This window comes from Garra rufa, chromosome 8, assembly GCF_049309525.1.
Source record: "Garra rufa chromosome 8, GarRuf1.0, whole genome shotgun sequence".
In the NCBI taxonomy this organism is placed as follows: domain Eukaryota; kingdom Metazoa; phylum Chordata; class Actinopteri; order Cypriniformes; family Cyprinidae; genus Garra; species Garra rufa.
In genome coordinates, this window is record NC_133368.1 from 48,215,687 (window position 1) to 48,277,854 (window position 62,168).

Sequence of the window (62,168 nt, forward strand, 5' to 3'; positions counted from 1 at the left end):
CTCCTGTTGTCTCTCACATCAAAATCCAACCAATTATTTTGGCTTGCAAACAGTGCTTGGTCTGTGCAGATTTATTAAGATTGCAGATTTTTAAAGATTCCCTCTATACTTCATCTAAAAGTACTTTAACAGCATTTTCAGTTTGTCTTTTTATTATTTATGTGCGTGGAGTTTTCACGGCCTCATTAATTGAGAGACTACAGGGAATGTGTGCTTTATAAAAATTAATTTGTCACACTGCAGGGCTGTAGAAATGAAAGTGAAAAGATGATTAAAAGTGGCACTTTTCCACATTCTCACAAGCTGTCTGCCAGGATCCTCTGGAGTGAATGGGTGCCGTCAGAATGAGAGTCCAAACAGCTGATAAAAACATCACAATAATCCACACCACTCCAGTCCATCAGTTAACTTCTTGAGAAGACAAACGCTGCATGTTTGTAAGAAACAAATCCATCATTAAGATGTTTTTAACTAAAATATAAGTTTGTAATTCATAATAACACTTCCTTCAGTGTAAAAGTCCATTTCCTATTGTCTCTGACATCAAAATGGCTTGCAAACGGTGTTTGATCTGTGCCGATTTTTAAAGATTCCCTCTTAACTTCATCTAACAGTAGGCTACTTTAACAGCATTTTCAGATTTTCCTATTATTATTTATGTGCGTCGAGTTTTTGTCACACCACAGAGCTGTAGCAATGAAAGTGAAAAGTTGATTAAAAGTCCACATTCTCTCAATCTGTCTGTCTGCTGTCCATCTCTTATCTCTCAAAGCGTAACTGTAATGTATTCATCTTTAATCTAAATCCAAATCTTGCCCATCGGGTGAAAGTCTCCAGGCGCGAGAGCCCGGATTTCAGTCCGGTTGTTAAACTCGGAAAATTGCAGTCAGATGTGCGAAGTGCTTCTAAATATTTCATGAATTTATCGGACGCACCTATCGAGTCGGGGGTAAAATGTATTCCAAACATTCCAGATTATATTTTGCAGAAAGCACTACATTTCTTTAAAAGTTCAAGGCAATCTTTTGTGGTTTCAAATGAATCCGAGCGGCTGAAAAGAGGTTTTTGTAAAGGGGGGAAAAACGCTGTGCAACTGTTTGAGAGCAGATAGGGATTCCAAATTTATAGTCCGCTCACAGACATAATTCCATTTTTAATAGGATTCTAAATGCATTTGGTTTCAGGGGATATCTTTTTGCATTTTCAAGTTTGCTAATCACATCCGTCTATGACATGCTTCGAGAAATGGCACGTAAAACTGGGAACGGGCTTCATAAAGGTTTGAAATGGGGATGGAATTATACGCCAGCGATGCCCGCAGTTGGCTGATTAGTGTTCTCGCGGGAGATGATTTTAAGATTCCTTCTGGACACGACAGCGCCTCTCTCTTGGGGAAACCGAGCCCAGAAACATTTGGGAAAAATGCCACGAGAATCGTGTGTGCCAGTCTTCGGCGGCAGCTCTGATGATTATATTGAGAGGACGAGAGAGAGATAGAAGGAGAATATGCCAGTGACCTTTGCCTTATCAACCGCTCCATGTAAACATTTAGTTTAATGGCATTTCATGTACTTGAATGCATGCATTTTCACACAATGCACTAAATTACTTCCCAATTTCATGGTGAATTCAATGCATTATATGCTTTTTCTTTTGCAGTGAATGGGTGCCGTCAGAACGAGAGTCCAAACAGCTGATAAAAGCATCACAATAGACCAAACCACTCCAATACATTAATTAACAAGTATAAAGCTGCATGTTTGTAAGAAGTGCTTCTAAATATTTCATGAATTTATTGGACGCACCTATCAAGTCAGGGCTAAAATGTATTACAAACATTCCAGCTTATATTTTGCAAAAAGCACTACATTTCTTTAAATGTTCAAGGCAATCTTTTGTGATTTCATTGCCTTATCAACCGCTCCATGTAAACATTTGTGGCATTTCATGTATTTGAATGCATGCATTTTCATATAATGCACTCAATTACTTTCAAATTTCATGGTGAATTCAATGCATTGTATGCTTTTTCTTTTGTAGTGAATGGGTGCCGTCAGAACGAGAGTCCAAACAGCTGATAAAAGCATCACAATAGACCAAACCACTCCAATACATTAATTAGCAAGTATAAAGCTGCATGTTTGTAAGAAGTGCTTCTAAATATTTCATGAATTTATTGGACGCACCTATCAAGTCAGGGCTAAAATGTATTACAAACATTCCAGCTTATATTTTGCAAAAAGCACTACATTTCTTCAAAAGTTCAAGGCAATCTTTTGTGATTTCATTGCCTTATCAACCGCTCCATGTAAACATTTAGTTTAATGGCATTTCATGTATTTGAATGCATGCATTTTCACATAATGCACTGAATTACTTCCCAATTTCATGGTGAATTCAATGCATTACATGCTTTTTCTTTTGTAGTGAATGGGTGCCGTCAGAACGAGAGTCCAAACAGCTGATAAAAACATCACAATAATCCACACCACTTCAGTACATTAATAAACAAGTATAAAGCTGCATATTTGTAAGAAGTGCTTCTAAATATTTCAAGAATTTATCAGACGCACCTATCAAGCAAAAAGCACTACATTTCTATCAAAGTTCAAGCCAGTCTTTTGTGGTTCCACTGCCCTATCAACCGTTTCATGTAAACATTTAGTTTAATGGCATTTCATGTACTTGAATGCATGCAGTTTCACATAATGCACTGAATTACTTCCCAATTTCATGGTGAATTCAATGCAATATATGCTTTTTTTCTTTTGCAGTGAATGGGTGCCGTAAGAACAAGAGTCCAAACAGCTGATAAAAACATCAGAATATTCCTCACTATTCCAATACATTAATTAACAAGTTTAAAACTGCATGTCTGTAAGAAACAAATCCATCAAGATGTCTATAATCCATAATAACACTTCCTCCAGTAAAAAAAGTCCATCTTTTGTTGTCTCTCACATTAAAATCCAGCCCAGTTTTGGCTTGTAAACAGTGCTTGAACTGTGCAGATTTCTCTCCTGATTCAGACCAGATCACTTTTTCATAACCTTTATTACAAGTTATTACTATGTTGAATTTATTTTTGTATTTTGAGTTTTCATTTTCAAAATTATTTTTAGTGGGGTTTTTTTTGTATTCTTTTTCCTCCCAATTTAATATTTTACTTTTTGTATTTGGTATTTCTATTTATCTTACATTTATTTTTATTTTTCAGTTTATTTATATTAATTTTAGTGCTTAAACTTATTTCAGTTAGTTCTAATAAAAAAAAATTCTTTTATTCATATTTACATTTTTCATCATATGTAATTAGTTTTAGTTTTAGTTATTTAATAAATCAAAATAAAAATCCTTATTTCAGTCAACATTTATAATTTTCATGTAAGTTTTTTTAAATTATTCATATACTATTAATATTTTATTTTTAGTTTCCAGGTTTTTTTTTTATTATTATTATTTTTATTTTATTTTTTTCCTCCCAATTTTAAAATTTTACTTAGTTTAGTTTTTTACTTTTACTTTTATTCATATTTTTATTTTTCATCATATTTAATTGGTTTTAGTTATTTAATCAATCAAAATAAAAATCCTTATTTCAGTTAGCATTATTATTAGCATTAGCATATTATTCATATAATATTAATATTTCACTTAAAAAAACTTTTTTTAAATCAGCTTTTTAATTTAATTTAATTTAATTTAATTCATAATTATATTTTTCATCATATTTCATTTGTTTTAGTTTTAATTATTTAATAAATAAAAATAAAAATACTTATTTCAGTCAACATTTATCATTTTCATTTACGTTTTTAAAATTATTCATATAATATTAATATTTTGTTTTATTTCAGCTTTATTTTAACTAACAAAATAGTTTTAAGCAACAATAACATGAGCAGTCATTTCCTGAAGTTAAAATCACATTCACACCTTCTATAATATAGAATTTCATTATGGATTATGGACTTGTATTTCAGGTTTAAAGATTTAAAGTTAAAAATGTCTTAATGATGGATTTGTTTCTTTCAAACATATTTTTTTTGTCTTCTCAAGATGTTAATTGATGGACTGGAGTGTTGTGAGTTAACTGGTTTATTGTGATGTTTTATCAGCTGACGGCACCCATTCACATCCATTGGTGCGCTAGTGATGGAATGCTGCATTTCTCCAAATCTGATGAAGAAACAAACTCATCTACATCTTGGCCTGAGTAAATTTTCATTTCTAGGTGAATTCTTCCTTCAAGCCATGCATCTGCAGTGGTATCATATCAAATTATAGTCTATTTGGGATTTATTAGACTCTTTTGTATCGTGCTGACATATTTTGTTGCTCGTTCATACTTCAACCAGCTACCGCCTTCCCACAATGCTTCATTTCTGATTATTTTCCTGCAGGCGCTCTTTCTCGGCTTGGCCGTCTTCCATTAGCACTAGCCTCACTGTCATCCAATACAGCCTGTGTACATCAGGGAAAAACACCTACAAAACAACAAGAAAAGATCTAAAATGAAAGAAAATCCAGCCAAAGATTTATTTCCTGACCTGAATTAAGCATGTGTTTTGACAAACTGCAGTAAATCCTTACATTCTGCGCTTCACTTAATTAATTAATGCACCTTCAAAATTATTAATCTATCAATTGTTACACCTTTATGAAGTATAATGCATTAACACACGTGAAAATAATTAATTTTAGATATAAATATAGCTGCAAGCAGCAAATACGGGGCCAAGCACTAGGCAAGAGAAGCATCAGAATAAAGGGGAACTGAAGCCATTTTAAAGTGATTTTAGTCAAAATTGGTGAAAAATCATAAAAACAACCACTAGTAATACGATTGAATCGATTATCACTTTTGACCACAAGGTGGCACTGTATCAAAACGTTTTGAATACTTTCAGGTCATGGTCTCGATGATATATACAAAGTTTCATAATGGTACATCAATGCATTCATAAAATGTAGCATTTTCTATCATAATAGTCTATTGAAGTCAATGGCAATTTCATGTTTTCTGTAATTGTAAGACCACAAAGAGGCACAATCCCACCAAATTTGGTATGTGTCTTTAGAGTGTACCTATACATATGTGTGTCAAATTTGGTGAAAATATCTCATTTTGTTTTGGAGTTATAGACATTTTTGTATATGAGAAGAGAATTACCGATGGCAGGCTTTGTTTGCATTTCTCTGCCACTTACTATCAAAATTTTGGCAATTGGGTATTAGTATATCTCCGGCACGCTATGTTTTTGAATTTTCTATGGTGGTTTCGTGTCGACCGGAGTAACGTTTTTTGAGATATTGGCAAATGTTTTTTAAGCACTAAAATGAAACGTTGCACAAACCATAAGGCAAAACCTGGCATGTTTGGTATTGCTGGACTCTGCAAGGATTCAGGAGTCTAAAAAGGTGACTCCTGTGAAAATAAGTTATAAGCATGTGAATATTTGATTTTACCAACTAGGTGGCGCTGGCTCAAAACTTCCCAGGCTCCTTCAGGGCATCGTGCTGATAATCCATACTGAGTTTTGTAACGATAGGTCAATGTGTTCATAAAATATAGCAATTTACTACAAAATTCAAAACGGCCCACGCCCAAAATGGCTGACATGGGAAAAAGTTATAAGCAAAAAACTATTTTTTTTTATATCTCCTGACCACTAGGAGGCACTGCACTGAAACACTGCAGGTAACCTCAGGTCATTCTTGTTACAAAACACACCTGGGGCCTCATTTATAAAGACTTGCGTAGAAACCATCCTTGATTTTATCTAAGAACTTTTCTGATTTGATCGTAAGAGCGATTCAGAGAAACGAACGTACCACGAAACCCATGCGTCCGCCAGTCATTCGGTTATAAATCACAAATGATCGTGGAATTGTGTGCAGCTGAATGTTCCGCCGTCGAAACGCCCCTGCTTAATTAATTAACATATAAAATGAGCTCATTCCTAAAGCAAAAACTCGGTGACAATGGCAAGTAAAAAGGAGTGCAAGAAATCAAATTATAGTGAGGCTGAACTATAATCAGCAATACCAGGCATTATCACAAGGAAACGGTCGTACGCCAAGCTGCAATCTGACGTGGAGATAAGTACTTTTCCACGTCAAAGACGGTTTTTATAAATCTGTACTTTGACGTGGATTTGATCGTACGAACACTCTAAGATCAAATCAGTGCGTAAGAAAGTTTTATAAATGAGGCCCCAAGTTTGGTCAAACCATTGCGGAGATATAGCCTTACGTCCATTTTTGCGTGCTTTTCGTAGAATTTGTTTGTGCGTTATTCAAGAGCGGTTTGACTAATCAACTTGAATTCCATACCTTTTTGCCAGCATGGTCTAAAGATGATCTGAGCCAATTTTGGTGAAAATCGGACAAAACATCTAGGAGGAGTTTGAAAAAGTAGGTTTTACAAACTATTAAAAATAGAAAAAAACCTAATTTCTGAGAATTTTGATTTTGTGCCTTACAGTTCAAAAGTTATTTGCATAAATAAAGTGAAACTTTGGACAAGTGGAGTTAGAGACTCCAAACTTGCTATAGTTAATGTTGAGACTGTCCTCTATCAGTGTGCCAAATTATACAATACTTATAAGTGTTAATGCATGAACTAACATTGAGCAATTTGTACACCTTTTAGTAACTTTTAGATGAAGTTAAGAGAGAATCTTAATGCACAGATCAGGCACTGTTTACAAGCCAAAACAGTGCAAAACAAATAATTTGGCTGGATTTTGATGTGAGAGACAACAGGAGATGGACTTTTACACTGAAGGAAGCATTATTCTGAATTATGAACTCGTATTTTAGTTACAAATGTCTTGTTGAGAATTCTTTTTTTGAAACACGCAGCTTTTGGCGTGGTGTGGATTACTTGTGGATTATTGGGATGTTTTTATCAGCTGTTTGGACCCTAATTCTGACGGCACCCATTCACTGCAGAGGATCCAGGCGGAAAGGTGCATTTTCTACCACTTTTAATCAACGTTTCACTTTTATTTCTACAGCCCTTTCAGTGCAATCTGAAAATGCTGTTAAAGTACTTTTAGATAAATTAAAAAAGGGATTCTTATGAAATCTGCAGAGATCAAGGACCGTTTACAAGCCAAAACAGTCCAAAACAAATAATTTGGCTGGATTTTGATTTGAGAGACAACAGTAGATGGACTTTTAAACTGGATGAAGGGTTATTTTAGTTAAAAATATCTCAAAGATGGATTTGTTTCAGCGTTTGTCTTCTCAAGATGTTAACTGATGGACTGGAGTGGTGTGGATTATTGTGATGTTTTTATCAGCTGTTTGGATTCTCATTCTGACGGCACCCATTCACTCCAGAGGATCCAGGCGGACAGCTTGTGAGAATGTGGAAAAGTGCCACTTTTAATCAACTTTTCACTTTCATTTCTACAGCCCTGCAGTGTGACAAATTAATTTTTATAAAGCACACATTCCCTGTAGTCTCTCAATTAATGAGGCCGTGAAAACTCCACGCACATAAATAATAAAAAGACAATCTGAAAATGCTGTTAAAGTACTTTCAGATGAAGTTGAGCGGGATTCGGCTATTTTGGGAGGTGCGAAACCACAGGACTGAATAAATGAACGTGGAGGGAGTTAAACAGACCTTAAATGAATAGCAGGAGGCACAACTTTTCCTCTTCTTAACTTGCAAGTTTGGAAAACTGTCTTGCTTGCTTCATGTTGAGCCACATTTTCAGGGATCCCTAGAGATGCACATTTAGAAAGAGATTTTATGAGTTACTCCACAGGACTCAATAATTGTGCATTAGAGTGAAATGTAGTACAAACACAGCAATACAGTATCTACATTGATGCATTTCTGCATTTCAAAGTGCATGACAATCATCATCCGATATATATTTCATCCTCTGAAGCTGAATAAATAAGCTTTCCATTGATGTATGGTTTGTTAGGATAGGACAATATTTGGCTAAGACACAACTATTTGAAAATCTGAAATGTGAGGGTGCAAAAACATCAAAGTATTGAGAAAATCCCCTTTAAAGTTGTCCAAATGAAGTTCTTAGCAATGCATATGACTAATCCGAAATTATGTTTTGATATATTTACGGTAGAAAATTTATGAAATTTTTTCATGGAACATGACATGACTTAATATCCTAATGATTTTTGGCATAAAAGAAAAATGTATAATTTTGACCCATACAATGTGTTTTGGCTATTGTTACAAATATGCCTGTGCTACTTAAAACTGGTTAAGTAGGGTTTTACACCCTCTGTAAAAAAACACCTTGTGAACATTAAGCATATTTAAGTTTTTATTTATATACATTTCTAAATATTTTACAGCATTTTAAACCACCAAATATCACCATTTTTATCACCTGTTTTGGCCAATTTGATGATAAATATAACACTAAATAAAATTAAGTAAATATAAGTAATTCTTTAATGTATATATATTTTTTCCAAGTATCAAATAAAAAATAAAAATAAATAAATAAATAAAGGTTTTTAGCCAGCCTAAGTTTAATAAAATATAGTATATAATATAACAAAATACAAGTAATAAACATTACAATTATTAAACTAAAAATTAAAAAAAAAAAAAAAACATTTTTTGAAAAAGTTTATTTAAATAAAAAAAAATTAATTGCAAATGCTGCCCTGGCAACTAAAACTAAATAAAACTAAAATGAAAAATAAAAATGAATTTAAGCTAAACAGAAATATTACAAACTACTAAGAAAAATATTAAAATTGGGACTTAATATAAGTCATTTTTAAGATTGTTTCACCATGGTATATCAGTAATAGTATTCTTTAATGTATATATTATTCCAGGTATTAAATAAAAAAAATTAAATAATAATAATAATAAAGGTTTTTAACTTGTTTCTCAAAAAAAGTATATCATAATATAATATAAAAAATAAGCATATAAAGCTAATATATGCTCAATAAATATTTAAAATTGTTGTTGACCCTGGACCACAAAACCAGTCTTAAGTCTCATGGGTATATTTGTAGCAATAGCCAAAAATACATTGCATGGGGCAAAATTTATCGGAAAATCGTTAGGATATTAAGTAAAGATCATGTTCCATTAAGATATTTTTTACATTTCCTACTGTAAATATATCAAAACTTAAGTTTTTGCTTAGTAATAGCCTATGCATTGCTAAGAACTTCATTTGGACAACTTTAAAGGCAATTTTCTCAATATTTAGATTTTTTTGCACACTCAGATTCCAGATTTTCAAATAGTTGTATCTCAGCCAGATATTGTCCTATCCTAACAAACCATACATCAATTGGAAAGTTTATTTATTCAGCTTCAGAGGATGTATAAATCTCAGTTTCAAAAAATTTTACCCTCATGGTTTGTGGTCCAGGGTCACATTTGTCCCTAATTTGGCTCATAATTGCTTAAACTTACATACCTAAGGTTGTATATTACCATATACAGTTGCAATCAAAATTATTCAACCCCCTTGACCTGCAAGACATTTTGCAGTGGAGAACAAAATTTTATGAAAACAATTCAACAAAGGTATCTATTTGAGAAAGTTTATTAATGCACATTTAAGTGGTTTTAAAAATGTAAGATTGATGAATCATGATAAACTCTAAACTTAAATGTTCAAAATTATTCAACCCCCAAAAGTAAAATTTGGTGAAAAATTCTTCTGTCACCTCTCTACCGCAATCTTGGCTCATTCCTCGCCTGAAAAAGCTTTCAGGTCACCGATAATCTTTGGTTTTCACTTTGCCACTGCTTTTTTTTTTTTTTTTTTTTAAGTCAACCAAATATATTCAATGAGAATTATATCTGGAGACTGAACAGACCACTCAAGCACATTCTATTAATGATCCCTGAACCAAGCATAAGAAGATTTGGATGTATACTTTGGGATGATTGTCCTGCAGGAAAGCCAAAATGGTTTGATTCAAAGAATCCATGATTTCCTTCATACAGTCATGATATCCAATTCCTGCTACAGTAAAACAACCCCATAACAGGACTGATCCACCTCCATGTTTGACAATAGTGTTTAAGTAGCATGGGTATATTTGTATCAGTAGCCAAAAATATATTGTATGGGTCAAAATTATAAATTTTTCACGCTAAAATTCATCAGGATATTAAGTTAAGATCATGTTCCACAAAGATATTTTGTAAATTTTCTATCATAAATATATCAAAACCTAACTGTTGAACTTTAAATGCGATTTTTTGTATCAATAGCCAAAAATATATTGTATGGGTAAAAATTATCATTTTTATATGCTAAAAATCATCAGGATATTAAGAAAAGATCATGTTCCATGAATATATTTTGTCAGTTTCCTACCATAAATATATCAAAACCTAATTTTTGAACTTTAAAGGCGATTTTTTTTTTAAAAATTGCACCCTCAGATTCCAGATTTTCAAATAGTTGTATCTTGGCCAAATATTGTCCTATCCTAACAAATCATACATTACATTAAACCTTATTTATTCTGCTTTCATGCATCTCAAATTCAAAAAAATGCACCCTTATGACTGGTTTTGTGGTCCAGTGTCACATATGTGCTTAAGCAATTACAAGTTTATCATGAAAACCAGTGTCCTTCCCTGTCCGTTCAAACAGGAGAGAGAAAATGAAATGTCTTTCTCTTTGTCCTGTCACCCTCCCCATGCGCGCGCACAAAGCCCGAGTCCTACACTCCTGAATATTCTCTTCAAATCCATTATAATGCATTGAATATCGCGTTGGTTCCCGAGTGCATCAGACCTGTGTGAAGGTGTATTGGTCATTCGTGTGCATTGTAAATGTCATTGGTGTGTGTGTCTGTCGCGGGAGGGGTCAGAGAAGAAGCAGCACGCAGAACAAGTGACTTGCGCTTCAGTTCAGAGAACCTGATGAACAGCGGGACTCGCAGAGACTCTCTCCGCGCGCAGGTGATGAAATGAAAATGGAGCGAGGACTTTTATTCGCAAGGATACTTGGAGTTACGCTCGTCTGCATTTCACAGGTCGTTCCTGAGGAACGAACAGTCAGGTATAAGATTTACGAGGAGGTTCGACCGCCGACGGTCATCGGAACTCTAGCCAGCAATGTAACCTGGACCCCGGACAAAACGCGCAGGACTTTCCCCGGGATCAGGTTTAAGCTGATGAGCCCTTCCACCGGCTCCTTCATCCGATTCAGGGAAAGCGACGGGAGGCTGACAGTGGAGGAGCGCGTCGACCGCGAACGCATCTGCAAGCGCAACCCGCGGTGCGTAATCACTTTCGACGTCGCCTTGGTTTCCGCCGAGCAGTTCGAGCTCTTTCACGTCGAGGTGGAAGTGCTGGACGTGAATGACAACTCGCCGGAGTTCCCGCGCGCCGAGTGCACCGTCGAGATCTCCGAGAGCGCCGCGCTGGGGACGCGCATCGCGCTGGACGCCGCTGAGGACGCGGACGTGGGGTCGAACTCTATCCAAACGTACCATCTGAGCGAGAACACTCACTTTAGCATCGATGTCATTACGCGAGTGGATGGGGTTAAATATGCGGAGCTGGTGCTCGTCAAGGAGCTCGACCGTGAGTCCCGCGCTTTTTTCGCGCTCAAACTCGTGGCGGCTGACGGCGGGCATCCCGCGAAAAGCGGTGCCACTAATGTCACCGTCAAAGTGAAGGACGCTAATGACAACAGCCCGATGTTTGACCACAGCCATTACTCAGTGGATGTCCCAGAGGACACCCCTGTGGACTCACTGTTGCTAGACTTGAACGCTGTTGATCCGGATGAAGGTCTTAATGGACAGGTAACATATGAATTTGGCAAACAAGTCACAACGGAAATCAGACAACTGTTTAAATTGGATTACAAAACTGGTTATTTGACTTTGCAAAGCCCTGTGGATTACGAAGACGAGGCCACCTATGAAATCGACGTGCAAGCCGTTGATTTAGGGCACAATCCGGTGCCCTCAGTGTGCAAGATCATTATCAACATCAGAGATGTGAACGACAACCCGCCTGAGATTATCATCACATCCATCACGTCAGTAACAGATGGCGTTGCGCAGGTTAGCGAAGCTACAGGTCCAGACATCCTAGTGGCTTTAATCAGCATCAAAGACAAGGACACTGGAGCGAATGGGCAAGTGAGCTGCACTCTAAACGGCGGACATGGAAACTTCCGGCTTAAAAGAGCATATGAAGGAAGCTACACGATTGTCACGATGGCACCGTTGGATAGAGAGAAGATTGCGGAGTATAATTTGACCGTGGTGGCTGAGGACTTCGGCGTACCGCCGTTACGCACGGTTACTCATTACATTATACGGCTTACGGACGTCAACGACAATGCGCCGACGTTCAGCGCTAAGATATACGAAGGCTTCATCGAGGAGAATCAACTTCCAGGAACCTACATTACCACGATTGTAGCGAGCGATCAGGATTCTGGGCTTAACGGGGAAATAACCTACGAGCTTTTTGATTCGGACACCAATAGCGTTTCTAGATTTGCTATTATGAATCAAGCTGGGAATGTTTACGCCTTGCAAAGTTTTAATTACGAAGTTACGAAGCGGTTAGATCTTCGCGTCCAGGCTAGCGACCGAGGATGGCCGCAACTTCACAACAACGCTGTATTGATAATCAACGTAGTTGATCAGAACGACAACACGCCTTTGATAACACAACCGCTGCTTGTGAACGGCTCTGCCGAAATTCAGCTTCCACGAGACGCTCCGCCCGGTTACATCGTGACGCGAATATCGGCGAAAGATTCCGACGCTGGTTTGAACGCGGAGCTCACTTACAAACTCTACGACGGAGCTGATTTGGGTTTCGCAATCGATCCGAATACGGGGGAAATATACATTAATCGCAAAATCGCTTACGACGAGTACGACTTGTGGAAAGTCCTAGTGACGGTTAACGATAACGGCCACCCGTCGTTAACCTCAACAGCCACGATTCATTTTACTCTAACCGAGTCTGCGCCTTCAAACGGCAATTTTTACGATGAAAGAGAGGACGGTGAACCAAAACAGTGGACGCTTATTTTAATTTTGGCTTTGACCAGTTCCTCGCTACTGTTTTTGTCTATTTTATCGTACATACTATGCAAAAGTCGCAAAAGCACTCAGAAGAGACAGGCTAGCCTTCCTGACGCTGTGGATACTCCGTACGCTAAAGAGCACAACGCCGTGTCGATGATCTCTAGCCAGACCGCCAATGTGTTCGACAGCCATGCGTTTCACTCTACGACTGTCATCGGCACGCCGGAGAAGCTACACAACAGCGTGCAGGCCACGGCTGAAGTTTTTAGCGAAACCCCGCAGACCTTCAAGAGCAAATACAGGAGTGTGGCAGGGGAAATAGATGTAAGTGGTGGCTGTGTTTCTTTCTGAGTGTGTTTTTTTGAGGGCTGTTCATACTGCACATGCACACAAAACAGCTGAAGAGAACGCAAGGCTTGAAATTCAATGCTAATGAAGCAAGATGTGAAAGCCAATGGCGTCTGTTGGATGCATGTGCACAGGCCAATGCAAAATAGTGCATATGGAATGCAAACGAATGGGAAAAAACATTTTTAGAATGTGAATAAAGTGTGACCCTGTACCACAAAACCAGTCTTAAATAGTACGGGTGTATTTGTAGCAATAACCAAGAATGCACTGTATGGGTCAGAATGACCGATTTTTCTTTTATGCCAAAAATCATTAGGATGTTAAGTAAAGATCATGTTCCATGAAGATGTTTTGTAAATTTCCTACTGTAAATATATCAAAACCTCATTTTTGATTAGGCATATGCATTGCTAAGAATTTTAAAGGCGATTTTCTCAATATTTTGCACCTTCAGATACCAGATTTTCAAGTAATTGCATCTCATCCAAATATTGTCCTATCCTAACAAACCATACATCAGTGAAAGCTTATTTATTCAACTTTCAAAAAATTGACTCTTATGACTGGTTTTGGGGTTCAACGTCACACATTTATACAAAAAATAAATAAAATATGCAGTAACACAATAACACAGCAGTGAGATGCAATGCAACGCTCAAACATGTCCATCTGATACATTTGCAATAAATAAAATGGTGCAAAAGAGATGATAAAATGATAACAGAACTTAAGGATTACGAAACATATTATTTTCAAATTTAGGGTTATTATAGTTATACTAAAACTAAAACCATAAAAAAAAAGCATTTCTGTTACTTAAAATAAAATAGGTGTTAAGTGCAAAAAGATAAATAGGAAAAAAAAATTCTCATTTTAATTTACCATGATGTACTAAAATAACTACAAATAAAACAGAAATATATATATATATATATATATATATATATATATATATATATATATATATATATATATATATATATATATATATATACACACACACACAAAAATACAAACACTTTTAACCAAAATTAAAACTTATTCAGATATTAATAAAACTATATTAGTATCCCAATTATACTAAAACAACACTGGATTTAACTGCTTAAATTGACATGCCATGTTAAAAATGCAATGCTCACTTTGTAAAAAAACAAAAACAAAAATGTGATGCAACAGCCAAAAACGTCTGTGTGATGCACATCAAAATAGACCAAAATAAAAACAAATAAATAAATAAAAAGAAAAAATAAGGAGACTGATGCAAAGGATTAGAACAGAAAATAGGTCACTCAGTTTTTATTTTAAAATGTTGCCTTAAAAACATGTGAAATACTGTATGAAACACTGAAAAACACAATGATGCAATGACCAATGGGGGCGTACAAACAATGTATTATTGCATCAAAAACATCTTGGAGAAGCACAATAGAATCAAACTGAATTAAACACACTGAATCTGTTTTAACTTGTGTTAAAACTATGTCCAAACTCAGAATTCCAAGGGAAAAAAGTCAAAATTCCGAGATGTAAACTCAGAATTCCGAGAAAAAGGTCAACATTTGAAGATGTAAACTCAGAATTCCAAGGGGAATAAAAATAATCAAAATTCTGAGATGTAAATTCTGCTTTAAATGTCAAAAAGTCAGAATGCTGAGGGAAAAAGTCTAAATTCCAAGATGTAAATTCGGAATTCCGAGGGGAAAAGTCCAAATTCTGAGATGTAAGCTTGGAATTCTGAGAAAAATGTCAAACTTACTCAGAATTCAAAGGAAAAAAAATCACAATTCTGCTTTAAAAGTAAAACCCACAAGATTTAAACTCAGAATTCCGGAAAAAATATCAAAATTACATGTAAACTCAGAATTCTGAGAAAAAAAAGTCAAAATTCCAAGATGTAAATTCAGTCACAAGAGTCACAAAAGGAGTTTTACAAGGTAATTTTTAGCTTGTCTTAAAAATGCAAAGTCAGGTGTTACAAAACAGCTAGAAGGAGTGCAACAGAAGAGCTAAAAAAATGTGTTTTACAATATACACCTGTTTTTATTTGTCTTAAGCTGTCTTTATAATAAATAGGTTCACGGCATGCAGAAATAAAACAAGCGTGCAATGCAACAAAAAATAGTGCAGACTGGACAAAAAAAAGTGTGCTTTGTGTGAACAGCATGAGTGAATGGCCTGAAAGACAGTAGTTCATTAACAGATCAAACATCTGTCATTATTTACTCAAGCTCAAGTTGTTCTAGAAGAGCAGAGAGGATAAGCTTTTGTTCTTGTGTCCTGACAGGGATATTCCACTTTGCCTGGTTATGGTAAAGACAATGCTCGTCCAATCACAGTATGGAAAGGAAACTCCATGATGACCATCGCAGTCAGAGACCCACAGATCAGCGGCAAAGACAGTGGAAAAGGAGACAGCGATGTTAATGACAGTGATTCTGACATCAGTGAAGGCCTCAAGAAAGACTACACTTCATATAAAGGTGAGAATGAACTCATCTGACTATATATATATATATATGCATTAAATAATGTTGTTAAATGTCAAAAGTACATGAAAATAGCATCTGATGCAATACAAAGAATAACTAGAGCATTTGGAGCACTGATCCTACACTAATGAGAGAGGAGACAGTTGTAGTTGTACACAGTTAGAATGTTAGTCTTACGTAACTGTGAGATTTAAACTCAGAATTATGGGGGGAAAATTACATGTAAACTCAGAATTCTGAGAAAAAAAAAATCAAAATTATGAGATGTAAACTCAGAATTCCAAGCAAAATGTGAAAATTCCAAGATGTAAACTCAGAATTCTGAGGGAAAAGTCCTATTTCTGAGAAGCAAACTCAGAATTCTGCATACAAATTCAAACACACAAGGTTTAAACTTAGAATTCTGGGGAAAAAAAGTCAAAATTCCGAGATGTAAACTCAGAATTCCGAGGAAAAAAAAGTTAAAGTTCCAAGATGCAAACTCAGAATTCTGCATAAAAATTTAAACCCACGAGATTTAAACTCAGAATTCCAGAAAAAAAGTCAAAATTTCGAGATGTTTTAACCTCAGAATTCCGGGAAAAAAGTCAAAATTACATGTAAATCCTGAATTTCCAAGGGAAAAAAAGGCAAAATTTCGAGATGTAAACTCAGAATTCTAAAAAAGTCAAAATTCCAAGATGTAAACTCAGAATTCTGAGGGAAAAGTCCTGTTTCTGAGATGCAAACTCAGAATTCTGCATACAAATTCAAACACACAAGGTTTAAACTTAGAATTCTGGGAAAAAAGTCAAAATTCCGAGATGTAAACTCAGATTTCTGCATAGAAAATTCAAAAACACGAGATTTAAACTCAGAATTCTGGGGGGGAAAAAGTCAAAATACCAAGATGTAAACTCAGAATTCCGAGGAAAAAAAAAGTTAAAAGTTCCGAGATGCATACTCAGATTTCTGCCTAAAAATTCAAACCCACAAGAATTAAACTCAGAATTCCGGGAGAAAAGTCAGTTACGAGATGCATACTCAGATTTCTGCCTAAAAATTCAAACCCACAAGATTTAAACTCATAATTCCAAGGAAAAAAGTCAAAGTACAAACTCAGAATTCTGCATGAAGATTCAAACCCAGGAGATTTAAACTCAGAATTCCGGGGCAAAAAGTCAAAATTCCGACATGTAAACTCAGAATACAGAGCAAAAAAAAAAAAAAAAAGTCAAAGCTCCAAGATGCAAACTCAGAATTCTGCATAAAAATTTAAACCCACGAGATTTAAACTCAGAATTCCAGAAAAAAAGTCAAAATTTCAAGATGTTTTAACCTCAGAATTCCAGGAAAAAAGTCAAAATTACATGTAAATCCTGAATTTCCAAGGGAAAAAAAGTCAAAATTTCGAGATGTAAACTCAGAATTCTAAAAAAGTCAAAATTTCGAGATGTAAACTCAGAATTCTAAAAACGTCAAAATTTCGAGATGTAAACTCAGAATTCTAAAAAAGTCAAAATTTCGAGATGTAAACTCAGAATTCTAAAAACGTCAAAATTCCGAGATGTAAACTCAGGATTCTAAAAAAGTCAAAATTTCGAGATGTAAACTCAGAATTCTAAAAACGTCAAAATTCCGAGATGTAAACTCAGAATTCTAAAAACGTCAAAATTTCGAGATGTAAACTCAGAATTCTAAAAACGTCAAAATTTCGAGATGTAAACTCAGAATTCTAAAAACGTCAAAATTCCGAGATGTAAACTCAGAATTCTAAAAAAGTCAAAATTACGAGATGTAAACTCTGGATTCTAAAAAAGTCAAAATTACGAGATGTAAACTCAGAATTCTAAAAACGTCAAAATTTCGAGATGTAAACTCAGAATTCTAAAAAAGTCAAAATTACGAGATGTAAACTCTGGATTCTAAAAAAGTCAAAATTCCAAGATGTAAACTCACTTTATATAAAGGTCAGAATCAACTTACACACACACACACACACACACATATATATATATATATATATATACAGTAAATAAATAAATATATATATATATATATATATACACACACACACACACACACACACACACACACACTGTATATATATATATATATATATATATATATATATATACAGTAAATAAATATATACACACACACACACACACACACACACACACAAAATCATCTTGTTAAATGTCAGAAGTACTTGAAAATAGGATCTGATGCAATACAAGAGCATTTGGAGCACTGATATAGGTCTTACACTAATGAGAGAGGAGACGGTTGTAGTTTTATACAGTTAGAAAGTTAGTCTTACATAACTGTGATCATTTGTGTGCTTGATAAAACTGTAGCAATGAAACAGATAAAGTCAAAGAGTCGCTGGTGGAACGACTTCTCACAGAGACAATTGTCAGGGCAATTATTTTTAGCAGGATCATGGTTGCGTTGACGAGATATCGTGTGGTTTAGTCAGGCAGAGTTAAAGTAGAGAGCTGCTCAGATTAATGAGCTGGTGATTGGATCGGTTCGCTTCAAGGTCAATGTTGATTCATTTCTAGTGCAACCTTGTTAAACGCTAATCTATGGGAAACAAAGAGCCTGAGTGATCACACGCACGCTAATGGAGCTGAGAAGCATTCGTATCGGGTGTCACACACATCTGAGCACTTCAAGGGTCGAACGAACATATTTTCTGATGAAGAAGAAACGTGAATGTATCTAATTCAGGACATGATGTATGGAAGAGAAAAAAAATACTAAAGAAATTGCATTTGTGCCATGTTAACTCTAGTTTATAAAATGCAGTTCTGAGAAGAAAAGTCAGAATTGCAGTAGGAAAAAAAAACAATTGTGAGATATAAACGTGCAATTCTGAGAAAAAAAGCCAGAATTGTGAGATGTAAAATTGCAGTTTATATTGATTGGATTGGTTTGATTTTATTGTGAGTTTATATCTTGAAACTCAAAACAGTTAGAATTACAAGATTTAAACTCAGAATTCTGAGAAAAAAATGACAAAATTATGAGAAGTAAATTCAGAATTCCAGGGAAAAAAAATTAATTGTGAGATGTAAACCTAGAATACTTAGAAAAGTCAAAATAACAAGATTTAAACAGAATTCTTAAGGAAAGAATCTAAACTCTAAAAAACTGTAAAAAGAATCTAAATTATGAGATATGAACTTCACATTCCAAGAAAAAAAAAAATCTAAATTATGAGATTTAAATTCAAATTCCAAGACAAAAATCCAAAATTCTGAATTCTGAGAAAAAAAGTCAAAGTTCCGAAATGTAATCTCCGAATTCTTAAAAAAAATCTAAATAATGATTTTATACTCAGAATTCTTTAAAAAATCAAAAATAATAATAAAAATAAAATCACAAGATGTGAACTCAGAATTCAGAGAAAAAAAAGACAAAATTCTGTGATGTAAACTCAGAATTCTGCATAAAAAGTGAAACCCATGAGATTTAAACACGGAAAAAGGGTAAAAATTCCGAGATGTAAACTCAGAATACTGAGAAAAAAGTCCAAATTGTGAGAAACTTCATAACATCAGAATTGCGAGATGTAAACTCAGAATTGCTAAATTGCTGCTGTTGATTGGATCAGACTGAAGATATAAAAAATTAAGTCAGTTATTATTTTATTTATTTATTTTTATTCGGTGGTAGTTGTGCATGAAAAATTCCAAGATGTAAACTCAGAATTCCAGAAAAAAAGTCTCGACTTTTTTGGACTCATGGGTTTGACAGAATTCCGAGGAAAAAAGTCAAAGTTCCAAGATGCAAACTCAGAATTCTGCATAAAAAGTCAAGCCCATGAGATTTAAACTCAGAATTCTGGAAAAAGGGTAAAAATTCTGAGATGTAAACTCAGAATACTGAGGGAAAAAAGGTCAAAATTCCAAGATGTAAACTCAGAATTCTGAGAAATAAAAGTCAAAGTTCCGAGATTCAAACTCAGAATTCTGCATAAAAGGTAAAACCCATGAAATTTAAGCTCAGAATTCTGGAAAAAACTCAAATTTCCGAGATGCAAACTCAGAATACTGAGAAAAAGTCCAAATTGTGAGAAACTTTAAATAACATTAGAATTAGAATTAAATAATAAAATTCACAAGATGTGAACTCAGAATTCAGAGAAAAAAAGTCAAAATTCTGTGATGTAAACTCAGAATACTGAGGGAAAAAAGGTCAAAATTCTAAGACGTAAACTCAGAATTCCGGGGGGAAAAGTCAAAGTTCCGAGATGCAAACTCAGAATTCTGCATAAAAATTAAAACCCATGAGAATTAAACTCAGAATTCCAGAAAAAAAAAGTCTTGACTTTTTTTTTGGACTCATGGGTTTGACAGAATTCCGGGGAAAAAAGTCAAAGTTCCGAGATGCAAACTCAGAATTCTGCATAAAAAAGTCAAACCCATGAGATTTAAACTCAGAATTCAGGGGAAAAAAAGTCAAAGTTCCGAGATGCAATCTCAGAATTCTGCAAAAAAGTCAAACCCATGAGATTTAAACTCAGAATTCCGGGAAAAAAGTCAAAGTTCCGAGATGCAAACTCAGAATTCTGCATAAAAAAGTCAAACCCATGAGATTTAAACTCAGAATTCCGGGGAAAAAAGTCAAAGTTCCGAGATGCAAACTTAGATTTCTGCATAAAAATTAAAACCCATGAGAATTAAACTCAGAATTCCAGAAAAAAAAGTCTTGACTTTTTTTTTGGACTCATGGGTTTGACAGAATTCCGGGGAAAAAAGTCAAAGTTCCGAGATGCAAACTCAGAATTCTGCATAAAAAAGTCAAACCCATGAGATTTAAACTCAGAATTCCGGGAAAAAAAGTCAAAGTTCCAAGATGCAAACTCAGAATTCTGCATAAAAAGTCAAGCCCATGAGATTTAAACTCAGAATTCTGGAAAAAGGGTAAAAATTCTGAGATGTAAACTCAGAATACTGAGGGAAAAAAGGTCAAAATTCCAAGATGTGAACTCAGAATTCAGAGAAAAAAAGTCAAAATTCTGTGATGTAAACTCAGAATACTGAGGGAAAAAAGGTCAAAATTCTAAGACGTAAACTCAGAATTCCGGGGGGAAAAGTCAAAGTTCCGAGATGCAAACTCAGAATTCTGCATAAAAATTAAAACCCATAAGAATTAAACTCAGAATTCCAGAAAAAAAGTCTTGACTTTTTTTTTTGACTCATGGGTTTGACAGAATTCCGAGGAAAAAAGTCAAAGTTCCGAGATGCAATCTCAGAATACTGAGGGAAAAAAGGTCAAAATTCTAAGACGTAAACTCAGAATTCCGGGGGAAAAAGTCAAAGTTCCGAGATGCAAACTCAGAATTCTGCATAAAAATTAAAACCCATAAGAATTAAACTCTGAATTCCAGAAAAAAAAGTCTTGACTTTTTTTTTTGACTCATGGGTTTGACAGAATTCCGAGGAAAAAAGTCAAAGTTCCGAGATGCAATCTCAGAATACTGAGGGAAAAAAGGTCAAAATTCTAAGACGTAAACTCAGAATTCCGGGGAAAAAAGTCAAAGTTCCGAGATGCAAACTTAGATTTCTGCATAAAAATTAAAACCCATGAGAATTAAACTCAGAATTCCAGAAAAAAAGTCTTGACTTTTTTTTTTGACTCATGGGTTTGACAGAATTCCGAGGAAAAAAAGTCAAAGTTCCGAGATGCAATCTCAGAATTCTGCAAAAAAGTCAAACCCATGAGATTTAAACTCAGAATTCCGGGAAAAAAGTCAAAGTTCCGAGATGCAAACTTAGATTTCTGCATAAAAATTAAAACCCATGAGAATTAAACTCAGAATTCCAGAAAAAAAGTCTTGACTTTTTTTTTTTGACTCATGGGTTTGACAGAATTCCGAGGAAAAAAAGTCAAAGTTCCGAGATGCAATCTCAGAATTCTGCAAAAAAGTCAAACCCATGAGATTTAAACTCAGAATTCCGGGAAAAAAGTCAAAGTTCCGAGATGCAAACTTAGATTTCTGCATAAAAATTAAAACCCATGAGAATTAAACTCAGAATTCCAGAAAAAAAAGTCTTGACTTTTTTTTTTGACTCATGGGTTTGACAGAATTCCAAGGAAAAAAAGTCAAAGTTCCGAGATGCAATCTCAGAATTCTGCAAAAAAGTCAAACCCATGAGATTTAAACTCAGAATTCCGGGAAAAAAGTCAAAGTTCCGAGATGCAAACTTAGATTTCTGCATAAAAATTAAAACCCATGAGAATTAAACTCAGAATTCCAGAAAAAAAAGTCTTGACTTTTTTTTTTGACTCATGGGTTTGACAGAATTCCGAGGAAAAAAAGTCAAAGTTCCGATATGCAATCTCAGAATACTGAGGGAAAAAAGGTCAAAATTCTAAGACGTGAACTCAGATTTCCGGGGGAAAAAGTAAAAGTTCCGAGATACAAACTCAGAATTCTGCATAAAAATTAAAACCCATGAGAAATAAACTCAGAATTCCAGAAAAAAAAGTCTTGACTTTTTTTTTTTGACTCATGGGTTTGACAGAATTCCGAGGAAAAAAGTCAAAGTTCCGAGATGCAATCTCAGAATTCTGCAAAAAAAAGTCAAACCCATGAGATTTAAACTCAGAATTCCGGGAAAAAAGTCAAAGTTCCAAATTGTGAGAAACTTCATAACGTCAGAATTGCAATATTTGCTAAATTGCTAAATTGCTGCTGTTGATTGGATCATATCAGACTGAAGATATGAAAAAATTAAAGACAGTTACTATTTTACTTCGTTATTTTTAATTCATGGTAGTTGTGCACAAATCCTTACAGGTGTGTATTTTCTCAGGTCTGTGGGCTTGCACCAGCGAGTGCAGGATCCTCGGTCACTCGGACAGATGCTGGAGCCCGTCTGTGAGCAGAACCAGCGGGACCATTAATAGCAGACATCTCTCGACCTTCTCAAGGACGAGGCCGTCCTCACAGGCCACGCTTCAGAGGAGCAGTTACGACACACAGACAAACAGAAGCGTGGCCTTGCACAGCCTTACAGAAGATCAGCAGAGTCAATACGATTACATTCACGTCTGCTCGCCACAATCGCAACGGAGACAAGACTCTGAGAATATAGACGTGCAAGTCTTCACACACTCCACCAAACCCATCGCCACAGATAGTCCTGCCAGATTTACAGAAGCCTGATACCTCAGTGTGATGTCCAATAATCTAATGATGTTGCTGTACATACTATCTTTGACTGCGGTTGATGTTTTGTAAATACAAATTATATTTTTAACAGTATTACCTGTTGTTTTTTTCACAGCATGTTTTGGACGATAATAATGTGATTGTGTTTGTCACTATTGTGTCACACTGTAACAAACTGTAACACATTAAATGTCATTTTTTTAAAAGCTACAAATGTTACCACTTTTATAATGTTTACTTACACAAGTTTCTTTTTATGACACATGCGAAATAAAATAAATTATGGTAAAATATACCATGTTTTTCATCCTTGATAAATCCAATCAGAATTTTGAACATCATGTTTGATCTTAAAAACTGTTCAATCTTTAAATTTTTTTTTGTTTTAATTTTATTTGAAAATTTTCAAACACACATTAAAATTCTTTTTTTTTTTTCAGATAAAAAAGTTAAACAAATTATAACATTTAATTAGAAAAATGTTAACTCAGCATTACGAGACGAAAAATTGAAATCATGAGATGTAAACTTAGAATTCCAAGAAAAAAAGTCAAAATTACGAGATGTAAACTCAAAATTCCACAATTTAAAAAGTCCAAATTATGAGACGTAAACTCAGAATTCTGAGACAAAAAGTTGAAATCACAAGATGTAAACTTAGAATTCCAAGAAAAAATTCAAAAGTATAAGATGTAAATTAGAATTGCAATAAAAAAAGTCAAAATTATAAGATGTAAACTCAGAATTCCACAATTTAAAAAGTCCAAATTATGAGACGTAAACTCAGAATTCCGAGACAAAAAGTTGAAATCACAAGATGTAAACTTAGAATTCCAGGAAAAAAAGTCAAAATTACAAGATGTAAATGTAGAAGTCAGAGAAGAAGTCGATATTATAAGATGTAAACTCAGAATTCTGAGACAAAAGGTTGAAATCACGAGATGTAAACTCAGAATTCCAAAGTTTAAAAAGGTCAAAATATGAAATGTAAACATAGAATTCTGAGACAAAAAGTTGAATTCATGAGATGTAAACTTAAAATTCCAAGAAAAAAGTAAAAATTCCATGATGTAAATGTAGAATTCCAAGAAAAAATTCAAAATGACAAGATTTAAACATAGAATTATCAGACGTAAACTCAAAATTCCAAGACAAAAGGTTGAAATCATGAGATGAAAACATAAAATTCAGAGAAAATAGTCAAAATTCCAAGATGTAAATGTAGAATTCTGAGAAGTCAATATTACGAAATGTAAACTCAGAATTCCAAAATTTAAAAAGTCCAAATTATGAGATGTAAACATAGAATTCCAAGAGTAAATCGAAATTGACATGTAAACTCAGATTTCAGAGACAAAAAGTAAAAAATCACGCGATGTAAACTTAGAATTCCAAGAAAAAAGTTAAAATTACGAGATGTAAACTCAAATTGTAAATTATGCAACGTGAACTCAGAATTCTGAGAAAAAAATTGAAATCACGAGATGTAAACTTAGACTTCAAAAAAAAAGAAAGGTTATGAGATTTAAACTCAGAATTCCAAGAAAAAAGTAAAAATTACTAGATGTAAACTTAGAACTCCGAAAAAAGATGGCATGAGACGTAGACTCAGAATTCTGAGACAAAAAGCTTAAATCACAAGATATAAACTTAGAATTCCAAGAAAAATGTCAAAATTACAAGGTTTAAACATAAAATTTCAAGAAAAAGTCGAAATTAACAAACGTAAACTTAGAATTCCGAGACAAAAAGTTAAAATCATGAGATACAAACTTAGAATTCCAAGAAAAGTCAAAGTTACGAGATGTAAACTCAGAATTCCAAGAAAAAAGTAAAAATTTATAAGATGTAAACATAGAATTCCAAGAAAAAGTCGAAATTATAAGACGTAAACTCAGAATTCCAACAAGATGTCTGTATAATGAGATGTAAATGTAGAATTTCGAGAAAAAGTAAAAATGAAAAAGATATAAATGTAGAATTGCAAGAAAAATGTCAAAACTCCAAGATGTAAACTTAGAATTCCAAAAAAAAAAACAAGTCAAAATTGCAAGATGTAAATTCAATTCTTAAATTCTTAAAAAAGTAATAATTTCAGACCAATGATAATTTATAATCTTAATTTTTTTTATCTTAATGTTTCTGTTTAAATACTTGAGGATTGCCTTTGTAAACAAATTTAAATATTCATGTAAAAACTAAAAATATAAATTTAAAAACATCCTTGTCAAATCCATAATTTATCTAAAAAATACTTGATTTAATGGGCTTTTGTTTAAATGCTTGAATATTAAGCTTTCTGAAATCACTGAGATACTATTACGCTTTTTTAAATCAGTTTTTATTTTAATTTTATTTCAATTTTAGTAATTTTATTGTGTGCTTTTGTCTTTTTTATTAGCTCATTTGTATACTTGCATTATTATACTTTTTTTGAATTAATTTTTATTTCAGTTTTAGTTTATTTTTTTAGTACATCAAGTTAAATGAAAATCAATAATGTAACCCTGGCAACTAGCTGAAAATAAATTATGTTTAATTTTATTTCCTTTTAGTTTATACTTATTATTATCATATTTTCATCACTGCATTATTTGTGTCATTTAATCAGTTTATTGTTATTCTACATGCAAAAGAGTCATGAAAATGAGTGATGTTACTGCTAGAGTACTTATACAGATCTAGCCCTAGACTTTCTTGAATTGAATTATAAATGCTGCCTTCGAAAGCATCCCATGGATTTACAGGAGTGAATTCAGGTAAAGCGGGCCTCTTTTTCCCTGTCAGTTTATAGAAATTCACTCGAAATGTGCATGAATAGTCTGAAGCGTCTGTCTCAGCACTATGTTTTCTCAGGCCACAGAAAATCCCAGGAGAGGAATTCCAGGCTTGGGTTTCTCCGGGACCTTGTTTATTTTCCCCCAATTTCTCCTCTCTCTCACCTACATGACAGAAACTTGAGAGAATCTACATCAAGTCACAAAGCTCTGCTTTCAGTAGACGCCAGAACGCCATGGAGGACACATCAGAAAAAGCTCCTTTTGAGGTACGTGATGCTCTCATTTTGTCTTTAAACTTCGTATTATGCATTTAATGCTCTCCATATTCCCACAATATGTGCTTCTTAAGGCTTACAGTAGCTTGAAGCCCAGAGGGTTTGTGCGTCTGAGGAAGACGGCGGTCGCAGCCTTCATCGCCGGAGCCGTTCTGCTGCTTTTTGGAGGCATCGGAGCTTTTTACCTGTGGAAAGTCAGCGAGAGAGAAGTAAGTGCCTCAGACCAGACAGTTCAGTAGTCTAAAGTACTTTGGCTCAAAATTAGTGCAACTGTTAGCAACTTCCTACGCAAAAATATCACTTTTGGGAGCGTCTATCAAATTCAGCCCACTGAAACTATAACTTGAACTCCTTAAAAGCAAAACAAAGCAGTAAAACATTAACCGAATGGAAACTGTGTGATGATAAAAGCATTTTACTATTTGTAAATGTGTATGTGCAGCAAATTGTTCAGTGTTTTGGGTTTATTTTGCATGCGTGCATTCATCAGGGAGATTCTGGAACACTGCTATATTTAAAGTGTACATTTTCAATATTCCGCATTGCAAAATCGTGCAGTTTCACTCTCAAATGCATCAAATTAATTTTTATAATTTTTATTTTAATTTTAACTTTAGTTTTAGTAATTTTGTCATTTTTGTATTTATTAATTTATTTTTTAACATGTCTTTCAGTTTTATTCATTTTTTTATGTTTTTGTATGTTTTTATTTTATTTTATTATTATTAATTTATTTTTTAACAATTCCATATTGTTTTAATTAATTTTTTTTATACGTTTTATTTTAATTTAAGTTTTAGTAATTTTCTTGTTTTTTTGTCATTTTTAATTAATTTCTATTTTTATACTTTTTATTTAAATTTTCACTTCAGTTTTAGTAATTTTGTTGTTTTTTTGTCATTTTTAATTAGTTTTTATTTTTATACTTTTATTTAAATTTTCATTTCAGTTTTAGTAGTTTTGTTGTTTTTTGTCATTTTTTGTGGATTTTATTTATTTAACATGTCTATATAGTTTTAATTAATTTTTATTTTATTCTTTTTAATTTCAGTGTTAGTAATTTTGTTTTTTTGTTGTTGTCATTTTTAAATCGTTTTTATTTATTTTATTTTCATATCAGTTTTAGTAATTTTGTTGTTTTTGTTATTTTTAGTAGATTTTTTTACATGTCTATATAGTTTTAATTAATTTTTATTTTTATACTTTTTATTTAAATTTTTTCATTTTTTGGATTTATTTATTCATCTTTTTAACGTGTATATAGTTTGAATTAATTTTTGTTATGCTTTTTATTTTCATTTTCATTTCAGTTTTATTAATTTTGTTGTTTTTTTGTCATTTTTAATTAGTTTTTATTTTTATACTTTTAATTTTTTATTTTCATTTCAGTTTTAGTATTTTGTTTTTGTAAGTTTTAGTGGATTTTATTTATTTATTTAACATGTCTATATAGTTTTAATTAATTTTTATTTTATACTTTTTCATTTCAGTTTTAGTAATTTTGTTATTTTTAAATATTTTTTTATTTTTATACTTTTTATTTTCATTTTTTTTGTGTTTTGACATTTTTATTATTTCTTTTTTTAATATTATATTTAACTTAAAATTTAAAATATAAAATAGTTTAGTGTTATTTTATTTAATCATTTTTACAACCATAAAAACATATAGGTTTTACAAATGTCTGTACAGTTTTTATTAAATTTAATTTTAGTTTTAGTTAATCTATCAGGTTAAACTAATGTAAAAAGAAAAAATTGCGCTTTTTACATTGTATCGTTTTTTTAAAAATGTATATATATATATATATATATATATATATATATATATAATATTACATTATTATTATTATTTTTTTTACTCCTTAAAAGCAAGTCAGGGCAGTAAAACGTTAACTAAAGTTTACCAAATGGAAACTGTGTGATAATAAAACATTTATACTATTTGTTCTTCAGCAAATTGTTCAGTGTTCTGGGTTTATTTTGCATGCATGCGTTCATTGGGGTATTTTGTAACACTTCTATATTTAAAGTAAACATTTTTAATATTCTGCATTGCATAATCACAGTTTCTTTCAAATGCATGCTGATGCAACAGTGCAGACGTGTCGATATTTAAAGCACGGTGGGTTTGAGCCTGAATGAGAATATTTAAATTGCAGTTTGTCTCAGCAAAGTGTCAGGAATGATCAATGAAGCCGGCAGCGTGGTGTTTGCATTTGCAGCGATCAGTGTGCATTGATTTCAGGCACCTCTGGTATTTCAAAAAAATGTGGCAGGTTAAAGTCGGCAAACAAAGAGGTCTGTGTGCTGGGTTATAATCATGCAGTGTTAACACGGCAAACAGATCAGCATGCATCGCTTCTCAACGCAAACATAAGCGGCCAGTAAGAGCTGCAGCCGTGAGCAAACCACTTGCTGGACCGCTGCACAAAATCATGCGCTGATATTATACTGGATGGTTTATATGGCTTAAATTAGTGGTTCTTAACTACAGTAGGTTTGCTTCAGGACTTCAGGAAAAAAGACGAGAACCACTTGATTAAAATATGTAATATTTGGATGTTGCAATGTTGCACTTTATTCATATTTTTAATAAGTTTTTATTTTTATTTAAATTATAGTTTTAGTCATTTTGTTGTGTTTGACTCATTTTTAATTCGTTTTTATTTTTATACTTTGTATTTTAATTTTAATTTCAGTTTTAGTAATTTAGTTGTGTTTTTGATACTTTTAGTACATTTATTTATTCACTTTATTTTTTAATTTTATTATGTTTAATAAATGTTCATTTCAGTTTTAGTTTTAGTTATTATAGTACATCAATTTAAAATATAATTTTTAAAACTTTTTTTTTTATTTGATCATTTTTATAACCACACACATAGGTTTTCTATATGTCTATATAGTTTTTATAAATTATTATTTTAGTTATAGTTATTTTAGTATATCAAGTTAAACTAAAGTAAAATTAATTGATTAATTAATTTATTTATACATATGTCTATATAATTAATACTTAATTTTTGTTTTCAATTTTAGTTTTACTTATTATAGTACATCAATTAAGTTTAAAATTTATTATTTAAAAAAAAAAACTAAACTATTTTTTATCTTAAAATTTAAAATACAATTTTTTTTTATTTAATAATTTTTATAACCACACACACGTTATTAAATGTCTAAATAGTTTTTTGTTTATTTTTTGTTTATTATTTATTCTAGTATATCAAGTTAAACTAAAGTAAAATAAGAAATGATTGAAATAATAGCTGAAATAAACAGTTACTTTACATTCATTTTAATATCAGTTAATTTTTTTATTCATTTTGTCTTTATGTTTTATTTATATTATTTTTTGGTTTTAGATTTCTTTTTATAGTTTATTTACATTTTAAAATAAATAACTGAATAAATGAATTATAATTAAATGATATAAATAAATAAATAAATAAATGAATTTTGTTGTCTTTTTGTCATTTTTTTTTAATGTCTGTATAGTTTTATAATTTTTTCTGTCACTTTTATTTCTAGTTATTTTAGCACATTGGTGTTTTTCATATTTATAGAATTATATTTTACCACTGCAAAAAATATTTTCTAACATAGTATTTTTGTCCTGTTTTCCAGTAAAAATGTAACATTCTTAACAAAATTCTTTATTTTTTCATGTCTATATAGTTTTAATACATTTTTATTACAGTTTTATTGTACATCAAGTTAAACTTAATGAGAAATGTTATTTTATAAATATATATTATTTCATTATTTTATATTCGTTTATTCAGTTTGAAAAGTATTGTTATTTTTCAAATACTAAAATATATATTTTAAAATTTTATATATATATATATATATATATATATATAATTAAATGTATTAAACAATTTTTATAACCACACACAATATATTTTTTAATTAATTAATTTAATTTAATTTTATATATATATATATATATTTTTTTTTTTTTCTTTTTTTTTTTTTTTTATAATTTTTATAACCATAATAATTCATTTTATGTGTTTTGTCATTTTTATCATTATTTTTTTATGTCTGTATAGTTTTGTTAAATTTTCTGCCAGTACATGGGTGCTTTTTATAACTTAGTATTTAAGATATTGAGTCTTGTTTTCTAAAAAATGCACCAAAATTAAGTGAGTTTAATCATAAAACAAGAACAAATAACTGCCAGCGGCACAAGAAAAATCATTTTGTTTTCCCTTTGAATTACGTTTATTTTTCTGCCCCCACTGTTGGATTCTTTTCTTATTTCAAGCAAAAATCCCTTAATTTATAAACTAACTTAATAACTCTGGTATGTTGATGTGGACAGGCGGTCAGCACTCACTTCAGCAGGAACATCGATATAAAGATAGAAGATAATTCAGATGCCGGAGACGGGAAAATTGTGGAAGTTCAAGACTTCAAAGCCGTGAGTAGCACATAATAAACCTGTTCATCTCATTTCAGGGCTGTTCATAAAACAGCTCCATTATTTTTACTCTTTCGCAGGGCATTACAGCAGTCAAGTTTCCTGGAAAAGAGAAGTGTTACATCAAATCACAAGTCAGATCTGAACTTTCTGAGGTGAGAAACATCACAACTTCTGATGTCCACATACTATATTCTGCATGCTAGACTCCAGTTATATCCTTTAACTATAAATCCATTAACTATTCACTGGCTCTGTTGCCCATATCTGCATCCACTTTGATGAAAAATGAATTAAATTGATGTTGTCTAAAAATAGTCCTGCCGAAAATTAATCTGAATGACAAGCTAATCATGCTAGAAAACATATTAGCAAGTTGCTAACATGTCTATAGCATGATTAGCAAGTTGCTAGCATGTTTATAGCATGATTAGCAAGTTGCTAACATGCCTATAGCATGATTAGCAAGTTGATAGCATGTTTATAGCATGATTAGCAAGTTGCTAACATGCCTATAGCATGATTAGCAAGTTGCTAGCATGCTTATAGCATGATTAGCAAGTTGCTAACATGTCTATAGCATGATTATCAAGTTGCTAGCATGTTTATAGCATGATTAGCAAGTTGATAACATGTCTATAGCATGATTTGCAAGTTGCTAACATGTCTATAGCATGATTAGCAAGTTGCTAACATGTCTACAGCATGATTAGCAAGTTGCTAACATGTCTATAGCATGATTAGCAAGTTGATAACATGTCTATAGCATGATTAGCAAGTTGCTAGCATGTTTATAGCATGATTAGCAAGTTGCTAACATGTCTATATCATTATGATTAGCAAGTTGATAGCATGTTTATAGCATGATTAGCAAGTTGCTAACATGTCTATAGCATGATTAGCAAGTTGCTAGCATGTTTATAGCATGATTAGCAAGTTGTTAACATGTCTATAGCATGATTAGCAAGTTGCTAACATGTCTATAGCATGATTAGCAAGTTGATAACATGTATATAGCATGATTTGCAAGTTGCTAACATGTCTATAGCATGATTAGCAAGTTGTTAACATGTTTATAGAATGATTAGCAAGTTGCTAACATGTTTATAGCATGGTTAGCAAGTTGTTAACATGTCTATAGCATGATTAGCAAGTTGATAACATGTCTATAGCATGATTAGCAAGTTGCTAACATGTTTATAGCATGATTAGCAAGTTGCTAACATGTCTATAGCATGATAAGCAAGTTGTTAACATGTCTATAGCATGATTAGCAAGTTGCTAACATGTTTATAGCATGATTAGCAAGTTGCTAGCATGTTTCTAACATGTTTCTATCATGATTAGTAAGTTGCTAGCATATTTATAGCCTGACTAGCAAGTTGCAAGCATGTTTCTAGCATGACTAGCAAGTTAGCATTTTGCTAGCACGTTTCCCCAGCATAATTAACATGTTACTTGCATTATTAACAAGTTATTAGCATGTTTCTAACACAATTTGCAAGTTACTAGCATGTCATTAGCTTGTTTCTAACATGTTTCTATCATGACTAGTAAGTTGTTATGATGTTTCCAGCCTGTTTCTAGTATGACAAGCAAGTTGCTAACATGTTTCTAGCATGATTAACAAGTTTCTAGCATGTTTCAAGCATGATTAGCAAATTGTTAACTTGTTTCCAGCATGACTAGCAAGTTGCTAACATGTTTCTAGCATGATATTTACATGTCATTAGCATGGCTGACAAGTTACTAGCATGTTTCTTACATTATTAACAAGTTATCATCATGTTTCTAACATGACTAGCAAGTTGCTAGCATTTTTCTAGCATGATTAGCATGTTATTTATATGTCATTAGCATGGCTGACAAGTTACTAGCATGTTTCTAACATTATTAGCAAATTAGCACGTTATTAGCACGTTATTTACATGTCATTAGCATGACTGACAAGCTACTAGCATGTTGCTAGTATGATTAGCACGTTATTTACATGTCATTAGCATGACTGACAAGCTACTAGCATGTTGCTAGTATGATTAGCACGTTATTTACATGTCATTAGCATGACTGACAAGCTACTAGCATGTTGCTTGTATGATTAGCACGTTATTTACATGTCATTAGCATGACTGACAAGCTACTAGCATGTTGCTAGTATGATTAGCACGTTATTTATATGCTAGCATGATTAACATGTCACTAGCTGTTCACCAAGCCTGCATTTATTTAATCCAAAGTAACGGAATTTAAAAAAAATATTTTTACTATTTATAAATAATCACAGGAATAAATATATTCAAATAGAAAGCAGTTATTTTAAATAGTGAAAAATTTCAAAATTTAATTACATTTTTAAATATATTCAAATAGAAAGCAGTTATTTTAAATAGTAAAATTATATCACAATTTAATTACTTTTTAAAATATATTCAAATAGAAAGCGGTTATTTTAAACAGTAAAAATATTTCTAAATTTAAATACATTTTAAAATATATTCAAATAGAAAGCAGTTATTTTAAATAGTAAAAATATTTCAAAATTTAATTACATTTTAAAATATATTCAAATAGAAAGCAGTTATTTTAAAAAGTAAAAAATATTTCTAAATTTAATTACATTTGAAAATATATTCAAATAGAAAGCAGTTATTTTAAATAGTAAAAATATTTCTAAATTTAATTACATTTTAAAATATATTCAAATAGAAAGCAGTTATTTTAAAAAGTAAAAATATTTCTAAATTTAATTACATTTTAAAATATATTCAAATAGAAAGCAGTTATTTTAAATAGTAAAAATATTTCAAAATTTAATTACATTTTTAAATTTATTTAAATAGAAAGCAGTTATTTTAAATAGTAAAAATATTTCAAAGTTTAATTACATTTTTAAATTTATTTAAATAGAAAGCAGTTATTTTAAATAGTAAAAATATTTCAAAATTTAATTACATTTTAAAATATATTCAAATAGAAAGCAGTTTTGTTAAATAGTAAAAATATTTCAAAATTTAATTACATTTTTAACATATATTCAAATAGAAAGCAGTTATTTTAAATAGTAAAAATATTTCAAAATTTAATTACATTTTTAAATTTATTTAAATAGAAAGCAGTTATTTTAAATAGTAAAAATATTTCAAAATTTAATTACATTTTTAAATTTATTTAAATAGAAAGCAGTTATTTTAAATAGTAAAAATATTTCAAAATTTAATTACATTTTAAAATATATTCAAATAGAAAGCAGTTTTGTTAAATAGTAAAAATATTTCAAAATTTAATTACATTTTAAAATAAATTCAAATAGAAAGCAGTTATTTTAATAAGTAAAAATATTTCAAAATTTAATTACATTTTTAAAATATATTCATTTAGAAAGCAGTTATTTTAAATAGTAAACATATTTCACAATTTAATTACTTTTTAAAATATATTCAAATAGAAAGCAGTTATTTTTAAATAGTAAAACTATTGCAAAATTTTATTGCATTTTTAAATATATTTAAATAGAAAGCAGTTATTTTAAATAGTAAAAATATTTTAAAATTTAATTACATTTTTAAATATATTCAAATTGAAAGCAGTTATTTAAAATAGTAAAAAATTTAAAAATTTAATTACATTTTAAAATATATTCAAATTGAAAGCAGTTATTTAAAATAGTAAAAAATTTCCAAATTTAATTACATTTTATAATAAATTCAAATAGAAAGCAGTTATTTTAAATAGTAAAAATATTTCAAAATTTAATTACATTTTTAAAATATATTCAAATAGAAAGTAGTTATTTTAAATAGTAAAACTATTGCAAAATTTAATTGCATTTTAAAATATATTTAAATAGAAAGCAGTTATTTTAAACAGTAAAAATATAAAAAATTTTTTACTGTTTTTGCTGTACTTTGGATCAAACAAATGCAGGCTTGGTGAGCAGAAGAGAATCTTACTGTTCAAAAACTTTTGATTCGTAGTGTATATCCACATTAAGCTTGCAAAAAAATTAAAATAATAAATAGTCTGTAAGTTTCAGGTTTCAGCGTTCAATCAACAGCTGTGTTTTAATTACCAACAGGAGGAGGACACTCTGGCGGTGAAATCTGATGTGGGGTCTCTGGTCTGGATCGCATCTGAAGAACCGCTGAAGGACATCAGTTTTCTGAGCCCTGATATCCTGACATTCTGCGGAGACCTTCCAATTTACTGGCATCATCCTGCAAACTCCAGAGGTGTTGCATTTCATCTCCATTAATAAACCTGCAACACATCAAGAGCAAAGATAAAGTTCGAATTGATCTTTATATTGTACGACTGATAGTGTAGTACAAGCCATATAATGTCATTCAATGCAAACCTTAAAGCTAAGAACATTCAGACAACGTTGTCTCATAGTTATAAACAAACGTTCTTCCAGTAACAAGACAAAGTTTAAAGTTGGGTTGAGAAAGCGGGTCCAGAAAGTTTGAAAAAGTTTGAACGGTTTAAAAAAAGTTTAAGAAGTTTAAAATGATTTCCAAGTTTTAAAAGTTTTAAGTTTGAGGGTTTTCAGTCAGTTTGAAGTTTAAAGTAGTTTTAAAAGCTTAATGTTTGATAGATAGATAGATAGATAGATAGATAGATAGATAGATAGATAGATAGATAGATAGATAGCAAGTTTCTAGCATGATTAGCATGTTTCTAGCATGATTAGCAAGTTGCTAGCATGTTTCTAACATGATTAGCAAGTTGCTAGTATGTTTCTAGCATGATTAGCAAGTTGCTAGTATGTTTCTAGCATGATTAGCAAGTTACTAGCATGTTTCCAACATGATTAACAAGTTGCTAGCATGTTTCTAACATGATTAACAAATTGCTAGCATGTTTCTAACGTAATTAGCAAGTTGTTATCATGTTAGCATTATTAACATGTTGCTAGCATGATTCTAACATGATTACCAAGTTGTTAACATATTTTTAACTTGATTAGCAAATTACTAGCATGATTCTAGCACGATTAGCAAGTTGTTAGCATAATTCTAGCATGATTAGCAAGTTGCTAGCATGATGCTAGAATAATTAGCAAGTTACAAACATGCTTCTAGCATGATTATCAAGTTGCTAACATGATTTTAGCATGATTAACAAGTTGCTAGCATGATTCTAGCATAATTACCATGTTTCTAACATGATTAACAAATTGCTAGCATATTTCTATCATGATTAAGAAGTTGCTAACATGTTTCTAACGTAATTAGCAAGTTGTTATCATGTTTAGCAATATTAACGTGTTGCTAGCATGATTCTAACATGATTACCAAGTTGTTAACATGTTTTTAACATGATTAGCAAGTTACTAGCATGATTCTAGCACGATTAGCAAGTTGTTAGCATGTTTCTAGGATGATTACCAAGTTGTTAACATGTTTTTAACATGATTAGCAAGTTGCTAGCATAATTCTAGCATGATTAGCAAGTTGCTAGCATGATGCTAGAATAATTAGCAAGTTACAAACATGTTTCTAGCATGATTATCAAGTTGCTAACATGATTTTAGCATGATTAACAAGTTGCTAGCATGATTCTAGCATAATTACCATGTTTCTAGCATGATTAGCAAGTTGGTAACATGTGTCTAGCATGATTAGCAAGTTGTTAACATGATTCTAGCATGATTACCATGTTGCTAGCATGATTAACATGTCATTAGCATGACTTGAAAGTTACTAACATGTTTTTAGCATGACTAACATGTTTCTAACATGATTAATATGTTATTAGCGTGATTAGCAAGTTACTGGCAAGTTTGCTAACACGTTTCTAGCACGATTAACAAGTTGTTAACATGTTTCTAGCATGATTAGCAAGTTGTTAGCATGTATCTAGCATGACTAACATGTTGCTAGCATGTTTCTAACATGATTAACATGATATTAGCATGATTAGCAAGATACTAGCATGATTAGCAAGTTACTGGCATGTTTCTAACATGTTTCTAACATAATTAGCTAGTTGCTAGCATGTTTATAGCATGATTAGCAAGTTGCTAACATGATTTTAGCATGATTAGCAAGTTGCTAACATGTTTCTAGCATGATTAGCAAGTTACTAGCATGTTGCTAACATGTTTCTAACATAATAAGCTAGTTGCTAACATGTTTATAGCATGATTATCAAGTTGCTAACATGACTTTAGCATGATTAGCAAGTTGTTAGCATGTGTCTAGCATGACTAACATGTTGCTAGCATGTTTCCAACATGATTACCATGTTGCTAGCATGATTAATGGCATTCGCGTGACTTTGAAGTTACTAGCAAGTTTTTTAGCATGACTAACAAGTTGCTAACATGTTACGAACATGATTAACATGATATTAGCAAGTTAGCAAGTTACCAGCATGATTAGCATATTGTTAGCATGATTTAGATAACATCAACAATGTATAAATAACATTTGTGTGCAAACATTTGAGAACATAAAAGAACAGATAACTCTGCATTCATAAAGTTAACGTTAGTTTGTAAGTTTGCGGGAACATTGAAAGGACATGTCCTGTGTGTTCATGCGGCACATAAATGTTTTTTATATATAAACGCATATATTTTATTGATCCCAGGTGGGATATTTAATGCTAAAACAGTCTCACATTCGATGGTCATCACACAGTGACTGTGACATTTGTGAATGAGGCGCTGATTACCATCTAAAGCTCAGAAATGTCTGGCTCTTTAATGCCGCTTATCTTCATTCTCTCTGCTGGCTGTTTCTGAAGCGCTGAGGAAGAGGAGAAGCGTGGAGCGGGTGAGACGGCAGAGTACAGGTGGAGCAAATCGACAACCGGGCAGACGTCGAAACTCCACCAGCTCAGCCAGAGAGGATGAGCGGCCGACGGGCCCCGATTATAACCCTGAAAACCCTTATCATGTGAGCTACGCCTTCATTATTACATCACAGTAATGCAGGAACCTGCTGTAAATACCAGCCAAGCTTTTGGAGTCATTAAGATTTTTTTATGGGTTTAAGAGGCTGCATTTATTTCATCAAAACCAGAGTAAAATAACTGTTATTACAATTTAAAATAACTGTTTTCTATTTTAATATAGCCCTTTTTAACCAACTTTTGATCTAATATGACCCTTTTTTGGCTTAATATAGGATAAGTTAAAAAACAGTAAAGTAAAGACAGTAAAGACATTTATGTAAGGAATAATTGACGACGGGCCGTAGAATTCTTAGAAAATAATGCACACCCGAGGTGGTGATGCGGTCACGACGCGAAGCGGAGTGGCCGTTACACCTCGGGTGTGCATTATTTTCGTAGAATTCTACGGCCCGAAGTCAATTATTCCGCTTATACTACAGTTACCACACCTCAAGACATCGATCAAATGATATATTTCAAGACATTCGTCCCGTTTTCATCCTTAAAACGCTATTGTGAGTAGGATTAATTTCTTACGCAGATCATTCAACAGCTTCGTTGCTAGTTCCAAAACGTCATTTTAGAACTAGTAACGACGCTTGGGCTGTTAATAGCAAAATAATGCCGTTAATAATGAAGTTTAGACAGACCGAAAGACAAGCAGACAGACGGAAAGAGTGAGGGAGAGAAACTAAGTGTATGACTTTACCTCTCTCACGTCTGTGTCTCTCAAGGGTGACTGGCAGCATCGTCTCTACTAACAGTTAAACTTTAAGTTCATTTTCTTCCAGACCACACCGTTGTCTCCTCGCGTTTGGGAGCTGTCATGTCGTTGTTAAGTTGTTAATCGTCAGAGCAGGGCTAACAACATTAGCGCGAATGCTAACGCGAGTGCAAACTGTTACGTTATGTGTGTGCGTCTGTGAGGTGAGTGAGAGAGGGCGAGAAAAAAAGAGTTTGTGCTTTCCGTACATGATAAAACGTAATATAATGTGGAAAAAAACATGGAAATAATGTGTCGTTTTTATCCTGATGTTTACTGTATTTATTAGCTTGGCCAGTGTTATTGTGGGTTTTAGTTATTTTTAGGGCTGGGAATCGATTCCAAAAAGAATCGATTCCTCGATTCCGAGGCATTGGGAATCGAGAGTCGATTCCAACGTTTGGAATCGATCCTCTCAAGGGGAATCGACTCCTCACTCAGAGCCGTTTTCAGTTCAACAAAACTTACCTCTTAAATGGAGGGCTGCATTTCATGAAGGCTGCATATTTCGGCTGCAAGTCATCAAACGTCGATTAACGAAAATAAACGTAATAAAATCGACTCATTACTAAACTCGTCTGAGTTTAAGGATGCAGCCTTCAGTTTGAGAAGCACCCATTAATTTGCTCTAGTCTGATACATTTCCACGAAAAGATTCGTTCGGATAGATCATATAAATGAACCAGTTCAAAAAACGATTCAGATGTTATTTTACAGGAGAACTGGCTCATGATGTCCACAATTTTGAGCGCTGCACGACAGAATAGATCACGACGTGTCTTGATCTTATTTACATCTTAAATAAATGCTATTTTTAATCTTTCTATCAGCCAATGATAACTCTGAAAGAAAATGCAGAGAGCACGTCAGTGGCCGAGAGCGCATCTGATTGACAGCTACGCCTCGAGCTCTTATATCATCCTGCATTTATTGCGAAATTATAGCTCTTATATCAGTGTTGTTGTTAAAGTTCTGTTTATTTTGTTTCAGTGTATAGTTTGCTAATTTTGTCATTTTATACACGTCACGTCTTGTTTTATTCATGCAATAAATGCATGTCCACTGCTGAGCTGTGGGTTATGACTAATTTCCTGGGCAATGAATTACAATTTGAAAACAGTCAGAGCTACAGAAAAATAGTATATATATATATCTTTTTTTTTTTTTTTAACAAATGAAGCTTCATATTATGAGAAGGTAACTTTATACGACCTTTACATTTTGCTGTTTTGGGCTGTAAGGACCTTTGAAATAACTGAAATCGTATGGCGAAGTGATATAGACATGCACTGCGGTCTAAAGCTGCCTGGAACTACGTTCGCCGTGCGTTTCCCTGAATATAATGCATACCTCTGGAACGTTCATCAGCCAATCAGATTCAAGCATTCAACGGCCCTGTAGTATAAAATGTTACAAAGAATTCATCAAAAAGTCCTGAAAAATTAAAATGCATCATGATTTCCACAAAAATATTGTTCTGGACAACTGTTTTTAATATAATAATCAGAAATGTTTCTTGAGCAGCAAATAAGCTGGAGACTGGAGTAATGATGCTAAAAATTCAGCTTTCCATCTCAGAAATAAATTATAATTTAACAGATATTCACATTATAAACTGTTGTTTTAAACTGCAATGATATTTCAGAATTTTAATGTATTTTTGTAATAATATTTAATCATTTGACAGGATTTTTGGCAACGTCTCAATAACAGCATTATTGCAATTTAAAATAACTGTTTTCTATTTTAATATAGCCCTTTTTAACCAACTTTTAATCTAATATGACCCTTTTTTTGGCTTAATATAGGATAAGTTAAAAAATAGTAAAGTAAAGACATTTATAATGTTACAAAGAATTCATCAAAAAGTCCTGAAAAATTAAAATATATCATGATTTCCACAAAAATATTGGTCAGGACAACTGTTTTTAATATAATAATCAGAAATGTTTCTTGAGCAGCAAATAAGCTGGAGACTGGAGTAATGATGCTAAAAATTCAGCTTTCCATCTCAGAAATAAATTATAATTTAACAGATATTCACATTATAAACTGTTGTTTTAAACTGCAATGATATTTCAGAATTTTAATGTATTTTTGTAATAATATTTAATCATTTGACAGGATTTTTGGATCTCAATAACAGCATTATTGCAAGTTAAAATAACTGTTTTCTATTTTAATATAGCTCTTTTCAACCAATTTTCATATGTGAAATCATAATATGACCTTTTTTGGCTTAATATGGGATAAGATCAAAAACATTAATAATTTTATTCATTAAGGACATTAAATTGATTAAAATGTCAGTAAAGACATGTGTGTTACAAAGGATTTCTATTTCAAATAAATGCTGTTCTTTTGAACTTTCTATTCATCAAAGAATCTTGAAAAATAAAAAATATCATGATTTCCACAAAAATATTTGTCAGGACAACTGTTTTTATCATTGATAATAATCAGAAATGTTTTTTGAGCAGCAAATAAGCATAGACTGATTTCTGAAGACTGGAGTAATGATGCTAAAAATTCAGCTTTCCATCTCAGAAATAAATTATAATTTAACAGAAATTCACATTATAAACTGTTGTTTTAAACTGCAATAATATTTCAGAATTTTAATGTATTTTTGTAATAATATTTAATCATTTGACAGGATTTTTGGATCTCAATAACAGCATTATTGCAATTTAAAATAACTGTTTTCTATTTTAATATAGCCCTTTTTAACCAACTTTTAATCTAATATGACCCTTTTTTGGCTTAATATAGGATAAGTTAAAAAATAGTAAAGTAAAGACATTTATAATGTTACAAAGAATTCATCAAAAAGTCCTGAAAAAATTAAAATGCATCATGATTTCCACAAAAATATTGGTCAGGACAACTGTTTTTAATATAATAATCAGAAATGTTTCTTGAGCAGCAAATAAGCTGAAGACTGGAGTAATGATGCTAAAAATTCAGCTTTCCATCTCAGGAATAAATTATAATTTAACAGATATTCATATTATAAACTGTTGTTTTAAACTGCAATAATATTTCAGAATTTTAATGTATTTTTGTAATAACATTTAATAATCATTTGACAGGATTTTTGGATCTCAATAACAGCATTATTGCAAGTTAAAATAACTGTTTTCTATTTTAAAATAGCCCTTTTTAACCAACTTTTAATCTAATATGACCCTTTTTTTGGCTTAATATAGGATAAGTTAAAAAATAGTACAGTAAAGACATTTATAATGTTACAAAGAATTCATCAAAAAGTCCTGAAAAAAAATTAAAATGCATCATGATTTCCACAAAAATATTGGTCAGGACAACTGTTTTTAATATAATAATCAGAAATGTTTCTTGAGCAGCAAATAAGCTGAAGACTGGAGTAATGATGCTAAAAATTCAGCTTTCCATCTCAGAAATAAATTATAATTTAACAGATATTCACATTATAAACTGTTGTTTTGAACTGCAATAATATTTCAGAATTTTAATGTATTTTTGTAATAATATTTAATCATTTGACAGGATTTTTGGATCTCAATAACAGCATTATTGCAATTTAAAATAACTGTTTTCTATTTTAATTTAGCTCTTTTTAACCAATTTTCATATGTGAAATCATAAAAACATTAATAATTATATTCATTAAGGACATTAAATTGATTAAAATGTCAGTAAAGACATGTGTGTTACAAATGATTTCTATTTCAAATAAATGCTGTTCTTTTGAACTTTCTATTCATCAAAGAATCTTGAAAAATAAAAAATATCATGATTTCCACAAAAATATTTGTCAGGACAACTGTTTTTATCATTGATAATAATCAGAAATGTTTCTTGAGCAGCAAATAAGCATATTAGACTGATAATTAATGATGCTGAAAATTCAGCTTTGATCACAGAATTAAATTATAATTTAACAGATATTCACATAGAAAGCAGATATTTTAAATTGCAATAATATTTCAGAATTTTAATGTATTGTTGTAATAATATTTTATAATTTTACAGGATTGTTATCAAGTCTCTACTGCTCACCCAGGCTGCATTTATTTAATAAAAAATACAGTAAAATAACAGCATTATTACAATTTAAAATAACTGTTTTCTATTCTATTTTAATATTTATATTACTTTTTTTTTTGCTTAATATGGGATAAGATCAAAAACATTAATAATTTTATTCATTAAGTACACTTTAAATTGATTAAAATTGTTAGTAAAGACATTTATGTTACAAAGGATTTCTATTTCAAATAAATGCTTTCTATTCATCAAAGAATCATAAAATAAAATGTATCAAAGTTTTAACATTGATAATAATCAGAAATGTTTCCTAAGTAGCAAATCAGCATATCAGAATGATTTCTGAAGGATCGTGTGACACTGAAGACTGGAGTAATGATGCTGAAAATTCAGCTTTGATCACAGGAATAAATTACAATTTAACACATATTCACATAGAAAACTGTTGTTTTAAATTGCAATAATATTTTAGAATTTTAATGTATTTTTGTAGTAATATTTTAGAATTTTACAGGATTTTTGATCAAGTCTCTTCTGCTCACACAGGCTGCATTTATTTAATAAAAATATAGAAAAAATAACTGTTTTCTATTTTAATATAACAAAACCTATTTTTAATCTAATGTGAGAATGTCAATGTCCAATGTCAAGAAATTTAAAAGGTTGGGGTTCAAAAAAATCGAAATATTGAGAAAATCGCCTTTAAAGTTGTCCAAATGAAGTTCTTAGCAATGCATATCACTAATCAAAAATTAAGTTTTGATATATTTAAAGTAGAAAATTAACTAAATATCCTCATATAACATAATCTTTAATATCCTAATGATTTTTGGCAAAAAAAAAAAAGAAGAATTGATCATTTTGACCAATACAATGTATTTTTGGCTTTTGCTACAAATATAACCATGCAACTTAAGACTGACTTTTGTGGTCTAGGGTCACAAATCTACAGCACAAGACTAACATATAATCTTAGACAAACACAATTTTTTAAAAACATTTTTAAGCACCAAGTGAACCACAATTGCAGCCCCATTGAAATAACCACACAACGCTCTGCTCACCATCTCTTTTCTTGTCTCTCTCCAGAGGACTCAGGAGGGTTCAGAGGGGCACATGGTGTTCGATCCCATGCTGGACCATCGTGGCATTTGCTGTACAGAATGTCATCGCAGTTACACCCATTGTGAGCGGGTATGCGAGCCTCACGGGGGCTACTGGCCGTGGCCTTACAACTACCACGGCTGCCGGCGGGTTTGCAGGGTCATCATGCCGTGCCGCTGGTGGGCGGCTCGCGTGCTGGGTCTCGTGTGAGGTCTTGTGCTTCTGCTGGATACCAGTAGATTTGCCCTTAAGGTCTAACTGAAGTATAAATGAGATATTTTCAACAAAAATAAACCTCTAATGTATGCATTTACAGAACAAAATGTCAAACATGGTTGTGTTTTGATATACAAATAAACGTATGTAGTTTTGAACAGCAGATGTATTTTAGAAATATTAAAAATGCTTTTTAAATTATGTACAATTAAATGTGAAGTGTTTCATTTTTGAGCCACTGTATACTGTATGCGATTGGAAATCCAATGGAAATCCGCTCTGGAAGTCTATAGAAGCGCTTGTGGGAAAATTCTGAAATTTGGCACACAGATAGAGGACAGTCTTAACATTAGCAATATCAAGTTTGGAGTTTCTAACTCAAACTCTCTAGCGCCATGACTTGTCCAAAGTTTCACTTATGTTTATGCTAATAACTTTTGAACCATAAGGTCTAGAAGGTAAGTTCTTTTCCTCTGAATTTTCCCAAATGCCCATTTGAATTAAAAAGTTAAAAATCGTAAGGTTTAGCTTTTCCGCTGTTTTGTAAAACCTACTTTTTCAAACTCCTCCTAGATGGTTTATCTGATTTTCACCAAATTTGGCTCAGATGATCTTCAGACCATGATGGTAAAAAGTTGTGGAAAGAAAGTGGCTTAGTCAAGCCATTCTCGAATAACGCGTGACTGAATTTGCCAAAGAGCACGCAAAAATGGATGTGAGGCTATATCTCCTCAACGGTTTGATGTATTGAGGCCAAATTTGGTGTGTGTCATGAGAACTATTACCTGAGGCGACTTGCTCAGTTTTGGCGCAGCACCACCACGTGGTCAGAAGATATGAAAAATTGCTTTTTTTGCTTATAACTTCTGAATGGTTTGGCCAAAAATCCCAGAACTGGTCTCTTTAGATTCAAAGGACCATACCCATTTTTCCCATGTGAGCCATTTTGGGTGTCGGCCATTTAGAATTTTGACGTAAAATGCTATATTTTAAGAACGCACTGGCGTGTCGTTACAAAACTCTGTGTTTATGTTCGCACCATGCTCTGACAGTACTCAAAAAGTTTGAGGCCAAAAGTTATTTAAAAATTCAAAAAATGCTAATAACATTTAATTAAATTGAACTATTGTAATGGAAGCGATCTTAACATATTCCTTGGGTCATGCCGAGAACATCGATACCAACTCCTCCTAGAAGGTTTGTCTGATTTTCACCAAATTTGGTTCAGATCAACTTCAGACCATGATGGTAAAAAGTTGTGGAAAGAAAGTGGCTTAGTCAAACCATTCTCGAATAACGCGTGACTGAATTTGCCAAAGAGCACGCAAAAATGGATGTGAGGCTATATCTCCTCAACGGTTTGACGTATTGAGGCCAAATTTGGTGTGTGTCATGAGAACTATTACCTGAGGCTACTTGCTCAGTTTTGGCGCAGCACCACCCAGTGGTCAGAAGATATGAAAAATTGCTTTTTTTGCTTATAACTTCTGAATGGTTTGGCCAAAAATCCCAGAACTGGTCTCTTTAGATTCAAAGGACCATACCCATTTTTCCCATGTCAGCCATTTTGGGTGTCGGCCATTTAGAATTTTGACATAAAATGCTATATTTTAAGAACGCACTGGCGTATCGTTACAAAACTCTGTGTTTATGTTCGCACCATGCCCTGACAGTACTGAAAAAGTTTGTGGCCAAAAGTTATTTAAAAATTCAAAAAATGCTAATAACATTTAATTAAATTGAACTATTGTAATGGAAGCGATCTTAACATATTCCTTGGGTCATGCCGAGAACATCGATACCAACTCCTCCTAGAAGGTTTATCTGATTTTCACCAAATTTGGCTCAGATGATCTTCAGACCATGATGGTAAAAAGTTGTGGAAAGAAAGTGGCTTAGTCAAACCATTCTCGAATAACGCGTGACTGAATTTGCCAAAGAGCACGCAAAAATGGATGTGAGGCTATATCTCCTCAACGGTTTGACGTATTGAGGCCAAATTTGGTGTGTGTCATGAGAACTATTACCTGAGGCTACTTGCTCAGTTTTGGCGCAGCACCACCCAGTGGTCAGAAGATATGAAAAATTGCTTTTTTTGCTTATAACTTCTGAATGGTTTGGCCAAAAATCCCAGAACTGGTCTCTTTAGATTCAAAGGACCATACCCATTTTTCCCATGTGAGCCATTTTGGGTGTCGGCCATTTAGAATTTTGACGTAAAATGCTATATTTTAAGAACGCACTGGCGTGTCGTTACAAAACTCTGTGTTTATGTTCGCACCATGCTCTGACAGTACTCAAAAAGTTTGAGGCCAAAAGTTATTTAAAAATTCAAAAAATGCTAATAACATTTAATTAAATTGAACTATTGTAATGGAAGCGATCTTAACATATTCCTTGGGTCATGCCGAGAACATCGATACCAACTCCTCCTAGAAGGTTTATCTGATTTTCACCAAATTTGGCTCAGATGATCTTCAGACCATGATGGTAAAAAGTTGTGGAAAGAAAGTGGCTTAGTCAAACCATTCTCGAATAACGCGTGACTGAATTTGCCAAAGAGCACGCAAAAATGGATGTGAGGCTATATCTCCTCAACGGTTTGACGTATTGAGGCCAAATTTGGTGTGTGTCATGAGAACTATTACCTGAGGCTACTTGCTCAGTTTTGGCGCAGCACCACCCAGTGGTCAGAAGATATGAAAAATTGCTTTTTTTTGCTTATAACTTCTGAATGGTTTGGCCAAAAATCCCAGAACTGGTCTCTTTAGATTCAAAGGACCATACCCATTTTTCCCATGTGAGCCATTTTGGGTGTCGGCCATTTAGAATTTTGACGTAAAATGCTATATTTTAAGAACGCACTGGCGTGTCGTTACAAAACTCTGTGTTTATGTTCGCACCATGCTCTGACAGTACTCAAAAAGTTTGAGGCCAAAAGTTATTAAAAAATTTAAAAAATGCTAATAACATTTAATTAAATTGAACTATTGTAATGAAAGCAATCTTAACATATTCCTTGGGTCATGCCGAGAACATCGATACCAACTCCTCCTAGAAGGTTTATCTGATTTTCACCAAATTTGGCTCAGATGATCTTCAGACCATGATGGTAAAAAGTTGTGGAAAGAAAGTGGCTTAGTCAAACCATTCTCGAATAACGCGTGACTGAATTTGCCAAAGAGCACGCAAAAATGGATGTGAGGCTATATCTCCTCAACGGTTTGACGTATTGAGGCCAAATTTGGTGTGTGTCATGAGAACTATTACCTGAGGCTACTTGCTCAGTTTTGGCGCAGCACCACCCAGTGGTCAGGAGATATGAAAAATTGCTTTTTTTTTGCTTATAACTTCTGAATGGTTTGGCCAAAAATCCCAGAACTGGTCTCTTTAGATTCAAAGGACCATACCCATTTTTCCCATGTGAGCCATTTTGGGTGTCGGCCATTTAGAATTTTGACGTAAAATGCTATATTTTAAGAACGCACTGGCGTATCGTTACAAAACTCTGTGTTTATGTTCGCACCATGCTCTGACAGTACTCAAAAAGTTTGAGGCCAAAAGTTATTTAAAAATTCAAAAAATGCTAATAACATTTAATTAAATTGAACTATTGTAATGAAAGCAATCTTAACATATTCCTTGGGTCATGCCGAGAACATCGATACCAACTCCTCCTAGAAGGTTTATCTGATTTTCACCAAATTTGGCTCAGATGATCTTCAGACCATGATGGTAAAAAGTTGTGGAAAGAAAGTGGCTTAGTCAAGCCATTCTCGAATAACGCGTGACTGAATTTGCCAAAGAGCACGCAAAAATGGATGTGAGGCTATATCTCCTCAACGGTTTGACGTATTGAGGCCAAATTTGGTGTGTGTCATGAGAACTATTACCTGAGGCGACTTGCTCAGTTTTGGCGCAGCACCACCCAGTGGTCAGAAGATATGAAAAATTGCTTTTTTTGCTTATAACTTCTGAATGGTTTGGCCAAAAATCCCAGAACTGGTCTCTTTAGATTCAAAGGACCATACCCATTTTTCCCATGTGAGCCATTTTGGGTGTCGGCCATTTAGAATTTTGACGTAAAATGCTATATTTTAAGAACGCACTGGCGTATCGTTACAAAACTCTGTGTTTATGTTCGCACCATGCTCTGACAGTACTCAAAAAGTTTGAGGCCAAAAGTTATTTAAAAATTCAAAAAATGCTAATAACATTTAATTAAATTGAACTATTGTAATGAAAGCAATCTTAACATATTCCTTGGGTCATGCCGAGAACATCGATACCAACTCCTCCTAGAAGGTTTGTCTGATTTTCACCAAATTTGGCTCAGATGATCTTCAGACCATGATGGTAAAAAGTTGTGGAAAGAAAGTGGCTTAGTCAAACCATTCTCGAATAACGCGTGACTGAATTTGCCAAAGAGCACGCAAAAATGGATGTGAGGCTATATCTCCTCAACGGTTTGATGTATTGAGGCCAAATTTGGTGTGTGTCATGAGAACTATTACCTGAGGCGACTTGCTCAGTTTTGGCGCAGCACCACCCAGTGGTCAGAAGATATGAAAAATTGCTTTTTTTGCTTATAACTTCTGAATGGTTTGGCCAAAAATCCCAGAACTGGTCTCTTTAGATTCAAAGGACCATACCCATTTTTCCCATGTCAGCCATTTTGGGTGTCGGCCATTTAGAATTTTGACGTAAAATGCTATATTTTAAGAACGCACTGGCGTATCGTTACAAAACTCTGTGTTTATGTTCGCACCAGGCTCTGACAGTACTGAAAAAGTTTGAGGCCAAAAGTTATTTAAAAATTCAAAAAATGCTAATAACATTTAATTAAATTGAACTATTGTAATGGAAGCGATCTTAACATATTCCTTGGGTCATGCCGAGAACATCGATACCAACTCCTCCTAGAAGGTTTATCTGATTTTCACCAAATTTGGCTCAGATGATCTTCAGACCATGATGGTAAAAAGTTGTGGAAAGAAAGTGGCTTAGTCAAACCATTCTCGAATAACGCGTGACTGAATTTGCCAAAGAGCACGCAAAAATGGATGTGAGGCTATATCTCCTCAACGGTTTGACGTATTGAGGCCAAATTTGGTGTGTGTCATGAGAACTATTACCTGAGGCTACTTGCTCAGTTTTGGCGCAGCACCACCCAGTGGTCAGAAGATATGAAAAATTGCTTTTTTTGCTTATAACTTCTGAATGGTTTGGCCAAAAATCCCAGAACTGGTCTCATGTGAGCCATTTTGGGTGTCGGCCATTTAGAATTTTGACGTAAAATGCTATATTTTAAGAACGCACTGGCGTATCGTTACAAAACTCTGTGTTTATGTTCGCACCATGCTCTGACAGTACTCAAAAAGTTATTTAAAAATTCAAAAAATGCTAATAACATTTAATTAAATTGAACTATTGTAATGGAAGCGATCTTAACATATTCCTTGGGTCATGCCGAGAACATCGATACCAACTCCTCCTAGAAGGTTTGTCTGATTTTCACCAAATTTGGTTCAGATCAACTTCACACCATGATGGTAAAAATTTGTGGAAAGAAAGTTGATTAGTCAAACCATTCTTGAATAACATGTGAACGAATTTACTTTTGAATGGTTTGGCCAAAAATCACTGAACTGGTCTCTTTAGATTCAGAGGACCATACCCAATTTTCCCATGTCAGCCATTTTGGGTAACATTTGATTAAATTATCTTAATATGTTCCTTGGGTCATGCCTAGAACACCAATGCAAATTTTGCCATAGTCAGTCAAACTTCCTGTCCATCATTTTTGTTCATTTTGAAAACCTACTTTTTCGAACTCCTCCTAGACTGTTGATCACACTCGGATCATCTTCAGACCATGCTGACAAAAGTTGTGGATTTTGTGTCAATATATGGAACGGTTATTGTTTAACACATCAACAAATTTGTTGGAATCAAATGCTACCTCACATTGACCACGCAACATAAATTTGATAACAGCGGCAACTATTGGCCAAGAGTGATAACCATTCATTAACCATTAATTATGAAATTTCCAAAAATGCTAATAACTTTTGATTGCATTAGCCTTTTGTAATAAAACCTATCTCTAAATATTCTTTGGGTCATGTCGACAACACACATACTACTTATGCCATAGTCAACCAAACATTCTGTCAGACAGTTTTTCTTTACATCGGTTTACAAACCTATTTTTTCAAACTTCTCCTCAACCCTTGGTCCGATTTTCACCAAAATCAAATCAGATCGTCTTCAGACTGTGCTGACAAAAAGATATGGATTTCGTGTTGATAGACCAAACCGTTTTTGAATAGCAACACAACAAATTGGAGGCATGATGACAGACTACGTCTAAGGTTGAATCTTTGCAAAGCTTTGACATATTGACACCAAACTTTCTGTGCCACCTATTGGTCAAAAGTGATATCCAATTAAGTCATATCACTAGCCTTTTTGTCTAAAATAATCCTAATATGGCTTTAATTACTCCTTGTTGCAGTTGGTCTGCCACTCCATGCCATTAGCTCCTTATTTTGCCTCTGATTGTGCTTGGCTCATTAATAGCTGCTTGCAGCTATATTTACTTTTGCAATCCTGTTTAGTATTGCAAGCGGCACAGAAATCACCTACTTCAGTTTCACATGAAAATAAATATTTACATTGCATTTATTTAAAATGCAAAGTGTAAAATACATTTCCACAGCCTCCAGGCAATTTACAAGTACTGAGTTGGATGAAACTAATATCATCTGGTGTCTAAGAGTTGCAGCCTAATTTCACAAAATCCTCTGCGTAGGCATTAATAACTCATTAAGCTTAGGCTTGGGTTTGCTAGTAATCATTTGGCTAATCCATGAATTAACCCACTGAGATATTAAACGGTATGTACAGCAAGATTTAAATGCACTACACCTTAAAAAAAGAGAAAAGCACACCTTCTGAGCTATTCTCAAATGGTTTATTCTAATATCAGCTTTTCTCCCACATCACTTTGTTTTAAACAAACTACAAGGCTACAGTGAACATCTAGGGTGTTTTCTTTTCCATTTTAAATTTAGAAATGAAAAAGCGAACTTTAAAATATTTTAAAAAAAAAAGGTAATTGGGAAATGGGAATAGAAATGCATATCAAAATAGAGGCATTTCACTGCATATTTGCGGAAGAGATGTTTCTGTCTCTCTCTGGCTGCATCCTCATCATCTTAAACTAACATGAGTTCTGTGCTACCATGACTGAGAAAGTTGTTTAAATAAAATATGATATCTCAAATATAAAAACGACCTTATCCACTTCAGTAATTTGAAGGCTGTCTGGTCTGTGTCTTCATTTATTTATTTATTATTCATTATTTATTGTTTTTCCACAAACAGCCAGGACACAAAGTTCCAAAAGCAGCACGACTGATTTAGATTTAATGATGTATGAAGTGCATTTCAAAGACGTTTTTTTTTTTGCACCCGTAACGCTGTTTTCGCACGATCACACTAATGAGGAGGAATTCTCATCACGGGATGCTTTTTCTAAAATGCTCTTCTGTGATAGCAGTTCATGTTTCAGTCACACCGCTGTTGTCTCAGTGGGGAAACATGAGCGGCTCTACAGGAAATCAAATTGACTTTGGCATGTAGTGTCTAAGAATGTCCATGTCAGAAGTGAGCAAACTCACACTGCCTTGAGCAAATGTTCAGACAATTTAGCATTATGCTTAGACAGGACATTTCTCTCTCTCTCTCTCTCTCTCTCTCTCTCTCTCAAAGTGGTTGAGTTTTATGGGTAGCTCTATTTTTTTATGAAACAACAGTTATTTTGAGATGTGCACTGACTTTTTACTACAGTGACAAGTTCATGACCTATTAAAAATCATAGTTGACAAATATGCGTTTTGCACAGGCTATATGTGGCATTAGCTAATAGTTTGATACAGTGTTGTAAATAGTTAAGGCTCGGTCACATTTACAGTTTTAGGCAAATTTTCGTGGACGAAATCCAGTATTTTTAATACGACCATTGCAATGTATGGAAGCCTCTTTCTGCCACTGAATTAAACATAAAAAAAGTTAATTCCAACTTTTAATCTCACAATTTTGACTTTTCCCCCAATTGCAAGTTTACATCTCGCAGTTTTGACTTTCTTCTCAGAATTGCGAGATATAAACTTACAAACCCACAATAAACAAAATAACTCACAATTCTGAGAAATAAATTAGGAGAATTTAAAGTCACAATTTTGACTTTTTTTCTCAGAAATACAATTCTAAGAAAAAAAGTATTTTTATTTTTTGCAAGATATATACTTGCAGGCTAAAAGGACTGATATGTTCTCAGAATCGCCAGTTTATATCTCACAATTGCAAGCTTAAGATGACTTAACTCGCAATTATGAGAAAAAAGGTCAGAAGTGTGAGATATAAAGTCAGAACAAAAAACACAATTCTGACTTTTTTCTTACAGTTATGAGTTTTTATCTCGCAATTCTGACTTTTTCTCAGAATTATGAGACATAAAATCACTATTATGAGTTAAAAAAGTCCAAAAAAAAGTCTGTTTTCATAATTGGAAGTTTATATCTCAAAATTCAGACATAATAAGACAAATTCTGTCAATTCTGATTTCTTTTCTCACAATTGTGAGTTATAAAGCCCAGTTTTGAGGGGAAAAAATACAGAAAATAAATAGAATTTTGAGTTTATATTATATTCATGCAACTGCAAGTTTACATCTCGCACTTTTGACTTTCTTCTCAGAATTGTGAGATATAAACTTGCTATTTTTAGAAATTAACTGACAAAATAATAATAAATTGGGAGAATTGGGAGATTTAAAGTCACAATTTTGACTTTTTTTTCTCTGAAAAAAATGCAAAAAATAAAAAGATAAAAACTCACAATTCTGACTTTGTAAGAGATAAACTTGCAATTGCGAGATATAAAGTCCAGTTCATGGGCAAAAAAGACTGATATGTTCTCAGAATTGCCAGTTTATATCTCACAATTCTGACTTATAACTCACAATTGCAAGATAAAAATTCACAATTGTGAGAAGAAAGTCAGAATTGCAAGCTTGCATTATGCAATTATGAGAAAAAAGGTTAGAAGTGCGAGATATATTCACATTTTTGACTTTTTTTCTCAGAATTGAGTGATATAAAGTCACAATTTTGAGAAATAAAGTCAGAATTGCAAGACAAAAACTCTGCTGTTGGTTTGTGGACAGTCATGGCTAAGACAAAGGAGCTCAGTGAGGACCTGCGGCTGTGCATTGTGGCTGCTCACAAGTCAGGAAAGGGCTATAAGACCATATCTAAATGTTTTGAAGCTCCAGTGGCTACAGTGCAAAGTATTATTAAAAAATACAAGACGTTCCGCACTGTGAAAAATCTCAGAGGACGTGGTCGGAAGCCAAAAGTGACACCTGTGCTGGCCAGGAGGATAGTGAGAGAGGTAAAAAAGAATCACCAAGGATCAGCACCAAGGTCATCCTGATGAATCTGGGTTCTGCTGGTGGCAACATCTCAAGGCAGACAGTCCAATGGACACTGCACACCGCTGAGTTCCACGGACGCAAACCAAGGAGGACACCACTTCTCCAGATAAGGCACACAAAAAAAAAGCCCGCTTGGCCTTTGCAAATACTCATCTGGTCTGGACAAAGAAGAAACTTCTGGTCTTCTGTTTTATGGTCAGATGATGTAGCCTTCATTTGGTGTAAAAAAAATTAGAAGTCTTCAACCCTAAGAACACCATCCCCACTGTCAAACATGGTGGTGGGAACCTAATCACAGTAAACGGCACCATGAAAAAGGAGCAATACATCAAAATTCTCAACAACAACACCAGGCAGTCTGCAGAGAAACTTGGTCTTGGGCACCAGTGGACATTTCAGCACGACAACGACCCAAAACACGCAGCAAAAAAACAAAAACATTAACATTTTGCAGTGGCCCAGCCAGAGTCCTGACTTAAATCCAATTGAGAATCTGTGGAGGGAGCTAAAGATCAGGGTGATGGCAAGGAGACCCTCCAACCTGAAAGAGTTGGAGCTCATCTTCATCGCTAAAGACGAATGGGCAAAAATACCAGTGGAGACATGGAAAAAGCTGGTCAGCAATTATAGAAGCATTTGATTGCTGTAATAGCCAATAAAGGCTTTTTCTGTTGATTATTGAGAAGGGTATGAAGGGAATTTTGGACATGCCTCTTGTACATCGACTTACTATCTTCTGGGAGACGTCTGAGTCATTACTAATAAAAAAAAAAAATAACTTGCTGGTTGAATAAAAGTAACTTTAAGTCAGAATTGGCTAGGGGTATGTTTAATATTTTTTTATGTCCGAAATGGCCTTCCATATGATCGGGAAATTCGTGTGAAGGTGAAAGATTTGCCCACGCAACTGATTGTAAAAGCAAGTTTCGTTCAGTTCACTGGCATTGTTTACGTTCAGTGCCACCAAAATTACCCTAGCAACCGCATAGGAACATCCTAGCAACCACCCCAAGTACCCTAGCAACCACCCTGGTTACCCTAGCAACGGCCCTAGCAACCACTCCGGGTACCCTAGCAACCACATAGCAACACCATAGCAACCACCCTGGGTACCCTAGCAACGGCCCTAGCAACCACTCCGAGTACCCTAGCAACCACATAGCAACACCCTAGCAACCACCCCGGGTACCCTAGCAACCGCATAGCAACACCCAAGCAACCACCCTGGGTACCCTAGCAACGGCCCTTGCAACCACCCCGGGTACCCTAGCAACCGCATAGCAACACCCTAGCAAACAGCCCGGGTACCCTAGCAACCACATAGCAACACCCTAGCAACCACCCCGGGTACCCTAGCAACCGCATAGCAACACCCTAGCAACCAGCCCGGGTACCCTAGCAACCACATAGCAACACCCTAGCAACCACCCCGGGTACCCTAGCAACCGCATAGCAACACCCTAGCAACCAGCCCGGGTAACCCTAACAACCACATAGCAACACCCTAGCAAACACCCTAATTACCATAGCAACCACCCTGGGTACCCTAGCAACGGCCCTAGCAACCGAGGGCGGAGTTTTGCCACTGCAAGCACCACTCACATTTTCTTCAGGAAATGATTGGCGACGTGTCATGAAAGCACTCTGTGTGAAATCGTCTCATTGAAGCTTCATAGCTAACATTCAACACTCTCTTTCTTCTCGCATAATGAAATCATCCACACTCAAATCAATATTTCATGTCCATTTATTAATAAGCAGAATCGATTTACAGTCGTGTTACGAGAGTCCTCCGTGTCACATCAAGGTCCTTATTTAGTGGTAACGATCCCATATTATATGTCTAGCATATTGAACCGTGAATGTAGACAACAAGGATGCTATCTGTTCGCTCAGAGCGTGGAATAAAATGAGAAATCTGCCCTGGTTTTCACCGGCCAACGATGATTATGACGCTTTCATAACTGATACGACAGTCTTTCCGTAGGCTATATAATATTAATCCAGCACCCACGCTTGCCAGACGCACTTAAAGCAAGGTGACAAGCGTGACATATCCAGGACCTCCTGATGATTCGTGCTCCAGCTCGTGGACATTAAAGGAGCCCCGCAGAGCACCTTTGAGTGCCCTGAAGTGGCTCAAATTTGCTGGGAGGGGGATCGGCGGGGAGGACGGCACACATCTCCACCTCTGCACTTCCACTGTCACGGTCATTAAAAGAAAATGAGAGGATGTAAGACAGGTTCTTCTTACCTGACAGTGATTGTGGGAGTGCGGGGTGTCAGAGACCCTCATTCATGTCTGTCTGTAGCCTACTAGAGAAGAAGAAGAGCACTAATGGGTGACGGATAATTGCTTCTGCTAATGGTCTCGCAATGTGCATCCACAAATAAGTGTTAGATTACATAAACAATGGGTGGAAAATAAGATGAAATCATTCGCATCTCAGTTGCGGCCTCAGATTTGCCACTCTATTATTTAGACCCTGTTTCAATATCTAGAGAGATCTCTTACTGTTTACTGTCTAAAATGCCAGCTACCTTCCGAGACAGCCTCCTAACTAACATGAAGACACATTAAGGATATAGCAATAGTTTTGATCAAGCAATTAAATGTATGTGTACTGTATATAACTTCTGTTGTTATAATTTAGGACGCATCTAAATTGTGACACTGTACCACAAAACCAGTCATATTTTCTAATTTTACACATCAATAAATACGCTTTCCATTGATGTATGGTTTGTTAGGATAGGACAATATTTGGCTGAGATACAACTAATTAAAAAATCTGGAATATGAGTGTGCAAAAGAATCTAAATACTGAGAAAAATTGCCAAATTAAGTTTTTAGCAATGCATATTAATCAAAAATTATGTTTTGATATATTTACGGTAGGAAATATCCTAATGATTTTTGGCATAAAAGAAAAATCGATCACTTTTACCCATAGAATGCATTTTTGGCTATTGCTACAAATATATACCCATGCTACTTAAAACTGGATTTGTGGATACCTGAGAAGTTAACATATAAGGTAGCTTAAGTGTTTAAAACACAATGCACAGCTGAATAATAAGGTTTAAATTTTTGTTATGCTTTTTTACGGTCATCTGCTTCTCCAAATTGCTTTTACATTGACTATCACTCTTTATAGACTAATCCAATCAGATGCAACAATTTCTAAAATATTTATTACAATATATATACTGATTAACATAACATTCACTTCAATGGCATGAAATGCCTGGATGCTTTCAACTGATTTCCTATTAAACTGTCACTAGCTATTTCAAATATAGTGAATTAAGCTACAAACTCGATCATAATGCACAATATTTCCATCTAACATGTATTTTGAGCTGCAGATCGTCATATTAAGTGTGTTATCAGTAACCAGTTAGCAGTAAACCGATTTACTCACCTGAATATGTTCGTAGATTTGTGTTGAATGTTATCTTTCGAATAAAAAAAATCGCTGTTTTATTTGTAAACATCATACTTTTTTCTTTTATTTCAGTTAATGTCATAAAACTAGCGAGCCAAGACAGTAGTAGTACTGACAGTGATATGTAAACATACATGGCTGAAGACGGGAAAAGACGTGGAGGAACAGATGAACCGATTCAATTGAGTGAGTCATTTACAATGGAACTGCTCCGATTGATTCAAACTCGTGACTTTGATCATTCAGTTCAAGCGATTCACCAGCAAAAATCAGATCAAAAGAGCCATTCATTTTAGAATTTTGACATCACTTGTAATGATTTTAAAAGGTATAGTGATGGACAAAACGGAGCTTTTTGAAACTCCGAATCAGTTAAACCATTGTGTCGCAAAATGATTCACTGTTTTGAAGTGCTCGAATCGGATTGTGTATTGCGAATCATTTGATTCAGATCAGGAGTTTGTAGCGCATATCGCAAATTTTTTCTTTTGATTCACGGAAATTCGAAGCGGGTTCGCGAATCATTTCACATATTAATCGATTCGCTCCGAAGTCATAGTTTATGAATCATTAAGCAGATGGGACTTCTGAAAGTGGATCGCGAATCATTTGATTTAGATGAACTTCGGAGCAGGTTTTTTGATTCGGAGTGGGTCATTTCAATTCAATGTTTTGTGAGCTGCACTCCGAAGTCAAGATTTTTTATTTAACAGCAAACCATTAAGCCATTAACAAAGAAAAAAAAAAAAGAAAATATACACAAATACAAAACCCTTAAGAGAAAATCAAGAATGGTTTTATTATAGTAAAAGTGTAGTAATGTTTGTTTGTAAGCAGCTTTTCAAAGGATTAACAAAGCTTTGGATTGTTTCCAAATAGGACTTGTGGTTTCAATGTCTTGAAGTGACTTATATTTAGGCATGTGCCGGTATCAAATTTTCATGCTGCGATTAATTGATTGAGCTTTTATCACGGTATACGGTATTATCACAATATTTTAATTGCTCAGGAGAAAAGGAGTGGTGGTGGGGGAGGGAACAACTTGCATTAAAAAAACAACTTGTATTACAATAGGTGTAATTGCGATTGTCAAAACATTTGGTAACTAAACAGAATTTTACACAATTTTCATGATTTCAATTCTTGGGATTTGATTTCAATCTTGATTCAATATGGACTCTTTGGATAAAAATTAGGTAGGCTACAGTAGATAGCCTACATATAAATTTTTCTCAAGAAAAAAAAATATATCTCACATAATGCTGTAAACATACAGAGAGCCCTGTCAGCTGGTATTATTAAAGGTTAAAAATTAACAAATTAAATTAAATACAATTTTGTTTTCATTATAATAACAATTATGACAAGTAAAAATATAATGCAAATGTAATATAGTGCATATATTTAGCAAAATACTCCTCTATAGCTATTTTTTTTCTAGTCAACTAAGGTAAATGTAACGTTCTGTGACATAATTGTTCACCTGCAGTTTTATTGACCTCTTTCCGTGGTTGAAAAACACTGATTGATCGATATTATGTAGGCATATCTTTCGGTAAAGTTGTACTGTATCTTTAAATAAAAAGTAACAGATGATCGGTTTACTTGAACTGAAGCCCTACAGCGATCGGTCACGTCACATTTACAAGCACCAAAACGGTATTTATTGTCTGAATTTTGTAATAAAATGGACAGAACCTGAGAGCTGAGAATTGTTTTCATATCAAAAGTAACCTGCTCTGTTCTAGTAGTCTGTCGGTCTCCATGTTCTCTTTGCTCCGTGATTTTTCTCTGTGTGAGAACATGGATGCGTGGCGCGAGAGTGTGTGAGAAGTGTAAATTGCGTGAGTCTCACGCTGAATGCGTAGAGTTGGCAGCCCTGCTTTTAAAAGGGGGATAAATCGTCGGCAGTGTTCCTCCTTCCGCCATGCTTCTTCTCCATGTGAGGATTGTTTACATTAGACTAGAGTGCGCACTGCGCCGCATGCGCACAGTGCTTCTACATGTGGGGATTGTTTACATTCAGAGTGCGCACGTGTTTCGCGCAGCATATACACCGTGTTTGTTTAAGCGGTTGATGGAAAATAAGCTAATGCGCGTTCTATAAATATAAATTCTGATCTATTATTTTTCACGGTATTTTGAAGTGCCCACGATAACGATATCGTGCATATTCATTACCGCGATTTATTGCATTACCGAATACCAGCACATGTCTACTTATATTATAATTCAGAGTCAAGTTACAGGGAGTTAAAAATGACTTCAAAAAGATGGCAGCATCTTTATCTTATTTTTGCAAAGAGATTGGTAGTTATATTAGTAAAATATGTTGACTTTAGCCATTTTTGTTGCATTGGATGTGCCAGTTGTGACCATTCAAAAATGGGGAAACAGCACTTTTCTCCAAAGTTTTTCTCCAAAGTTTGCATGCCTGTAACTCAAGAAGTATTAAAGATATTTAAATGCCCTTTTAGATATTGGGTCTTAATAAACGTTCCTTTTGGCATCTTTATTTTTAATGCCTTATGAGACTCGCTTCCAGAGATATTGGAACTTCAATATAGCTCCAGGAGTAAATCGTTAAAATGTACACATTTTCAGCGGGCAAAAACCAAATGTGGATCAGTTAAAAAAAATATGAAACTTCTTTTATTTTAAAGAGGGATGTCTGAGGAACAAATAATGTTAAAACTGGAGATGTATCTAGTTTCTTTCTGTCAAGACAACTGCATTGAACTTACCAGTCTGAGTGCCATAAATATTCTTTTACCAAAGTTTGCGTGCCTATAACTCAAGAAGTATTACAGATATTGCAATCTGATTTTAGATTCTAGTTGTTAATAACCTTTTCTTTTGGAATAATAATTTTCAAGGCCCTACATCATTCAGTTCCTGAGATATGAGGATCTCAATGAGATTTAATGTCTGGATTGTTGAATGTTATCCATTTTCAGTGGTCAAAATCCAAATGTTGGTCGCTTTGTATACAGATGATACTCATTTTCTTTTTCTGTCATTTTTGGAGCTTGATACTGTCTTTATTTTATTCCAAGGAAAAGAGCAGCATGAGCATCGATGAAATACCATTTCGCTCTGGTCTGACTCTTTGTCTTCTGTACATGATTGTGATTTCTTAAGCAAGCAGCATGAGCTCCATCCACTGGTCCAGGCTTTGGGCCAGCTTCTCTTTTTTGCCTCTTTCTGAGCCATGGGCTTCTTATCATGGGTGTCCAGCCTTACTTTCAGTGCCTACATCCATCTTGTTGATTCTGGTGGTGTGCTCCAAGAACAGATTTGTAGAGGCATTGACCAATGCAGAAAAAAAGCAGTCATGTGTGTCCCTCCAAGAATGCAGAAGCTGGCCAGCCATTGTTCTCACAGTTCTGTCTTTTCCTAAAAGGTTTTTCATTATTAATTCCCAGTGTTTAGAGATAATGCTCTAAACAAATTGCCAATCTCACTGCATTAATTGATTTCCGTGTGCATTAGTGGTCATTTAAGAACTTGTTGCAAAGCTGGGAAAAGCAGCGCTTGTATGTTTAATACATAATTCTTCATTTATACATTCTATTTATGTATTAATAAAAGCGTTCATTTGAAAGCACTAGATAAATGCTTGAAGATTTGCTTTGGTTTTCTTTCAACTTTATACAACAGACTGCATTTTTCTTTTGACTGGAGTGTTAATATGATTTATGTGATTTATTTTATTTTATGCTCCAAAGTCAAAGTTTTAAATATTGTGTTTCAGTAGTGACAATTATATGGAATAACACCCAAAAATAAAAAGATGTAACCAAATGTTTTGGTTGTGACTGTTTTATTGAATATCGGCCAAAAAAAACAAAGATGTCACTATCAAAATGTCTCCAACTGTTTCGTTAAACAGAGTTTTATGAAATAATGCCCCCAAAAAACAAAGATGTCACCAATTATTTCAGTATTGACAATTTAATGGGACAACCCATTAAACTTTTTGCGTTACTTTTTAAATCTGGGCAGAGCTTGCTTGTTTGTTTTTAATATAAAAAGTTATATTTTTGGCAAATGTAAAAGCCTTTTTACACCAAAAGCCTCAGGCTTAGAGAAAAGTAAATTCACTTCTGTACTGTAGACCGCAGAGGAAAAAATGTCAACTCTTCAGCAATAAAAAAGAAAAACAAATGTTAGATTATCTTGTCTAGATTATCTAATTTTTTCTTATGAGTATGGATAAATTGGATCATCGAAGGTCAGCAGCGAAGACATTGGTTAATAAAATGGGATTAAATACATAATAAAAAGATAATTGTATTATTTAACATATTTAATTATTGCAGGTTTGCATTGAATTTCAGAAGAGGTTTTAATCAATAAATGAGGGGGAAAGTAACTCAGATTTTTTAAACAAATATGTTAGAGTATGTTTTACAAGAAAATACTATTTTTAACTTTCTACTTTCGGTCTTTCTAAACAAACAAAAACAAACTTAAACTGACTTAAACTAAATAATCTGAAACTAAAATTTAAAAACAAAAATAGATATATGAATCAGAATCAGAATTTTATTTTTGTTTTATGAAAAAAATAAAACAAAAATAAAAACAAAAACAGAACAAAATTACTAAAACCTCAAAATGAAAAATGAAAAATATAAAAATTTATAAAAAAAAATTATATATATATATAATTAAACATTTATTTATTTACTAAAAACTAAAATGTATATAGACAGACTATATAGACATATTTTTGTAAAAAAGTAAAAAAAAAAAACATTACAAAACATACAACAAAATTACTTAAACTAAATCTAAAATTAAAAAAATATATATAAAAAAATAAATAAAAGAAAAACAACAAAATTACTAAAACTTCAAAATGAAAAATATAAAAATTAATATATATATATATATATATATATATATATATATATATATTTAAGTGATTTTTTTAAACAAAGATGTTGGAGAATATTTGACAAGAAAATGCTATTTTTTACTTTCTACTTTCAGTCTTTCTAAACAAACAAAAACAACAAAATATACAACAAAATTACTTTAAGTCTAAAATTAAAAAAAATATGAAAAAATAAAACAAAAAGAAAAACACAACAAAATTACTAAAACTTCAAAATGAAAAATATAAAAATGAATATATATATATATAATAGTGATTTTTTAAGTGATTTCTTTAAACAAAGATGTTGGAGAATGTTTTACAAGAAAATACTGTTTTAACTTTCTACTTTCAGTCTTTCTAAACAAACAAAAAACAACAAAAACAATATGGATGAATTGGATCATCGAAGGTCAGCAGCAAAGACATTGGTTAATAAAATGGGATTAAATACATAATAAAAAGATAATTGTATTATTTAACATATTTAATTATTGCAGGTTTGCATTGAATTTCAGAAGAGGTTTTAATCAATAATGAGGGGGAAAGTAACTCAGATATTTTCTTGTCAATTAAAAAGTAATGCGTTACTTTACTAGTTACTTGGAAAAAGTAATATTATTACGTAATTTTTTAAACAAATATGTTAGAGTATGTTTTACAACACAATACTATTTTTAACTTTCTACTTTCGTTTTTTCTAAACAAACAAAAACAAACTTAAACTGACTTAAACTTAATAATCTGAAACTAAAATAAAAAATAGATATATGAATCAGAAT

At 33.1% G+C, this 62,168-nt stretch overlaps 2 protein-coding genes across 2 annotated transcripts; both read left to right on the plus strand.

Annotated features, from left to right (window-relative positions):
• Nucleotides 1-10,839: 10,839 nt before the first annotated feature.
• On the plus strand, nt 10,840-23,315 carry LOC141340969 (protocadherin-8). The gene is made up of 3 exons (XM_073846097.1): nt 10,840-13,368; nt 15,683-15,878; nt 22,697-23,315. The coding sequence occupies exons 1-3, from the start codon at nt 10,954-10,956 to the stop codon at nt 23,047-23,049; spliced, it is 2,964 nt and encodes a 987-aa protein (XP_073702198.1). The 5' UTR covers nt 10,840-10,953; the 3' UTR covers nt 23,050-23,315.
• Nucleotides 23,316-25,985: 2,670 nt separating this feature from the next.
• cnmd (chondromodulin) lies at nt 25,986-43,754 on the plus strand. The gene is made up of 7 exons (XM_073846292.1): nt 25,986-26,101; nt 26,185-26,319; nt 30,443-30,541; nt 30,622-30,696; nt 34,617-34,770; nt 37,292-37,443; nt 43,323-43,754. The coding sequence occupies exons 1-7, from the start codon at nt 26,069-26,071 to the stop codon at nt 43,545-43,547; spliced, it is 873 nt and encodes a 290-aa protein (XP_073702393.1). The 5' UTR covers nt 25,986-26,068; the 3' UTR covers nt 43,548-43,754.
• Nucleotides 43,755-62,168: the final 18,414 nt, after the last annotated feature.

Bases quoted from the DNA above. Each gene is read 5' to 3' on its own strand.
- LOC141340969 (XM_073846097.1), top strand. From the start codon at position 10,954: ATGAAAATGGAGCGAGGACTTTTATTCGCAAGGATACTTGGAGTTACG. The intron at 13,369-15,682 runs GTAAGTGGTGGC...GTGTCCTGACAG, and splicing joins GTGTGGCAGGGGAAATAGAT to GGATATTCCACTTTGCCTGG. The intron at 15,879-22,696 runs GTGAGAATGAAC...GTATTTTCTCAG, and splicing joins AGACTACACTTCATATAAAG to GTCTGTGGGCTTGCACCAGC.
- cnmd (XM_073846292.1), top strand. From the start codon at position 26,069: ATGGAGGACACATCAGAAAAAGCTCCTTTTGAG. The intron at 26,102-26,184 runs GTACGTGATGCT...GTGCTTCTTAAG, and splicing joins CAGAAAAAGCTCCTTTTGAG to GCTTACAGTAGCTTGAAGCC. The intron at 34,771-37,291 runs GTGTTGCATTTC...CTGTTTCTGAAG, and splicing joins TCATCCTGCAAACTCCAGAG to CGCTGAGGAAGAGGAGAAGC.